This window comes from Electrophorus electricus, chromosome 6, assembly GCF_041902795.1.
Source record: "Electrophorus electricus isolate QZ-2024a chromosome 6, ASM4190279v1, whole genome shotgun sequence".
NCBI lineage: Eukaryota > Metazoa > Chordata > Actinopteri > Gymnotiformes > Gymnotidae > Electrophorus > Electrophorus electricus.
The window spans coordinates 30,173,161-30,234,108 of NC_137502.1; the positions used below are offsets into that span (position 1 = coordinate 30,173,161).

Sequence of the window (60,948 nt, forward strand, 5' to 3'; positions counted from 1 at the left end):
AGGGTTGCACCCCATAAATGTGCCAGTGTGTGGAACCACATCAGCACCCATCGATGCAGCACACACATCAAACCTTAGGGGCTTCTGGCCAAGACCGAAGCACTTGTGCAGGTCAAAAGTTAAGACAAGTCTTAGATTAAATTACACTATTAATGGTTCTAGTGGTTCTTTCTTTCTCTGAATTGTTTATTTCTAATCCTTCATGTGAATTTGCGAATATTGACGGAATTATTTACTGATTCATATATCAAGATGTCTGCCTGGATGTAAACATACAACATATGCTAAAAACGTAGGGTTATGGATCTTCAATTTAGCAATGGAGGTTTTATACCCGTAATGAATTCAATATTTGAAATGAAGGGGTGAGCTTGTTTTCTGTCTAGGAACACAATGTGCCTGGAAAACTAGCCTGACTCCTACTATCTATTACAATCGGCAGCAAATCGCACAATCATCATCACCAGGGCTCAATTCCCTCATACAGTTGTCAGTGACACAATGAGCGTCCCAGAGAAGTAGCACCTGCAAAAGTACTACTCGAAGACAAATGCACATCTCTCAATGCCACCGTTCCTGTCCCAGTACTGACAGCAGCTCAGCTTGTGGTCCTTGTCTACAGCTATGAAAGCAAAGAGCTGTGTGTCTGTGTCTGCCGATGACAGTAAAAAGTGCAAGCCGCGGGAAGAGCTCTCTCTGTGTGTGTGTGTGTGTGTGTGTGTGTGTGTGTGTGTGTGTGTGCGTGTGCGCGTGTGGCCTGAGACGAAGCACCATCCTGACATATTCTGTGTCGCGTGGAGCGACATATCCGCTCTGCCAGGGCCAGTCACCTCCGGCATCGTGACCCACACAGAGACACACACACGCGGTGACACACACTCCTACCTCTCTGAGCACCACGTCAACACTGACACTATGCCTGGAACAGCAGGAACCCAGCACGTCACATTCTCGTCAAAGCCTGCACCGCAGTGAGACAACTCACACCCTCACTCAAACAGACAGACAGACACAGTGGGAGAGACAGGGGAGAGAGACACAGGGGAGAGAGACACAGGAGAGAGAAGAACTGGAAGGATGTTCAATGAAAGAAGAGGAAAGTAACAGAGAGAGCAAGGGGTAAATTGTCAAAAAAAAAAAAGTCAGTTACTGGAATTGTACTTATAATAAAGTTAAATAGATTCATGCATGTTGTTCAGTTTTATTAATATTGCAGCTTTAAAAGTGTAAACAAAAACATGCATATTAAAGTTCCCAGGAGGTTTTGGGTTAAGGTAATTTTCTGAAATATTCAATTCATTTAATTTGCCAAAGACATTTGTTTCTAGAAGCAAATTAGACACTTGTTTATAACACCTACCTGCAACAGGTCATCTGAGATATTTGGCATAATTTTGGGCTTCTGTTTTAGGCCCTGTTCTCTTAAATGTATACACTCTTTCCTGATGCAGCAACATTCCAAGGCGGAAAGAAATTGCCCAGCTGCACTGGTGACTCGGCATTACCGTGCTGGATCTCCTGACAACAGCAGTCCAACTGGAATCATAAAATATTGTATCTTGAACATAAATCTATGAACATGTCAAAATTTTCTTCACATTTAATTTACAAAATTCATGCAGGTAAAATGGCACCAAGCAGAGCGCAAAATGGAATGAGCAGAAACTTTGAACATTTGAAATTTGATTTCATTTTGAAGTTTTTTTTAAAGACTTAAAAACAAAATATTTAAGACACTGAAGAACAAAACAACTAACAAAAGCTGAAAAACGAGTCTAGTAAGTAACTACTAGGAGCATTTCTGTCCCTGTCATCTGAGGTGTAATATGCATTTTTTTTCCCATTGAATGGAGTTCAGAGAGGATGAGGGGTGAGTTTTATCTGAATTCACTTTAAGAAATGGTTTACAAAACTGTTTAATAATTAATCTAAGAATTGTCTGAGGTGCCTAGAAAGTAGCCAATGTTTACATTGAAGGGCGCACATGTAAAATAAGGTGAATTCCCCTTTGAAAACTTTGAATTCCCCTTTGTTAGAGAAAAACAGATTGCGTATCACACCTTCTTTCTGAGACTAAAATGGACCACATATCAGTCCATTCATTATACAGGTTATTTTCATGATTTGTGATGCACTTTGAATAGAGTTTTGCTTCAAATGTGCTACACAAACAAATATATACATTAAAATAGATGGTGAAAATGATAAAGAAGTAAATCTGTTTTGCTCATCCTGAATTAAGCCTTTTTATCAGTAGAAAGTGTATCACTAAAAGTCTGAAGTGAGAACCTGATTAATAAAACACAAGTGTCTTTTACTCAGATAAATAAGAGAAGGTAAATAAAAACATGTGTCCGGATATGAGGAGAGGCACTGGAGCAGAGAGGCAGTGTTCCTTTAATGATTTGAAAATCCCCGGTAAAAGAAACGGAGGGAGTGCCTCCCCACCCACACATCCGACCACATACACTGATCTGCATGTTTGCATACAAACGCAGACAAGCGCAAACTGCTACGCATACACAAACGTCCGTACGCACACAAAAACAAGACAAGTGGATCGGCCAGGACGGGCCGAGTCACGCAGTGGAGAGGGAGGTTGGGGTGGCGTGCCAGACTGAGACTGTGGAGGGAAATGAAGCCATAGAGACTGATAGGCGCTGATCTTCATGATAAGCGCTCCCGACAACTCACGAGCAGCGCGCTGTTAGGACACTAATTGCCCATGAAAGGTGACCCGGGGCGAGACAGAGCGGATCAGCTCCACCAGGCCCCTCTCTGCACCACAGACGCGATCCCTCCCGACAGCGTACATCCTCACATCAAACCCCGGTGCTCGCGCCCTGACACCCCATGCCTGCCCATACTCGGCCACGCACTGATACTCCCCTGGCACCCAGGGGGAGGAGGGGGCGAGAGAAGAAGGAACACCGAGACGAGAGATGAATCACCCTGACGAGTACCTGCCGCCGGCCGATCTGATGCTGAAATTGTCTGGGCTGGGACGGGGGAGCGAGGCAGCCGTCTGGAAGCTTCGCCCTTCGGAGTTGGGTGCCACATGCCTGTGTGTAGACCTGCCATTCCTAAAATGGCCCGTCTGGCCTGGGTGGCCAGACATCTCATACCACGTTGCAGTCCTCGGCGAACATTTGAGCTGGTCTCAATAAACGATTGGAACATAGTACCGTTGTCGCTGCGCAGACTTTGTAAATTGAACACCTGCGCTTGCAAGCAAATCAATTTGTGGCCACAAGTATACTCGAGAAGCCCTGAGCAATGAGCTAAAATTTTCTCTATTAATTAAAAGTCATCTGAAATTAACCGAGGCAATGTAGGCCATTGTTGTTTCCAGATTTGGTTGAAATATGTGGTGGTTTAGTGGTGTCAGGCTGCATGCTGGATTTGAATTGGAGGTGATGTCTGAGGCTGTGGGTCTGGTTCCACTCCTGGGCCTCACAGGACTCCTGGAGCTCCTGCATGATTTTACTGAATCTCCCTGGGCTTCTCATAAGACGAGCGAGTAAGACACAAATAGAGAGGGAGACAGAGATTGATTCCTGGCAACAATATATCACTAGCTAAAATTCCTCAAAGAAACTCCATGACCCTGTGGAAAGCCGTGTGTGTCCGACAGAGCAGGCCCGGAGGAGGGGGACTTCTGACGGATAGTTTGGTCCAGGGCTGCAGAGGAGAGGAAGCCAGCTGTGTGAGGAAAGGGTCGCTAGCGGCCTGAGGAGGAGCCTGGCAGACGTTAGGCGGAGTTCTAGAGGCCCAAGGAGGAGGAGCCTGGCAGACGTTAGGCGGAGTTCTAGAGGCCCGAGGAGGAGGAGCCTGGCAGACGTTAGGCGGAGTTCTAGAGGCCCGAGGAGGAGGAGCCTGGCAGACGTTAGGCGGAGTTCTAGAGGCCCGAGGAGGAGGAGCCTGGCAGACGTTAGGCGGAGTTCTAGAGGCCCGAGGAGGAGGAGCCTGGCAGAAGTTAGGCGGAGTTCTAGAGGCCCGAGGAGGAGCCTGGCAGACGTTAGGCGGGGCTCTGGGGAATCAGCGCAGGAGGGGAGGAGGAGCTTCGCACAGCTAAATGGAAAGAGCTGCACAGACAGTTATCCAATACAAAGCTGAGCAAGCTTGTGCCCGCCCCATCTCATAATCACACTGATCCTAAGCAGGCCCCTGGTGGGAGGGAGGAGGAGAGGGGGAGAGAGAGCGAGGGGGGGGGCTTCAAAATAGGTGCCAATAAACAAATCAGGTGCACATTAGAGCTGTAGCAACACAGAACACAAACAGAACACAAACGTAACATACATCAGCCAGTGTTGAAAGCACTCAATGCAGCATTAAGTACACTACGGGAGAGGCAGTATGTCCTCCACAAAAAAAAAAAAAAAAAGAATGAACAGTTCAAACTGGATTCCGATTATATGAAGTGCTTGTGGAGGCAGTTGTGCTTTACCTGAAATGTAGCCAAGCAGACCTCCTGTAGGGTAAGCACGTATGACTCACCTGACCATCGACTGAGTCCAACATAACCACGCTCCGCCTCTAAAACCCGCGCTGGGTGTGACTGACACACAGAGCAGTACGGGAGTGCGCCTTCAGTGACGTATGCTCCTTCAGTGAAGCCTTCTTTTTGATCAGGCTCTCCCAGGATGAGCAGTGTGTCTCCCTCGCTTTCCTGAGCCCCACCCAAGTGTCAGGGCAGCCAGGGTGGGCCATCCATCTCAGCTCAGAACACCCCCACCCCCACCCCCACTGCCTGACACAGGAAACACATGGAATTTTCTAGAAATACTCTCTCTCTCACTCTCTCTCTGTCACTTTACCTCTCTCTCTCTCTCTCTCTCTCTCTCATTCATTCTCTCTCTTTCTATCTGTGTGTGTATTGATCTGGCTGCTCTCAGAAGGGACTGGATCTCTTTACAGTGTGGAGCCAGACTGCTGGAGCCACAGGCCTGCCTGTCTGCTGGTCTCTCTCCCAGGCCCTGGTGACCCAAGCTGGAAGCATCCTTCCCAAGCGAGCCACCCCCACCCCCCACCCCCACAGAGTCCGGACCTGTTTTCCGGATCTGCATGGCTTTCCCACTCATGGTCACCAAGGTCAGGAAAACATACAGGTGGCAGTCGGCCGACCCAAGCTCATGAATTCCCCGTGCTTGCTTGCAGTTTCGTGCCTTTAGCAGTACATCTGCCACTCCAAAGCACAACCACAACCGTCACTAAATGCAGTAGCCACCCGACATGGTACTAACAGGAAGATGCCATATTTACGTGTTCCAGCTTCCTTAACGGCTCGTTTATGTAGCTTAAACAACATGACACCGCGGCTAATCTTCTCGCCAATCTTGCCAGAGGAATTAAAGAGAAGCAAGTGAGGAAATGGGACGACAGTAACTCCAATTTCTCTCGCCGCCTGAGTGTGCCTGAACAATTACAGATTACACCACCTCATCACCTCGCTGTTTTGCATTAACAGGTTCAGGAAAATTCATTTGTAAAGAGATTCCAAAAGACACGTGAATAAACAAACAAAACTACCAGATAAAAAAACAGTTTGTGTTAAAATCTCCACGGAGCTGTAAACACAATTCAGTTCTCTCTTCTTCTCCATCGACCTCCTTTTTCTTCTCGGAAAAAAAGTGCAAGTATGTGTGATTTGTGTGGAAATGAAAAGCTAGTCGAAAGGTGTCAAGTGTCGCGGTAATTAAAAAGACAACTCTGGCCCTCTCTTCGGGTGAGCATCGCCGAAAGGCATTAAGTTAACAAAGTACAGGGCAAGTAACAGCTGGGGGAAAAGTGACAGTTATCTGCTAAATTCATAAATGTGCCTTTTTGTATAACAGTAATCATCATACTTCATGCTGTCATTTTCCATTTTAATTGCTCGCCCGGGCTCTTGGGCTCAGGGAAGCCATCGGAACCCCCACTGAGTTCCGCTCCGACAGAGAGAGAGAGAGAGAGAGAGAGAGAGAGAGAGAGAGAGAGAGAGAGAGAGAGAGAGCGAGAGAGAGGGAGGGAGAGAGGGAGAGAGAGCGAGAGAGAGAGAGGGAGGGAGAGAGGGAGAGAGAGAGAGAGAGGGAGAAAGGATTAGATTAAAGATATAAACAGATACAAGAGAAAGGAAGAGAGAGAAGCAGAAGAAAGAATGCAAAGAGAGGTAGACAGTGTGAGGAAGAGAGAGAATGACAGACAGGGACCAGGGAAAGGGAGATAGAGGTGAAAGAAAGAACGATAGAGGAAGAGAGCGAGGGATGGAGAAAGCAACAAACTGAGCCGATCTGACTGCTCCATTTTAGGTCACTGGCATGTGAGCTCTTGACAAGTTAATTTTTTGCAATTAGACTATTCTGAGAACAATCGGAAACAGGGAGGTCTTCGCCGACATTGCTTCACAGTGCGCTGCAACGAACGTTAAATTACCCTAAAGATAAATACACAGAACGTGAGCTATGGAGTTTGTCCACCAAGCCTACAGCACCACCGAGGTGAACAGTTTTCCAGGCTGTCTACTGTAAGGACCGTGAGCATACACGGTCAAGACATGGTCAAACAATAAGAAAGCACAAGAGCACAAATGGACAAAAAAACTCTTTATGCGATCTGTCCAGAATTGCGAGTAGCTCTGCTGGCATCCCAGAGCATGTGTAATAGAGACTTTAGGAGATGCAGCAAAAATGAAATTGGCTACTTTGGTGCTTTCCGTAATTTCTGTCCACTGTGCTGGAAACGATATTGCATTTCTTCCACAGTATCTCACCGTTTCAATCATCGCGTGATGAATTTCCCAGAACATTACACCTACCACGAAGATTCAGAAATGAGCTTAGGTTTTGGGTTTAAGTGTCTTAGGCCTAAGGTTATGTGTTGAGTTGAGTATTAGGGAGGTAGGATAGGTGAAAGGCTCCCCCTTTCTTTGGGTCTAATGTACATTACAGATGAGCACAATTCTTAAAAAATGCTAAATGTTTCAAACTGACTGAAAGAGCCCAGAATGTTTACTGGCAGATGATGTGCACTGGAATTCAGCTTTTCACTTGTCTTCTTTTCAGTAGCAAAAAGTCCTTTCATTCAGATGGAGTAAAAATCATGGGGGGGGTCCCCTCAAGATAGACAGCTCACTCTCAACCCATTCAGGCCTGCTGGGTTCAGCCCAACTTCTGAGCCCAACTTCTGAGCCCAGGAAACTCTCACTCTCTCTTTCACTCTCTCTCTCTCTCTCTCTCTCTCTCTCTCTCTCGCTCTGTGCGTTTTCTTCAGAGGGTCTGTTTTAAATGGTGCTGACAGGCCCAGCTTCCTCTCTGTTTAATTAAGGCGCGAAAGAGAGAGGCCCATGGCTGGGACTGGGTTGACTGCAGTCAGGCCAGTATAATGGAGATAATTAACTTACCCTCATCGCTTAACTTCAAAGGTCTGTGAGAGACAGAGAGAGCGAGAGAGACAGAGAATGTGGAAGAGGGAGAGAAAGAGAGGGAAGGAGGCAGTAAACATGAAAAGGACAGTCTATGAGAGAGATAATTGTCTCGTTATTTACTTAGGGTTTTCCGTAAATGTGTTAGTGCATCCTAAGGTAATCAGAAAACGGGAGAAAGCGTATGGGCCAGATTCAAAGACATTGCAGTGATAACCAGTTTGGGCTAGCACACTAAATGTGACACACAAACAAACACACATACACACGCTAGTGTATATTCACAGTCGTGTGTGAAGAGACACTCACATACACACACACACCCTCCCCATCTTTCCTTCTTACAAGGCAGGTAATTACTGCTGTTAACACTGTCTCAGCTTTCTCTGAGACTGAAATTCTTGAAAGAGCTCAGATGAAGTGAAACACACACAGAGACACACACACACACACACACACACACTCTCTCTTTCTCTCTCTCTCTCTCTCTCTCTTTCACTTTCTCTATCTCCCAATGTTTTATGTCTCTCTGTTTCTCTCAAAGACAGACATACATTCACACAAAAACAAACCATTCTTTAGAGATATAACAATAAGCGTTATCTGTGCTGACGCAGACAGGATCCTTCTAACCAATCAGAACATCTGAGAACACTTCGAATCCTGTCGCTCTGCTCTAGTTCAACCCTTCATTTGCATGGACCAATCATATCGGCCCAAATACATTTTTGTGTCCTGCAAGTTCTCAGAGAGAAAAACACATCCACACTGTACTGTAGAGAAGACCAGTGGCAAACAATGCAGTAGATACAATCATCCATATTTGATCTGTACTTATATGCATTTGCATTGTATTTGCATCTATTGTTTATGACAATATATGGTCACGTATACGTGTGCGGATATTCGCGCACATGTATGCATGCGTATGTATGCATGCGTATGTATGTAGTGTGTGTGTGTGTGTGAGAGAGAGAGAGAGAGAGAGAGTGTGTATGTGTATTAAGCAGTAGCAAAGGTGTGGGATTTGGCTGAGCAGAGGTCAGTGCCCCAGGCACAACTAGTCCACACTTCAGGGACTTTCACCAGTGGAAGGTTAGAAGACTATTTTTTCTGAGAGAGAAAAAAAAGAACAAGAAAATGAAGCCTCTGCCAGCCTGAGTGGAGAATAGAAAGCGGCATGAGACACCAGAACCAGCCCCCCAAAAGCCCTAATTGCCAGAGGAATAACACTGGCTGAAATGTTGTTACAAGCTCGACTGTTGATTTAAGACCCCAGCCATTACGGGCCAGTCTGGGTGGAGGCCGGAGCATCTGACCCCCTGTGCTTTGATATAATACCCAGCCACCAGACATTTAGACCAGGGGCAGTGGGGAAACCATGCCCCAACTCCTCACTTCACCCGCTCTCTGGGTTAAACGAGAGGAGGATGTCAATTCACCACTCATTTGACCAGACTAGCCACCCCTCTGCCATTGCCGTGACAACTACCCGCTCGTTGTGACACCACATCCAGGCTGACGTCAACCACTCAAGCTGCCGGGGCACATGGGTAGGCACGTGAAAAAATATGCTGGTAAAAAAAAAGAGCAACCAATTTAAAGATAAGCAGCCATTGGAGGAGAGGAGTTGGGAGGGCTGCTTGGAGTAGGAGGCTCACAGCAAGCGCATGTGCAGGAGCACACGTGCTCCACGTGCGACGAAGGCAAGGAAATCGTGCAGGACAAGCCCCGGCTCTGGCTGAGCTGCGAGGGCGTGTCAGGGGCTAATGCGTAGTGCCGCCCTACGTTACTCTTGCCACTGTGGCTGCATCTGCGCGCCTCTTCCCGCCATGTGTGCTCCAGCCAATCACTTCTTCCATTCTAATTAACAGGCGACGCAAATCAGCTGCAAGCAACACCGGTTTGGGGGGGTCGAGGTCAGCGTCTGAACAGGAATAGGTCACACCCGCCACGTCACTGGGGCAAGACTTCAGCGTCACTGCATCCTGTCTCCTCACAGCCCAGCACAGTCAGGCCCAGCACAGCCTGCGCCACCCTCCCCCGGAGTCTCACACGTTCGGTGGGCCACCAACTCACGCCTTCAGCTCCCATCATGCTCGCCGCTCCAGAGAAGGTCAGCGAGGTGGTGTCCAATTGGCGGAGGCTCCCAGATTGGTGGTGTGTGGGGAGCATGACGCAGCCGAAGTGACAGGCGGCATCCTCCCAGCAGCCACTGGGGCAGACAGTGGAAAACAGATAAATAAGTAAAAGGGGAGGTGAGCAGAACACACCCATCAGCCCGATTTGACGCCACCCGCTGCTGGGCTGACACACAGCTGGCCCAGTCACGGTAAGTTGAAGAAACGTTGTCCCAATGCATCTCACCACACCTTCACTCCACACACAGAACTTATGTGGCACATTTCAACTCTCTAGAGAAGAACTGTGTGTGTGTGTGTGTGTGTGTGTGTGTGTGTGTGTGTGTGACAGAGTATGTATACCAAGGGAGGGTTCACTGAGAAAAGATCATAGGAAAGATCTGAACAGAAGTCTGATGAAGCCAATTTTTTATATATGAAAAATATATAATTGCAATGGTATTTAAGGATGTCAAATATGCTGGACAGGGCCTTAAAACTTGAATATTTTATAAAGATCTGAGATCAATCTTTAATGCTCTTTTTTTCATCATTTCCTGGATACCATGAAAAATGCAACAATAATAAACAGATGAAATATTATGCATGTCCACAGTTCATAGTTCCAACTTGTAAACTTTACTAATCCATGAGTTCATTTCTGCTGCATTGAAACCCAAGTTCAGTGGTAACTGATCATGGGTGGGGTTTCATTGGTTCTGAATTTATACATGAAAAGGGAAGAAACAGTCAGAAATTAAAAGGTTTCTCATAAAATCCCTTTTCCTGGCCTGTCCCTTATAAAGAGAAATATATTTATATACTTTAATGTAGCTTAAAAACAGCAGTAACCAGCCAATAATGTTAATAGTATAGCACTTATAGCAGTAAATATACATTGTAAATTGTAAAAACGTTGTAAATTAGAAATACTATACAGCTCATACACAAACTTAATTATCTTATTGACTTTACTACAAGATGAGGTCAAAGTTTTGTTTTTTGTTTTTTTAAAACAAACAAAACATTATACTTTTATGGCGCCTGACTGCGAGTGTGACACTGATAGGCACGTTAACGACTCCAAATTCACTGCTGCACAGCTACCAGGGCGAAGTCAGCGCAGGCACGCTGAGATTTCTTTTAGCTCCACCGAAGATCACAACAGTTCAGAGCGCAGCTGGCAATGGGAAGAGGGGGGAAAGCGTTTCACTTTACAAAGGCTGATCCTGGGTCAGTAATAGCGACTAAAAGCGGTTTGAAACCAGGCGCCGTCTGGCCTCGGATCGGCAGTCCGCTATGAACGCGGACCTCTGATCCGTCGTTTCTCCCCCGGCAGAGAGGAGATATGGCACCAGCTAGCTCTCCCTGCTAAAGCGCTGCAGCCACGAGCGGCAGCGGCGTGCCTTGATGCAGCCCGACAAGCAAGAGAAACGCTCACGAGGCACCCGCGCGCACGGCTGCCTGCAGTCGCTCTCTGCACAGCTTCCGCTTTTTCCGTCTGGTCCCCTCAGCGACATACATGGTCAGGCGCGTTTGCGTATTCGCATATGTGCGGATTTGGTGATCGTGGAAATAATTAAAAAAATAATGTAAAAAAAAAAAAAATAAAATGTTAAAACGGAAAGAAAAGCCTAGCCCTCTACAGGGAAATTTGAGTGCGGACTGAGAATGCATGCCGTAAGATGATCCAGGAAACTAGCCGAGGTAGGCCCATTCTCACACAGAACCAGCTATCATGGAGCTAATGAACCATGGTAAACAAAACAAAAAAACTATAGGCCTTCTACAATGAATCACCATAACTTGGTGTTTTATTTTGAGCTCAGGATCCATTTGCAAATGTCATTTGAATCTAATATAATTCATATCGTAGGCCTACATGTTTTCATGTCTTCCTACCAAACACACACTAGCTTATATACTATACTTAGAGAATTTAAAGGAGAGGCATAGGGGATTGAGAGAAAATATCTGTTAATTGTAAAATACATAAATAAAATTAATTAGTTTCATCAGTTTAGATTGCGTTTCGTACATGCATTTGTTTTTTAATTTAATTTAATTGAAAACATAGACTATAATGTACATACAATATCCTTGTAGATATCGGTATAATTCCAAGCAGTATCGAAACAAAAATGCTTCTGATTACAAATCATCAACGTAAAAAAAAAAAGTGAAATTACGATAAAAATCAATTTTCGAATACGAATACTACGGACGAGTTGCAAGCAAATAGGCTCCTGTCAATAAAAATAAAAATCAAGATTTTTCATCCCGAGCTCTCCTCGACTTTCCTCATCTGGACGTTACGACACCGATCAAGAAGAGACACGAACAGAACTTTAAGAAGAAACGTTACAGCTTAATCGCAGTGTGCTCGCTCCGAAATATCAAAGCAAAGAGAGTGGAAAAAAAAAAACTGTCAAGCGTCGAGTGTAATCAATTTCAAACGGAACACAAAATTGTTCCCCTTTCTCCAAAGTACCAAATGAACTTCTAAAAAGCAGAAGAAAAAAAAATCAGAAGAGGAGAAAATATCTGAAGCTCAATTATGAATAATTACAGCGTTTCATTTCCAACACGATGAAATAATTTGATTGGTTTTCAGACAGGCCTGGCTTAGCTCAAAGGAGACAGGCCCGTCTGTAGGCAGTTAGCGCAGCGCGGGACAACAGCGGATCTCTCAGTGGTCGGACCGGTGCCGTCAGCCATAAATCACGTTAAAGTCGTACTGGGAGGAAATGACGAGCCGGCGAGGCAAGGAGCCGTTCATCGTGACCCACATTAGGGAGATAAAGTAAATAAAGCAGCAAAGTGCTAGGGCAGAACATGCGGGAGAGAGGCGGCTGGCGCCTCCGCCACCTCACACGAGAACATGGAGCTGCAGCGGTTAAGTCATCATGGCCTCCTGGAAGAAGAAGAAGAAGAAGAAGGAGGAGGAGGAGGAGGCGTCGGCAGCCTGTGTTTTCTCACTAAACGTCTCCTATGTCCAACTCTCAGGTAGTTATATAGACACACAGTGTTGACGACAGTGGAGTGGTGGAGTGTTCAGAAGTCTCAACATTTGGAAAAGCCAAATGCTGAATTCTGAACTCAAGTGTGCTGTCCATTTGGGGGGGTGACACTTCTAATGAGCCATCTAGAAAGCAACTAAAAAGTTATGTGGCATGACAGGGGCAGCTTCCATAGCCTGTAGCTTGAAGAGGTGAGTGTTAATATTACATCCAGCTTGGAGCAATCTGAAGTGAGTAGGTCTTCTGGACAGCCATTCGTAAAGCTTTTTCGAGTAGGACTGTCATAGGCAAAGTGTTTGTAAGTCAAATAAGCCTAAATATGTACAGAGTCAGCATGCGAACACTGTATTTCGCTACTTGTATACATTTGCTTTGACTGAGTCAAAGACTGAGAGTCATTTCGACCACAGCATGGAACCGGATTGTCAGTTAAAACGTGCTCACAGGAGCCAAGCATACCTCAGAGGATGCAGGTGTGTAATTTAAACGACGACATTTAACAAATGTTTAGGTTTTGTTCAGGTTCACCCTGGAGTAGCTCGGCTTCCATGAAGTCAGGTTCCAGCCAAGGAGGGTTAAAAAATTTTTTACCTGTGTGACATATTTCTGTGAAGGCAATATCACAGGCATCGCTGAATAAACATCTCACTTAACACTTAACCGACGTAGTTAACTCTACAACTCCACCGGTTTCCTGTTGCCATTTATCTAGCTGTGAATAAATAAATAAATAAACCGAATAATAAACAGATTGCCGCAGGCTGCCACACAGGGCAGGAGCAGACGTGTGCCTTCTGAAAGAAAGATTTCGGATTCGGTCTGACCCCTGTTATGCTGCGGTGCAGTTACACAGCTGCCTCTCACCGGTGAACCCCCAAAACCGGGCTTCTCTTTTCACTGATGCGCTCCGAGTCCCAGGGCCATTAATCAGAATAGTGGCGTCTTCCCCCCGCACTCTCAAAACACACTGCAACCATCGCGACGGCTGGCGCGCACACTGCACGGTCGTTTACTGGCGCGCCATAGTACAAAAGCAGCGCTACGTGCAAAGGCGAGGGGGAGGGGGAGACCCCGTCTCACGCTTGAAATCCTAACAAAAGGCCTCGCTCGGCTTGGCCCAGCTCCGCAGCTGGAGCTGTCTGCAGGCCCCTCCGAACGCAGACGTTACAACTAAACCACAGTTCCAATTCACCTGGCTGTTTGATGCCCCCTGCGCGCACATGACAACGCATTGATTTTACTTCTCCCTCCGAGCTGACATCCGCGTGAGGAAATCCATTAGGCCGACACTTCTTGTTTCCACTGACTGACAGGGTGACAGGCCTGCGCTTTCTGCCCCCGTACGCCTGACAGACAGCCAGGCACTTAAACAAGCCGGTGAGTTGCTATAATAGTTTAAAACACTTTCAATTACCCGAGTCAAACAAATTCAGCCAGCCTAGCACCCGGGTGGATCTCGACTTGCTCGCGGTGCTGTGCGGCCGCTCGTCGACTGACTGCCTGGACTAACCATTTCTCCCGTCACATGTTGCAGGGCCAGGGTGCTGCACACTAAGTATTCGCATACACGGCGTGTATGTAATATCTGTTCCCATATGTGAACTTGCATATGACGTCCACGCATAGTGTCAGGGTTTTGCTTTTTTAATGCCAGTGTTTTCAATCCAGCAGCAATCCCATTTGTGTGTGAGGGGGAGAGAGAAAGAGAGTGTGTGTGTGCCTGTCCTCTTCAGGGCTTTGGGGGGAATCTGTTTCATTTCATTTGAAACGTGTGTAAACATCATCACTGGCCCTTTTGACATGTGCTGATCCATACTTCCATATTCTTCTGAACCATCAGCCTGTAGTGCCATATGAGGAATCTGCTTTGCTAAGTTTGTTTGTGCATGCACGTGTGTGTCCCTTGCGTTTGTGTAACGTTGTGTGTGTGTGCATCTGAGGATGAGCTAACGTTGCTTGCATGTAAACACTGCCGTACAAAAATTAAGGTCAGAGACGTAAACAACTTGCAACCGTTGAAGCTGCAGTGCACTGACATACAGCGCACTTTAGCCAAGAACAAACGGCTCTGCTAAAGGAGGCACTTCAAATTTTTTCCTGTTTTCTGTCATTTTATATCTAAACAAAACTGCGAGTCTCTTTAATGGCCAAGGTCATTTCCCTGTAGAGATCACACGGCGGGTTTCAGACGTGGTTGCTGGGCTTTTCTGGTGTATTTTTATCACAGGGGAATTGGGCGAAACCTCATCCTTGTCATAATCATTTAGCCAACAGCTAGCATACTAATAAAACCCCAGGAAGGAATAAATTAAAATAAGTGCTTGATTAAGAGGGTGCATGTGGCCGAAGGTGGTTTTATATTTGGAAACGAAAATATTCATTTCATTAATGACTCTTTAAAAAATTATTTTAATTTCTTTCACAAAAGGCTTATCTTTGACACCATTCATAAATATATTTGATATTGTGTCTCTGTAATACTGCAGTTCAAATAGCAGTTGTTCATCAGACTTATGTCAGGGGAAGAAATGGTTTAAAAATATCTTTAAAAAAAGATGTAATCCAGTCTGATTGCTGTTAGATAATGCCACAAAGAACAACTTTCGCTGCAGTACATAAGCTGAACGCGGCCCGTTTTTTTCTTCTTCTTCTGACATTCCGCTAACACAAAGAAGAACCAGACATAAAACCAACCGCTTTTCCTAATACCCTCCAAAATGGAGGCCACAGCGCACTCGAATAAAACTAAGAAATGTCCCCGGAGTGACTTGCAAAATCTCTTGGCATCCGAGTTTCTTCTTTTAAAAAAAAAAAAAAAAGAAGAAGAAGAAAGAGAGAGAGAGAGAGAGAGAGAGAGAGCGAGGGAAAGAGAGAGGGAAAGAGTGATGGCTCCAAGGAAATGATGCGAGGAATATCATAGTGTGGTGTGGCCCTGATGGCCTCTGGAAATGATATGGGCTGCTCAGTGGTGGATGCTCCTTGCGCTCTCCTGCCATCCCTGATGTAATGACCCGTCCATGCTGACGCCTCCGCAGGGCACTCGGATCCGTTCTGCCCCTGCCTGCAACCTCCACCTCCCCCTCCCAACCCTCTCCACCTGTCTCGCGCCTCGCCGGTGCCCAGTGTCTCGGCCACCGCATGGACCGCATTACCTTGCGCAGGTAGATCGCGAGATCCATACTAGGTGCTCCTGCAGAACAGATTCTAAAGGGCAAAGTAAATGTTAAAAATATAATAAAACTAATATTTGCTTAAATGCATGCTGGGTGAATATCTACACAGAAATGAGCTATTTGTTTAGAGATTTTTCATAGATTTTTACAAATTTAAATAATAATGCACGCTATTTGAATTGAATAATTTACTTGCTTTCTTTATAATCAGATAATTCATATTTATAAATTTGTTTTTTTTTCTACCTTAACACAGAAAAGTTCTGTAAGATTTTTCACATAGTTTTGAAGGTTGTACTGTCTATATCCTGAAACAAGTGCCTTTTAAATGAAATTAATACTGCGTGAAAAGAACGTTAGACAAACTAATTCAGCACAGAACTTTGTTTAATCGGGTTTCAACCATTTCATGTCAAGGTCTGAAGAGCTTCTAGTTATCGTGTGTGTGTGTGTGTGTGTGTGTGTGTGTGTGTGTGTGTGTGTGTGTGTGTGTGTGTGTGTGTGTGTTTGTTGGTGTGTGAGAGAGCAAGCAAGAGAGAGAGGAACTTTGTGCATGTTTTTGTTTGCATGCCATCATATCGGGTCTCGCGGCGAGGGCCAAGGGCCTCTCCACCAATAATAATCAGCTCCTTCCCCCAGAAACATTAGACACCAATTACAAAAACTCTGAAGTTACACACTCCTTCGTCCTTGATGTTTCACGACTGAGAGGAGAGATGAATGGACATGGGGTAGAGTGGGGAGTGGGGAGTGAGTGTGTGTGTGTGTGTGTGTAATGTGAAAGAGAAGCGTGGGTCACACAAAATACTGACAAGGATCTCTTCCAGAGTCTCTCTTCTCACACAACGGCCCAACCCTGCCTGCACTCTGAAAATGTGGCATAACACTGTACAGACGTCTAATCATCCAATTATATTATTGTTAACTCCCTTTGAATTTTTGGGCAGGGAGCACACTGACAATAATAAAGAAACTGACCAGATACTGGCACACACACATACACACACACACACACACACACACACACATGTATATAAGAAACTTGAGTTTGATATTTAAAAAAAAGTTCAATGTCAAACATGGTATGTTATACAAAACAAAGATAAAAGCAATAGGAAAAATTAATGTGAACCAAACGTGAAACCATTTATGAAACTAATGAAGTTAGTTATGAACGATGAAATTAATAATTATGAACAAAACGTTTTGTAAACCTGAACGGAAATACTTGTCCATGTAACAGTTACTGCATGAAAACACTATATAGGCTACCACTTTAAGGAGTAGTAGCTTATCAACACAACCTGCATGATTTAAATGACTGAAATAATAGCTTTCTGAAACAGTTCATTTTGCCAAAATCAAGACTGCTGAAAGTAGAACAAATGCAAACGGACAATTCCGACCGAGAATTGGCCGCTGCACTGATAACCGCTGCAAGCCCACTGACTGTAACCCTGCCTACTCCAGCGCAAGGTTATGCCACCAATGCGTCAGCGTTAAGCCAGGCGCCCTCTGTGCTGACAGACAGCATCCCTCATCCCATCCACGGTCAATAGCCACAGGCGCCACGTGCAGCTGTGCGCCGGCCGTGTAAAGCGACTCTCGGGCCGTGAGGGCCCACGCACGCTCCCTTCTGCAGAGACCATTGATTTTCCCCCAGCGAGGATCTGCTCCGCGTTTAACCCGACCATGTCACCTTGGTTGGGAGCACGGCGCCCCGTGCGAGGCGCTGTCCATCGATCCCTGCTTTCCCAGACTGAGACGTAACTCCCACCCACACCCCCCACACACACACTCTCCCTCGACTCCCTACCTCTCTCATGCATGCCACTAACTGCTGTTTTGTTTGGGTGCTACGCTTCGTCGTTGGACCTGGTGCGCTGGAGGAAGTTAAATAGGGCGGGTCTCAGATGGGAACATGCCCTGGATGTGACGTGGCACAGCAGGTCTCAGCGGCTTTCCAGTGATTTAAAGAAATTGCAACTCACCGGTTCAGTGTGGATCATAAAGCAATGCGGAACCTGAGTAAGATGCACAGTGGCAAACTTAAATCTGATTAACCAGTTTGACGCTTTGTGTCCAATCAACGGGTTTCTTTCAGTGTCGGGAGCTGGGATTACAAAAGCAAATGAAATACATTTCATGCAGTTTAATGGGATTTTTATTAATTTTTTTTTTTGAAGAATATCATTTGCTGTTATTCTGCGAGTAAACAGCAGTCTCGCTGAAATGAGGTGTCATACTCAGAAAACAGATGAAGGGTTCCTAACAGAAAGCCAGCTGGAAACTGCCCCCTCTGCTGTTGTGCTCAGGCACACTGCACTCCCCATGCTGTATGTAAAACTGATATTAATAAAACATTAAAAGCCAAGGTTCCTTTTGAATTCAAACCATAAAACATATGTCTTTCAGAGTGAACCTCTCCAAACCAATACCCTAATTTGGGAGTTGGTTTATAGAGTATAATTACAGCAAGGTCACCCTGTTTTACTCATAGTCACTTTATCACTTCTCGACAAGGCAGGAAAGGGGGGGATAGAAATTACATTAAAATTCTTTTCCCCAAATCCACCCTTCTTTTAGGCTTTAGATGGACTAGAAAGGATAATTATGCCTTAATTATTCGTATAACTCGGAGGCATTTTATGGGTGTATGTGTTAACAAACTCATCTTAACTGGAGCTCTATGGAGCTTTATGGAAGTTATATATTTTTTTTAAATTAAAAATAAGCGAAACAAATTTTAGTTAGGATCACAGTGAGAGTTTGATAAAGAAAACAAAAACTGTGGCTGTTGACTTCACACCATCTCTCCTCTACCTCCACCATTCTTTACAACCCCAGACATACCCCTTAAATACTACCATATGCAAATGATGTGCATGCAATTTGCATATTTAAGTATTTAACTCCACATATTTATTGAATTTGGAAGCCTGGCTGATCATTGATTTATCCGCCCCTAGCAATCAGATTTCCATATTTGTACGATTTTAATGACGGTGATAATTCAGGGATGCGCCGCGTGTATTTTTTGAACGATATGTTTAATTATGTCCTCAAAGCATCATAGGCTCGCTATCCTGATGGATCATGGAGGAGTAAAAGGTTGTACACACAGAGGAAGCCCTTGCAGCTACGCTTCCTACAGCTTCTATAGGAGGGAAGGAGAAAGGACATACTGACAGCACACTCACGACTTCAGAAATTAGGAGGAAATGTAACTGAGGCAACCAAAATGACAACATGCAGAATTTAGAAAGAAGGAACACGAAGGTAGAAAGCACAAGCAGGGGGAGAACGCGCTGGCGTGAGCCTGGTAACCTTTGCACATAAACATGTGATTAAATCTGACACTCCTTCACGACAAATTCAATCACAGTTTGAAAGAGACACTGTTCAAGATGCAGAACCTGGCCCTCGCTGCTCTGAAGGGGAAACTTCCACTGCCACATCGCTTTATCCAGGGTGTCACTATTCGTAGGTTCCCCAACGGGAACGGAGGTTAAAATATACACACACATGCACAAGCACACACACACACACACATGCAGCAGGATTCACTATTGCATGTCAAACAAACACAGAAATGTATACGGTTTTGATTGTTTCACCACAGATGATAAATCAAGGTATTATTAAGATACAATAAGGCTGAACTTCAGATCTATTCATTACACAATGATAGTACCTCTGAAAAGGATAATATAAGTAGCCATGTTGCAATGATAATTTGTCCTAATTGAATTAAAATCTTATTGATAATGTTCAAAAATAAAGTAGAATTCATTATTATTTTCACAGGTAAAATTTTATTCTGATGTGTACTAAACATTTGTCAGGTTACAGTAGCTGATAGACTATGAAATAAAAAGACAATTAAATGCATGCAGATCTGTTGAAACATGCATAATTCATACTGTCTCTCCTAAATGTTATTCTATTGGCTAGGTGTTCACTCATTACTCTGATTAATTTTAATAAACCTTTGCAAAGGGTGGGACACAATTCAGTCTTTAACAAGTTATGTATATGTATACATGACATATAGGTATTATGTATGTGTGTGTATATATATACTTGTTATAGGTAAATATGTTGATATTTTGTAATTAAAAAAGCTTGACAAATCTTTCTCAGTATGTGAAGAGACAGTTACAAAATGTTTTTTTGAAATGTACACAATGTAAAATATATCTGAAAAAATCTGTATTACAGCAACCTATATTTCACACTCCAAAGGAAAGCGACCATAAAAAAATCAATATTTACATACTAATGAAGAGTGTGTGTGTGTGTGTGTGTGTGTGTGTGTGTGTGTGTGTGTGTGTGTGTGTGTATACAAACCATTTATTGACTAATAGATACATTTTGAATTAATAACAAAAATCTATTTTTTGTTGTTGTCATGCAAACTCCCTGGAGGTGTAGATTCCCTCCTCCTCCAGCATTGCTGAGGTTATCAGTGCTAACATTTACTTGCTCCTATTCATCTCCAATACACCCTGATTTGAATAGGCCCTTGTGTGTCTCTTATCAGATCTGGCTAGAGAGAGAAAGAGAGAGAGAGAGAGTGTGTGTGTGTGTGTGTGTGTGTGCGCACGCATGTGTGCATCTTCCTTCATGAACTCTCATGCTACAAAAAGCATCTGAATTTTCCCTTGTGAAGTGCTTGAGAGGTAGAGATTTGTACTACAAAGCAGATTGAGATTAAGATTATAGCACAAAAGATTTTTCTTTTTATTTATTAGATTTCAGTATAGCTAGTATGGTTTTTATCCAGTTCACTTTTACATATTCTAAAAAATGAGTGTTGTAAAATTGTTTATTTATTTGCATATTTATTTTTAAATTAATTATTGTTTTTGAAGAAAATGCTATTATTAAATACATTATACTATCAAATATTTATATAATATATAAATCTATAATATATTTATAATAATATAATAATTATAATAATATAATAATTTAATTTGTAATTTACAGATAAATAAAGAATAAATCAAATGCTAAAATAGTTGTAAATGGTCAAAAATAATTCGATACTCACCATTTAACTTCTTTACAAAATTCTTTAACCAGTCTGAATACACAGGACACAATCGCAAATCTGTTCTCACCCTTCATACATCAGTGCCACTGAGTAATGTTTACATTGTACTTTACGCATGAAAAATAAAATGTTTTGGATTAAAAATCAACACATTCTGTAACTGACTGAAAGGGGGGGGGGGGGGTGTCGGACACGGTAATGTATGTTAGAAAGGAGAAGAACCAAAACTCAGCCTGATGGTGCTGGTAGAAGGAGGGTGGTAACAAAGCGGTACGGTTCTGTGCGTGTGGGTTCATTATAGTATTAGGACATCAGAACCCCCTCCGTGTTATCCACGCTGTTGGACGTACGCATGCGTTTGACCTGCCTGGTAATCTGCCACGCACGGGCCCGGGTCTGTGATATAACACTGATGACACCGCCTGCATGCGCTCGGCCACAAACCCTCTTTCTCACACGCCACAAAACTGCAGGTATAAGCGCGTGCACCTGCACGATCTGTAGACTTCTGTCTTTGAGAGAGCAGCTCGAATAATCAAATTAATGCATTTCTATTCTCTCAGCCTTTAAGAAACGGGGGAAAGAGAGAGGGAGAGATGGAGCGCCTACTCCCTCATTATTATCAGTGCTTGTTAATTTCACAAGTTCTGCTCTCTAAGTGCAGGTCCTCTCTTCATTAAGGAGGAGGGGTAGGACAGTTCTCACTACACCAGCTTCGTCCTTGCAGTAATTGCCCTCTTGACGCATCCTTCCCCTGTGTTTCCCTCTGGCCCGCTCTCTCTCTCTCTCACCACCGTGCAGGTCTATAGGGATCTGGCCACAAGCTCTCTGGGGTCTTAACCATGGCCCAGCTCACACCTGGGGCAGTTAGAGGACGTGGCATCATGGCCCCCTGACACACACACACACCCCCCCCCACTTCCACAATCCCAATTCTGAGGACTTCGCTAGCACTACGCACTGGCAAAATCCGAGTGGCTGGTACAATGCAAAATAATTCTGAGCCAAAGTTTTCGTCAGGCGGGTGCTCACCCTTGTAAAATATTTAAGATTCCTGTTCTAACACATGTATGCACTGCACAATGAAAGGAATATCCAGTTGTCTGGAAGACTTTTTTTCCATGCCATGGAATCTGTGGTGCGCATCCAACTGACGCCATCTACTGGCTGAAAGTGTCCATGCACCTTCAGTGGAACCCCGACATCTCTATTGGAAGGTTGCCTTAATTGGGAAATAATTGCGTATTTTAAAAAGGGGACACTTTCGTCCCGTCGCCTTATCATTTATCTCGTCTCCCCTTTTTCCCGCCGCGGTAAGAAGCGTGAGGGCCGAAGGACTTCAATTAGCCGCTTTTCTTGAAAGATGCTCTTCCCCTTAATGTTCGAGGCAAAGAACTTAAATTCGTGTAAATAACGAGTCTCAATTAAAAGCTAAAAAAAAATAAAAAGGAGGAGGAGAGACGAGCCTTGGCCAATTATCCAGGCCCGCCGAGTCTCCTGGGCCGCATGTGCTGGAGACTGCCTCCTCGCCTTTTGAACACACAATAAGCATAGAAGCCCCCCAAGTCATTACCAGGACTCTCCAGCTCCCTCACAAGCTCGCAGCGAAGCCACGCTAAAGCGGCTGGCGTGCGGAAACGACTCCTCGGAGAACTGCCACGGTTAAAATTGTATGGGCGCATTTCCTGAGTATAGATTGTAGATTCATGTCTGATTGATTGAACTGCAGTATTTGACCATGCAATGATTTACCAAGGTCAGTCATTGGTAAAAAAAAAAATATATATATATATATATATATATATATATATATATATATATATATATATATATGAAGGAGTGACTGAGTGACCTTGATATATATATATATATATATATATATATATATATATATATATATATATATATATATATATATATATATATATATATATATATATATATCAAGGTCACTCAGTTATATATATATATATATATATATATATATATATATATATATATATATATATATATATATATACGCACACACCAAGGTCAGTCAATGGTATTTCCATCTGAACTGAGGAAATTACATTGAAAAAATTATCCTGCACACATTCATTCTGAATGATTCAGATCAGAGACTGTGGGGCTACTACTGTCACCAGGGCACTGCCGCGGTGTTGGAGGGTGTGGATGGGGCCGTGTGTATGAGACCACAGTCCACAGGGACTGACCACAAGGCCCTTAGCCAGCGTGTGGTGAGGAGAAGAGGGGGAATCGATAAGCAGCTACCCCTCTGAGGGCAAGCGCTGCAGTTCACACAGGCTGTTACCGGTAGAGCTCCACTGTGTATCGTTTGTTAATTGCCAGTGCAATATTGGTCTTTGCAATACTGATGACCGTAGAAGGCTGCAATATGAAAAACTCAGTTTTTTGTGTGTGGGTGTTATGCATATCTAAACGATCTCATACATTTCAGATACGCGCTTGTTAGAGTATGTACGAAGCGCATTATCCAACAAATGTAAATAATCTTAGTCAAAGTAATGTAGACCAAGCATTTCGCCAGTGTTTTTAATATAGTGAAAGGCATATTGGAATCACAGTATAGAATTTTTACACATTCCACGCAGCCGTGTTCTCTCGACTTCCCAGCCTGTTAATGTGAAGTGGTATAGTCATGGCTAAGACTAGCGGTGGCACCCCATGTCGTACACAGCTGTTAGTAGATCGTGCCCTTGTGTGTCATTCTGCGATCAGGTTTGTTGCACGTGTGTTGGGTAACGGCAGCTGAGCCTGTGTCTATTCCATAGTCATCTCTAAATTCCTAGTAATGAAGAGGAAGTGGAAAGCAGTTTGTTCCGTCTTTGGCATCACTTAAGTTGACTGGCATCATTTTTACAAGAGTGCAGATGTTGGGAATTAAATGGTGCAGCCTTACAATTTTCCACTGCTAATAAATGTCCATTTACACATTTTCATACCTTTTCTTATACATATTACATATATTTTGGACTACTTATATATTTCTATATAAGGATCTCCTTTTTGTATTATTATATATATATATATATATATATATATACATATATATATATATATATACATATATATATATATATATACATATATATACACATATATATACATATATATACACATATATATACATACATATATATATATATATATATATATATATATATATATATATATATATATATATATATATACATATACACATATACACATATACACACATATATATATATATATATATATATATATATATATATATATATATATATATATATATATATATATATATATATATATATCTCAAGTAATCGAAATAGCAGCATTTCCAAAAATGGCCATTTCAATCCATCTGTATTCTTGCTTCCACAGCACACAAAGCCATTCTCACAGACAGGGTGACACCCCCCACCCCCCCCAACACACACACACACACACACACACACTTTTACAGGCCTTCTGGCTGTGATGAGTCTTACCCTTAGCGTTTCTGCTGCTTTCCACCTCAGCCCCCCAGGGATTGCCCTTGGGTTGCGCAGCATTCTAAATATTATACTTCCAATAACTCTGGGATTATCGATCGTGATTAGTGTTGGAGGGGAGGGATGGAGGGCGTCCATCTTGGCAAGCGTAGTGCCTGGGGGCGCAGTGCCTCCAGCCACTTGATCGGGAGTGCTGCTTCAAAACGCTGGGGATTTTTCCCCCTTGCTTCCGGCCTTTCACAAATTGCTGAGGTTAAAACTCTGAGAAGAATAAACGCGCAGTTAATCGCTCAGCCCCACCCAAAATCCACCCTTAACCCCACCCATAACCCACCATCAGCCTGGGACATGTTTCTTCATAGGATGTAGCCTAATCCTGTTTTAAAATCAGCATGTTACCCAATGAGAGCAGGTGTGGCTGTTCATAGACCTCCCCAAATGAGGTGCCTAAAATCAACATTTCCTTGTAATGTGAACTGTGGAAGAATATAACTGTATAGGAAACACAAACAGACTGACCAAATAACTGACCAGAGACTCCTAGACAGCAACATACATGGAAGACCACAAACAAACTTTTATTAAAGAATCTTCATTCTAAAATTACACATTTATTTCTTATTTTGCTGGTGTAATGATGATGTGTTTTATACACATTTTATGTTAAGATACTACTATAGTTTCATGTAGACTAGATTATTTACATTGACTTACTCAGGTCAGAAATGCGTGCACACATGAAAAGCATAGCAGCATATGGACTGTCTGGATGCTCCAGATGAGAGCAGTTCTGACCCATCCATAAACCATTCAGCTTTAGCGATCTACAGCCACATCAGTGTCTCCAACCCAGTGAAGCCACCAATAAAGCAAGACCCATCCTGCTGATGAATCTTATTGTTCAGTGAGCATATATCTCCATTTATGGCTAAGTGGGGCTTGGTCAGAGCTTATATGCAGTCTTTCTTCATTTGCTTTTCCTTCCTCTGTCAGAAACATTCTTCCCTCTTTTATTCCTCATTTCCCGTCCGTTTCCCGTCTTTTGCTCTGCCACTCTCCTCCACCTGCCATTTTTCTCACTCCAGCCCCTCCATCTTTCTGTTTCTGTCTCACTTTATCCATCTCTCTCTCTCTCTCTCTCTCTCTCCTCAGCATCCCCTGAATTGAATGCACAAATTACATCCCTCCACCTTTCACTCCCACTAAATCTTTCCTTTTTTCCACTTTGCTGAGCCTGAATATTTTATTCCTCCCATCAAATATGCATCCCATTAATTAAGTTAAATTACTCTTGACTGCCAAATATCCTCTGCCGATGACTGTCAACACAAAATGCATGCCTTTGAACTTCTAATGACACGGCCTCACTCACAGCTGAGTTACAGCCTTCAGAAAAGCGTCCACGCGCAAGCGATCAACCCCCTTACTCTCTGCCAAGCTGCAAATTAAGTGGCGGTTTCTTTTTCCTCTGGCTTTTTTAACAAGCCCACAATGGATGACATGCGTGCTCTTGACAAGCAAGAACTTCCATTTTAATTATATACCTTTTCCTCATCTTTTAATTGCTGTTGTTAATCAGTCATTAACTTCTGCCGCCCCCCTCGCGAGCGCGGATCCTAAATCAACCCGCAGCACATCTCGGCGCCATAAATTCCATCGCTCCTCTCCTCGCGCGCGCTCTAACGTGTAATTTCATTTATTTTTAAAACTGTCATTTTTCCAAACAGAGGTATTTGTTATTTGTTCTAAAGGGGGCTGACAGTAAGGGGATTTTAATCATAACTTGCATTAAATTATCCGTCTCCGGATCTGTCAGGGGGATAAATTCAAGACGACACGAAGACGCTGCTATTGAGTAATTGTGTTCTGCGCAACACTAATATTACCGCTGACTGATCCCAAACAATGGTGATTGAGCTCTAGGGCTATTTACTTTTCACCCTCCCTGGATAATTCCAACCTGTCCTAGAAGCCAAAGGATCTCCATACAAGTACAGATACAGCAGTGACAATGGGCCTATTTGTCTACCCTCCTCCCGAAAGGAAACAGATGTTCTGGAGAAGCTGACTCCGAGCAAAGTGAGCCAAAGCCCCTGCTCCGCACAGCCCCGTCGCTTTAGTGGGAGGGGTGCGCTGATATGATATGACAGACAAGGACGGGCCCATCGGCGGCGGAAAGAAAAGGTCTCAGCCCGCACTGTCGCCGAGATGGCAACACTCCACCCATCCAGCCCAAAAGCAGTCGAGTAAAAAGAGCAAAGATCTCCCATGTCTCCACCATTTATTTCAATTACGGGTTAATTTAAGGCGAATTCGAAAAATATTGGTAAGGGTTCCCAAATTCTAAACACAAACCAAGAACAAAAAAGACGCACGAGTTTCTAGTGAACGAAACGTGGACTACGTGCTCCCAGTCCTGCGGGCGTTTCACGGGTCTACGGCGTCCTGCGGTGTTACTGGAACAGTGGAGCGCGTTGCTGTTAAGTGATTTGCTCGAGGGCGCCCCGATAGCTTAATATCGAGCGCGAGGGGCAGGAACGTTTAGTCCACCGGTCTCCCCGGTATGTGTCTAAAAATTGTTGTTTGAAAATTCATTAAAACCCTCTCACTCTCTCAGCATGCGCAATCAGGCGCACATTAGAGTATATTCGCCATAGCTGTCACCGGAGCCAGAAAAATTGCACCGGCCCACTATTCATTCTAAATCTGTCACCAGCAGTGCCACGTTCCATCTGTAATCAAAGAAAACCCAACTGAAGCTGATGTCCAAGTATTTCTCTTGCATACACTAACAAGATGCCCCAGTTTAAGGACAATGACAGTCGGTGGAATTCATAATAAAACTGCAGTAACAGATTTTGAAACGCCGAGAATACACTAGACGTAGTATTGTGTTAATTGTCAGTGCGTATTCGTTTTTGAAGGAGTACTTGTTTCTAGTCAGCGAGTTTAACGCCTATAGACGAATATTTTTTCTTACACATCGCACCATGCTTCAAACATATAATTACAATCAATGAGTTGGCTGACTTGCTATGACAACAGTACTTAAGTCATGCTGATATGAAAGGTCTGTGCCTGCTAACAAAACACACACACACACACACACACACTCACACACACACACACACATACAACTCACTAATGTCTCTAAAAACAATGATTCATAAAATGTTAATATCTGAAAATGGAAAAAATGATTTAATTTCTAATTAATATACATTATATTGAGCACCAAAACATGATTTTGAAACACATTCACATACAAAACTGCAGCAGGTAAAATGTGTGTATGGAAATGTTTGTCCTGTTTGGTACAGTTGGCAATTAAAAAAAATTAAAAAGTATAATGAGATTCACATTATATGCCATGTACTGGTATCAGACAATCAGTACCATTATGTTCAAACTGGTGTTGATACAGTGATGTGAGTTCTGAGCACTGGAATTTGAGCGTACTGATATTCTTCCAGTTAACTCTTTAAAACAACTTGCAATCATTCTTAATTCTGCAGCCTAACTTAAGTCTGTAAATTCAGTTAAAACTGATACCTTGACAGAAGACAAATGTTGTACTACAATTTCTTATATATATATATATATATATATATATATATATATATAGTGTGTGTGTGTGTGTGTGTGTGTGTGTGTGTGTGTGTGTGTGTGTGTGTGTGTGTGTTTTTATTTTTAATGGAATCTTGTATTTTTGGAGATAGCAGACTAGTACACAAAAAAAAAAGTCACAGCAAACCCTGAGAAGTGTTTTGAAGCAGAAATGTAGCGTCTAGACAAAATCTAACCTTATCTGTTTGGTTAAATGAATTATGCAAAGAGGGGTCCCAGCTCCTCGTTGGTTAAAAGTAAATATTTAATATTCATCCTTGCACTCTGAAATTACAGAACACTTTGTATAGCTAAATGTTGTTCTGCCCTGGTGAAAATTGCCCATTTTGGCCAATTTGGTTTGTGCCCCTGAAGACTCTGATTTGGATGCATTGAGCTTTTAAGTCCCCGGCTGCTTTGTAAGATTCTCCTTGTTGTACTGTAACCACAAATAAATGGCTCGCACAATTAGAGGTTTAAATAATGTAGTGTCTCATGCTCGGTCTTATCCAGGATTCCAAAGAGCTTTCTAATGCACATAATGATTAAGTGTAATTCAAATACTAAGTGTGTTGTTCAAAATCTGACAGGCAATAATTTGCTCTATTATATTGTGCCATTTAATTGCCCGCTACCGACATCCTTTGACATGTCATGAGGCAATGATTTACAATTACTCTAGCAGTGAAGCACAGCGAATGACAATATAATCATCTACATATCCTCTCTCATCTGCCGTAACTAGTAAGGAAAGTAAAAATAGTTAGTGCTCGCAGTTTTAACCCGATTCCATTTGGGGATTACAAAATATTACAGCGGAGGATGATGTATAACAATAAAGAGGAGTTAAGAGCTGGCTTTTACTGGATGGAAGAGTCAAGATGATTTTGACTTGCTGCCAGGAACAGGCCTCACACACGCACACAGACTTGTGGCCACACATAACCAAACACACACTATAGCCGAGGGTGAAGTATTACTGATCACACTTTAATCATAATGGGAAGAAGAAAAGTGAATGATCTAAAACAAGCTAAGAGTCATCTATCCCTGGACATTAAAACCATCCTCGTTCCAACTTGATGAAACTTTATCACATCAACAAGAATGGACACAAAAGCTAAGCTCAAGACGCCCAGAAAATCCATATAGGATTCATCCTGCGTGTGTAAAAGTCAAATCAGAATGACCGCAAAACAAAAAAAGGAAGCCATGCGCTACACCCAGCAGGGATAGGGTGGTGGTTTGGGCGGGGGGAATTGAGTAAAGTTAAAGTACCCTGCCCTAATTTGAGTGGGGAGAGATGGAAAACAAGTTTGTTCCGTATTAAACCAATGTTTCACAGCATTTAAGGAGCCCATGCATAATTTAGCGAGTACAAAAACGAGCACAATGTGACGGTGGCGTGGGGGTGGTAGGGGGGTTCGCGGGGGTCCTTAGAGGAAAACCGAGGCTGCTGAGTGTACTGCCTGCTTTAAAATGATGGAAGAGAAGGGGGGATTCTCATTAAGTGGCTTCACTCCACCCCAAGCGGCAGGCACCGGAGAGAGCGCCCCCCCAAGATTCCACCCCCTCCCCCTGCCTCATACTCTCCCATTAAATATGAAGGATCGTGTGGTATGAGCTGAGCGGCAGTTTTGCCGGGGTCAGGCACCGCATCCATTTCTGCTGCATCTGCAGGTCACGTTATGATGGCCGACTTTACCCGCGCTCAGCCGGGACCCTCTGTTTCAGGAGACAGTAGCGGGGGGCATTATAGCGGCACGAGGCAGGGGGACTTTTAATGAGGAAAAATTAGGCTCCGGGGCCCATGCATTTGCATGGCAGAGGTGGGAGAAGTCGCGGAAGGCGGCGGTAATTTGAACTCTCGCAGGCTGGCTCGCCTCTAGACACCCGGGCTCGGCTTCGCGGCCAGCGAGTGCCTCTGACGGACATAAATCTGTCTCTGGCGGCAGTCCGGCACGCCAGTTGAGGAGGTTGCGTGGCATCCGCTCAAATGCCACGCACCGCTTGGCACTGCAGGCCGGCGGCGGACCCGCAGCCCGGGACCAGCGCGTGGACAGACGGAGCTGAGCCAATGCAAGCTTTTAATCTCACCCGTGACTCCAACTTCACAGCCTCCCCGTCTGAGCCTGGTAAAGTCTCAGTATGACCTTTGACCTCCCTCCCCTCCTCCACTAGGCAGAGGCCTTCAGACAATAGGCTTTCAAACTGTAGGAGTTAGCCTGGCCATTAACCAAACATGGTTGTGTGGGTGTTTGGCGGGCGTCTCTGCCACATCCTCCAGCCCCCAAACGGATGGGAATATGGCCGCACTAACTGGCTCTTGCCCTTCCTTCATGTTCGTTAATCAGACATGATCTGGAGTTGAGTTTCTCAGCAATCAGGGGGGATGCGTTTTCTTTAAGTGTGATAGACGGCTACTCCAGTGCAGGGCGGGAAGAAAAACTTCTGAGCGGAAATTCTTTATTCATTGAGCTAAACCTATTATGTTCTATCTAATAGGTCTTTTATATAGGATGAATGATGACTAGCGGTATCTTCAAAGTTAAAAGCCCAATCAAGATATTTTGTGAATCTGGGTTTTTTTTTTTAAGATTAGATTAAAGCTCAACTGTCAGGAACTGTTCCAGCCATGTACATATGTTTAAAAAATGTACGTTAACTGGGACAATATTGTCTCTTGTAGTCTTGTGTTAAAACAGAACGCCCACATGGTAGACTACACGGCTAAGGACTTAAAGGGTACACTTCAGCTGTATTTCAGCCATCAGCTAATTGCAAGTGGACATCACAAAGAGCTGCCCTCTCCTTCGCTCCTTCGCTCCCTCTCTCCCTCTCTCCCTCTCTCGCTCGCTCCCTGCCAGGTCGTGCGAAGAGGGCGGCTCTGAAAGGTCAAAATGGCCGACATTAATCAGCTCCCCGTATCCGCGACCCTCCCCTCCATCATTACGCCGCTAATCACGGAGGGTTTGGTCGTGGAGGGGTTTACTCCTAATTATTGTCATTAATAAATCCTGTGAGGCAGGCCTGTCGGGATGAAAGAGAGGCCGTCCCTGCCTACCATCCATCAGGACGGGCGGGCTAGAGAGCGGCGGATGAGAGCGGCCATTAGCGCGCCTCAGGGACAAACCCGGCCGGGCAAGCACGAGGAGCCCGCACAGGCCGGACGGCACAGGCGTGGACACTCTTGCGCACAAAGCCTCGTGGCTTCGTTCGCCAAGGAAAAGTTGCTGGGGCGAAAAAAAGAATAGGATGAAAACAGAGGAAGTTAAAGCTGATTGGCAAACGTGACTGTAATGGGTGACAAATGATGTAATAATGAATAATAAAATTATGATGTAATAAAGAGATGAAAGGAAGTGATCGGGTACAGGCACTGAGAACCAATATAGAGAACACAAACAATTAATCAGCATCTTGGTAAAATCTAAGCCAAGCAACAGACATTCTACAGTTCTAATAGCTCCAGTGAAAATATGCACATCAAAACCTCCACTTTTTCATGAGTGGCAATAAATTGTACTGTTGCTTGGGTTGAGTTTGATTTATTTTACTTTAAAAGAAGTTTAGACAACAATTACTACTCTTGATAATCCTAACACATTACTGTCATGTTCACAGGAGGTGATGCAGACATGAGCAGTTCATTCATGAAGGAAACAGATCAGGCCCTAATGAGCACTGCTGCATTACAGCTACTCACAAACCAACAGCTGCTAGTATGCTGGTTATCCCTAAACCCAAACACACTTCAACTTCAGTCAACATTCCTGAGACCAGTGAGTGAGCATGTGTCTGAGAGAGAGGGAGAGAGAGAGAGAAAGAGAGAGAAAGAGAGAGGGGGGTGAAGAGAGATGTGGCATCTCCCTGCCATCAGATCTCATCAAATTAGGGGAGTCCATTCCACTTAAATGAGCTCTGTGAATCTGAAATCGGCCATTAATGCAGTGTCATGTTAAATTAATACTGTCATCTAAATTGCTGGCATGAATCTTTCACATTTGAAATGAGACCAAGAATGACTTATTCAGTCCTGACCATCTCCTCTGATGTCATTCCCATTAAACATAACCAAGCGAGCTGTCTCCTCCTAATTGTATTAGAGCACTAAAGAGAAACCCCACTCAAAAATCATCATCTAATATGCTGATCACCAGCTCCGGAATACTGAATATCATTTCCAATGTCTCACACTCCGAGTGAGGTTAGAAGCGACAAGAGATGAGTAAGAAATCAAGTGGAAATCAAGTTCTTAGCAAGGCCATTTTGGGATTAGAGCACAGCCACTGGGCGGACTTTGTCAGTTACTGTTTAACCGAGGCTGCTTTCTAATGATGAAAGACTGCCTGTTGTAACAAGCAGTCCAACCTTAATATCAGGCTTTTTCAGTATGAATAAATTCTGGTCAGTCAGGTTGATGGAAATCCATATTTTTAATATGTGCCTAGGGAATGTAATTTGACAGCAAGAGATTTATTTCAATATGCTATAACGTGACTTCCAGGATTGCCGAATAAACATGTGATGTAATATGTGATTTATCCCTCACATAGGCAGCAGTAAATTCAGTATTCTTGTAAATCAGTATTTCCTAGTTCATAGCCACTGTCTTAAATTCAAGACATGGTCATTTCCAATTAGGTGACACCTGTTTAAGAAGTAAAAGTTGATTAATCACTTGTAGCAGCCCTCTTAAATGTGATACCTTTGATTAATCTCTGAGAGTGGGGAGATAATTAAAGTAATCTGTGAGAAAGCCAACGGCAGTAAAACCATTAGGGGTCATCTTGCCTTCCTGTAGGTAAAGATAAGTGTTTCATTTGTTGTTTTTAGGAACATGTATGCTTTCAGACCATTTCATAAGTTTTATTGACAGGAACTACTCATCGCAAAATGAGCAGTTAATTGAACTGTAGAGAGTCCATTTTAGTTTTACACTATCAGACTAGATTTGGTTTACCTACCCTGGATTATAAATCCAACGGCAGGTGCTTTATTGCGCAATTCGGATAGAAGCCAGTAATACTCAAATCTATTTCCACCTCATCAGATTAACTTTCTCAGACCAAATGTGTGATCACAAGATGAAAAAGTGTTTAAATGTAGTGTAATACATGGAATGAAAATATAAACTCTGTGGGTTTATTAATAACTCAAATGTGGAGGGAAGACTGAAATAGCCAAGGAGTGTCAGGAACATTCAGACAATGCCTTTCTCCATTTCTCCACCAATACCGTAAATCCTGTGTTACGTACACAGCGCATTTACAAAACTTAACTTTACTTTTGAGATGTGAGAAATCTTAAAAACAACGTGAGATATAATTGTAATGTGATGTTCAGCAAAAAGTGATTGGTCTGCGAAATATGAACGTAAAATAAATGCAAGTGTGATGCTGAGCAGTTTGTTCCTATGCCCGCCACGAAGGAAACCCTTGACTGTGATTGCCAAGTGTTTGTCGCCATCTAGAGGCAAAGAACGTGGACATAAAAAAAGCCTTTAAAAATAAACGCTTTCAATTTGAAAACCCTTTAAATCTTGTTTTGACTTGAAGAGTCTGCAGTGCCATTGCCATGCAGACTGTCAGTTTAGTTGGTTTTATAGCTCTGACCTTCTCCTGAAGTTCAAGGAGCGACAGCACTTGGAGAACATCCAAGCATACATGATCTGTACAAAAAACGCGATTAGCTAGGTTTGTTTGTTATAATTAAATACTATTAGTTTAAATACTTTAGATTTTGGTTTACATTGTTCCCAAACCAAGATATGTTGCAAACTATGAACATATTGTCGAGTGATAACGATCAGCTGTGGTAAAAGTTATACTGCTAGCACTGTTTATTATAATGTAGTAGTAGTTTCTCCGAAACCTCATGAAGAAAAGCGTATCACTATTCCGGTTGATTGTCCACTTTGGTCTTTACAAGGAAAAACCTGCATTTTCTTTGCGATGTGACATACATTTCACCAGTCAAGCCTAATTTACAGTGGCTTTGGAGCTCAGAGCAACGCTGGACAAGCCCAGCTCCGCATTCAAACCCTCCACGGTGCGCGCATCTTGCCGTGACAGCCCCCACCGATGTGCGCTTGAACGTGCTGAATTTACGAGCGGGGAAACAAAGAGAAAACACACACACACCCATTGCTAAGAACGAAGCAGGAAACGTAGAGGCGTAACAAAACCTAACGGCAGAGACAGCCTGTCCGCGCCTGTTGGAAGAGCGGACGGCACTGAGACTTCACACCTGCAGAGAAGTTTGTCCGCACTCATCCGTCCACCGCAGCCGTGCTGCTCCCAGGCCGCATGTCGATGTCACCTTGTGCGTATAGAGAAGAGAGCGACCCAAAAGCTATAATGACCATGGTAGTGACCACGGTAGTTATGCGCACACAGACATATACTAGTAGTTTGGAATAGGAAGTGCATTAAGATCAAAGCCCCAGAAGTATTGTGCGAGAGGCTCGTTCGTTTTCTTTTAGCCGTTTCAGTGGTAATAGATTCAGAATTGAATTGATTCAGAATATTGGAATATAACACTATACCATATCTATTCTTTTATTCTTCCTTTAATGCCTAATTTTGTTGTTTGTAACCTAATAACTAAAAGGGCCACTAGCTACGCAAGTGGAAAAATAAATGTAAAATTTATTTTTGGGGTTTTATTTAACATGCATATATGCATGCATATATCAAATGGTCAACCACTAATGAGGAGACCTGTATGAATAACACATTAAATTTAAGCAGATGTGTCAATATGATTGTAAAACAAACTTTTGTTAGAGTATGAAAAATAAATGCACATTCTTCCATTTGTAACCTGTAGATCGAGTGCTGATGCTCCATCAATCAAATCCTAAAGGTCTGAGGAGCTTTGAGAAATTACACCCAGGTTCCCAATGAATAATGCAGCGTGATGAATGATTCATGCTTTTATCGTTTAGGGATATGAGCTTGCATACATGGCAATGTACAGGACACAAAAGAAGGGGTCTCAACAGTCATAGTTCCAGCACAGTGTAGAGCACACAGACTTGGAGGAGGAGAAACCATGTGCTGGGACCAGTCCCGCCCAAGAGAGGTGGAGGTTTGAGCAGGGCTGGGTTAAGCACAGTGAGAGAGCAGCAGGTGGGGAGCTCCATGCTAATGGCAATCATTAAAAATTACTGCCACAAACCACACCCCTCTGCCTCCTCAGAAGCATATTAAAGCCACTTTAAGGACATAGAATAAAATGGTATTAATGTGTCTGATTTAAGCCAAGTCAAACACAGGCTCATTCATGTGTGGATGTATAGAGTACTGTATAGATGTATGAAGCACCTTGTATAAGTAAATGGACAAGGGCCAACTGATGAGGCTAATCTGTGAAATTTCCCGACATCGCGGTGCACAAAACCAGGACCACCCTTTTCACACGACAACTGAAAATTAGATCCCAAATCCCCTTCATTTGATATAGTTCTCTGCTCTGAAGGCAGTGATAGCAACTGGCAAATACACTAGACAGACATTCCATTAACAAAACTCCTTGGTATTTTGGTAATGCATTTTGATATTATTGTTACGACAACCTGGCTGTATTGTTGCTCTAAGTAGGCCCAGTTAGCTCAGCTGAGATACTTCATGGAAGTAAGCTCCCAACAGCTTGATCCCTTGGATGTAGTTTGACCTGTTAAGTGTGGGGTAGAGAAAGGTAGGAAAACAAACATGGCATCATTTCATGGGTGATGCATACCTGATTTATAACTAAAAACTTCACAGTCACATGTGATGTTAATTTGGCCTTATTAAACAGGTTTCCATAACCAAACAGCTCTGTATTACCTGTTGAGTTTCTCATTCTGCGAGTGAGCCCCGTCATCTGAAGATCCGATGGGGAGCAGCATAACGTTGCGTCCTGTGACCTCCTGGAAGGTCAGGGTCACTGGGATGCTTCCTCCCTCCCGGGTCAGGTCAGGCTCCACTCCAAACACTGGGGTAGGGGAGAACACCAAAAAGATAAACAAATAAAGTTTCATATAAAAACATACAGGACATACAATCCCAATCCAGTACTCAGGGACAGTGTCGAAGCCTGTCTCGAGTTTTAAAAGCAGCAGTGCATCAAAACAATGGTTCGGAGCCTAGCTCAAAATAACAGCGATCTCGTGACGGCTGGAAACGTAGCTTCGTTGTACCGTGGAACGAGCACCCGGGTTTCAAATATGAGGCGTGTCGGCGCTCATGCCCCACTGGAGACTGGAGCACAAGAAGCTGAACATGGATGTGTACTTAAACACAACAAAAATAAAATGACAATGTGTGTCTTTGGTTAACTTGGAGCTCTCTTTAAAATATATGATTGAACATGCAGTGTATTTGGTGTGAATGTCAGGATGAGGGTGTCTGAAGGCATGAGCATACACTGATTGGAGATGGGAGTCTGATAATATGGAAAACATACGGGTGTCCCACCAAATATACTGCTGCAGAGTTTAGACCACTTCAAGGAGGACTTCTCTTAATAGAATATGAAGGGTTACAGTACAGTGAGTGTGTGGGGGTTTTTTATTTGCACAGCAGATGGCGTAGTAGGGTTTCAAATGCACTGAAGCACTAAAGCATTTTGGCTTCACGTGTTCCTGATACAAATGCCTCATTCTGACCGTCCCTCGTAAAAACCATGTTCAACACTGGTCGGCTGGCTGACAATCCTGGTTACCCAGTTGATATAAACATATGCTGAAGTCACACCTGTAGCTGGAAGCCACCAAAGCGACACCATCACACTAATTGGTGTTCCCACCAGAAGTTGTGGTCTGCGTTTCAGGGCCTAAACAGAGTCAGAGCCCTTACCAGTCTTCATGGCCTTTCTGCCAGCCATATAATGGGGATGGTTGAAATCAGACACCCAGGCCTTGGCTCCATGGCCCATGCTGATGTTCATCTTGTTGGGGCTTTCCAGCTCAGCGAACTTCTTCTCCAAGTAGGAGATCACCTGAGAGAGGAAACAGGTTGTGTTCTTGTAAAAGCCATTACAGATATTAGTGTGTCTAAATCATCCTCGATCTCCCCATCCACAGTAAGGGCTCTGTGGAAGTCCTTATTAAAAGTGAGCCTGAGAAAATAGCTTGCATATATTCCTGTACACCTCAACTAGATTCCTTCCCATGTTTTTAACTGGGGAGCATAACAAATGCATTTTATGCATTTATCAATGTAGTTAAGCCATGGCAATGGCCGTTACCGACTCAGCTGTAAACATGTTTTTGCAAGAGAAACAAACTTGGCAACAGGACCAACAGGGAGGCTCACAGGGTATGACTTCTCATCACTCGTGTCTGACCTTCCCATACAGACAGACCTGTCGGCCAGGTGATCTGAGGACTGGGTCAGTAACCCGTGTTGTCGTACCATGACTGCATGCTTTCAGTTTCGCATGTGGACGCGTTTCTTGCCATTCATCCAGTTGCCATGTCTATAAAGCCTAATTTACTATGCAAGTTAGCATACTACCCCAAAACAGAACTTGATGTTTATGGGCAGCTCCTGCACTTTATGAAATCAGAGACAACTTTGCACAAGTTTGATAATACCAATCAACCAGCTGTAAAAAAAAAATAAACAAATAAAAAAGCAACAAGGTCTACACACTTGTTTCTCCACCAAGTCGGGGTCCATATCCGGGACCAGGCGTATGGAGAACTTGCCGCTGACCTTGCAGGGGATAACAGTCTTTGCGCCGCTGCCCGAGAAGGCTCCCTCGATGCCATGCAACGAGAGAGATGGGTACCTCCAGCGGTGCATCAGCACTTGTGGCTAAACAAAGTGGACGATACCCACCATCAAATGTGAACAGCACAGTGCAGTCAGAGTGCCATGGAATTTTACAAACAAACACACAGGTCAGGTGACCAGACAGGGACAAAAGGCAGCAAGTTCTCTCTGCTGCCTTTTGTGGGAACGCCTTACGCAGTCATTGAGTGTGTCGAGGGCTGGAAAGCCTTGGGCACAAGACGAATGCAGGAAGCCACATTCCGAACAGTACAGGAGAAAAGGCAGAGCAGGGGCAAGGTTTACCTTTGTGGCATGCAACAGACGAGAAGCACCCATGTCTTTAGCATATTCTTCCATGTCAAAGTCAATTTTGTCATAGAGCTTCAACTCCTCGTCGGTGAGTTTAGCCACTTGGTCGTAGATCCCTGGCACCTGGATCTTCCCCTTCTTATCCACCAGAGTGGCTGCAAAGCCACATATTAACTTTTCAGACAATCACACAAAAGCCTAAGATGGTCATGGGATAATAAAACACTCCCGGAAATACCAGGACTGATATGAAGCACATCATAATAAAAATGCTGTCTTCTCCATCCAACTAATAACTCACAAAGCACACTTATATTTACCTTATTTAGGACACCCTACTGTTTGGAGGTTCAAGTCATCGAGTGCCTAATACATTACACCATTTGCCTAATCGGTCACCACAGAACCCTTCACATGCGGACAGCCAGACTCACCCATGAGTGCAATCAGGTCTGTCATGGCTTCGTGAACAGATCCTCCAAACACTCCAGAATGGAGATCTTTATCACAGCAATGGATCTGTGGACAAAAGCAAGCTGGACTAAGGAACTCTGGGAATGACTCCAAACAGTTTTGTGATAAGACTGAGAGAACAGCACTCATGACCAACGTGAGCCTCACATCAATATAGAAATAGCAGATTCCTCGCAGGCCGTAGGTAATGCAGGGCTTGTTCTTGCCCAGCCAGTAGTTGTCAGAGATGCAGACGTAGTCCACGTCCTTGAAGAAGGAGTCCTTGCGCGACAACACCAGCTTGTCTAGTCCCTCTGAGCCAGACTCCTCCATACCCTCGAAGCAGAACTTGATATTGATTGGCAGCTCCTGCAGTACCACAAGACAAACATACAATCAATATTACACATACATACATCACTCAAGGCAGGAGTGCAATATTGTATTTCAACAGCTTGGTGCAATATCAAAGAAGCCCCCCAAAAAACCCCACAACACAAGCATTTATTTCTTCAACACAAAGCTGAGACTCCAACTTTGTGGTTTAGTTTGTATTGAGTAAAAATGCTCCTAGTCACCTTTTATGGGTGAACCTGCAAAGCCAGTGCTTCTCACAATGAAAAGCCAATCTACCTGAACAAAGTTCAAGAACTTTGGACTCCATGTAGTTCTACAGTAATGACCTAATAATCTTCAACATAAAAATATAATGCCACTGAGCCATGTGTTAATGGTTTATGACAGGTACAATAGGCAAGATCTGCAAGCACAAATTTGGTTTCATAATCTCTGGCAAGGGCCTACCATGCTCAAGGATGGAAGGCATTATCCAGTCAGCTAAAATAAAACGCACCTGAACATTGCATGTTGTATTACCCTGCTGCTCTACAAGTTTGAGTTACAGACCTAAACTTTAAAAGAACCTTTTAAAGTCTTCAGTCAAGGTTTTAATTATTTTAAGTCAGTCAAATACAAGCATTTTAATAAGAGAAACAAATGGCTAGTCTGCATTAATGTAGTTTTAACGATCAACTTGGGTGAGGTTAACTGGGTGTGTACCTGTCCTATCTTCTGAAAGGCCTCGATGACATTGAACCAGGCGAGCACAGGGCCCTTGTCATCTGTAGACCCACGGCCATAAAGTTTACCTGCACGGCAAACAGAATTATACATCAAAACCACAATGCATAGGAAACCAGACGTATAGAAATCACCACAATGTGCAAACTTGCACATGTTCAATGTCCTGATCAATGGCCAGTTGTTGGTTATTAATTTAACAATACAAAACAAGAAGAAAAAACAGTACTCAGAATTCTCATGGTAATACTGCTCATATTAATGCAGATAAAATCTCCATTACAGCACAGAACATGTACTACAAGGGTGCATCATCATGTCACGGGATTCTTCCTCCCCTCCCCCAAACCACAGGACTGCAACAACTTCTGCATAGTATAGTTTCGTTTCAGTGTCCCTGAACGGTTACATCCAGTCAACAGTGGGCAGGTCACATGGCTCATGAATCAGGACTTTCACAGCAGCAAGATTAAAATAAAGAGCATACAAATGCAGAAGTTACAATATAAAATGATTAGTTAGGATCAGCTGCAATTTTGGTCATCAGTCTGTCATCCAGTACGAATGCAAATTCATCTTTTTCCTGCCCTTCACCTTACATTTTAATGGCCCCAAATTGGGGCACATTGGACATTCACCTTGGCTGAAGTTTAAAATGTCTGGGATCTGGTGCTGACAAAACAATGCAAAATTCCTTTCCATGCACTAGGGAGTAACTTGCACTTGCAGAAACTGTGACTCAAGGTTGTCAGAGAGAAACAGCCCAGACATGTTTAGTACAGCATACCATCTTTCTCCACCAGAGTGAAAGGTTCCGTGTCCCATCCGTCCTCCATGTTCGCTGGCTGGACGTCCAGGTGACCGTAGATGCATACGGTCTTCTTCCCCGGGTCTGAGCCCAGCCGGCCCAGGATTATGGGAGGAAGGGGAATCTCCACCCCCCCTGGCAACTAAGACAGAGGCAAACTAAGTACAAGAAGAGTTACCATGCCACTTTAAAACCTTTCCCCTTAGCAGATTTACTGCACACATCCTGTAGCAACTCCAATGCAAAATGCAATAAGTCCTGACAAAGACTAAAGAGCATGTTACACCCTCTCTGATTCCCAACTTGGAAAACTCTTTCACACAGTGCCCCAGGCAGGAGCTCACCTTCTCTTTGCCAATGTCCACCAGCTCCACACTGCCCCCAAGTCTCTCTATGTCTTTAGCTGCCATCTCCATCATCTTCTTGATCTCTCCTCGTTTCTCTGGCAAGGCAGACACACTCTGCACTGCCACCCACTCAGACAGGCGCTGCATAAGTCCAAAGATGCGCAGGGAAGTGACAAACATGCATTAACCTCCATTTGATCAGATTCCTTCCAGAGAAATCTTTACAAAACAGCATGAACGACCATATCTTTTTATTGAAATAAGAAAACAATTTCAAATGCACTTCATACCTTAACGTAGTCGTCCTGGTGGTCGTCCACATATTTGAAGAGCTTCTGGAGGTAAGACATCGTTCTCCAATATCCCAAGTGATGCAGAGAAATCCCAGACTGGACTCGGACCTGTTCTTGCTAAAAGAGCACAGACTTTGTACTACAATCAGAGAAACTTCCTCCAACCAACTGTGCAACTGATAGCCGAGTTTATGACTGGGTTAAAAGATAACTAAGCAAAACTGCGTTCTGGACCTTCAGCAGATTTTACGATGATTATTTTTTTTAAAAAGAAAAAAGAAAAAAAAAAGAAAAAGAAAACTACGCCCTAGGCTTATGTAATTATTATACAAAGAAGAAATACATCTGTCAAATAAAACTTTACAAGCTAGACAAATAATTCAAACAAATAAGATGCTTAGTTAAAGCAAGTGGCACAGGTTAATATTATTCCGCTGGAGAACAATTTAAAAAAAAGACTTGGCGTTAAATGGCTGGGTGAAGAAAAATAAGACAGCAAATTAAAACGTATTGCATACAAAATAATCAGCACGTAACACTAATTCTCGCCAAGTCATAAAGCACTAACGTAAATATTAACAATATACAGCACTGCGACACAAAATAATTAGCTACTTACGAACCTGAAAAATATTCTTTAACTCCAGTCAGTGCTGAATTTGCGACGTACTTTATAGCGGCCTCATTTCCGGTTCTCTGGCTCGAGTTGGAGTCATTTGTAGCCAATCGAATATCGCCAATTTCGGTTTACATTGAAACTGGCGCTATCTTTGACCAATGATATTTCGTTTTTCGTCAACACGTCTCTGTTCTCCGCCCATTTGTTAATCACATGACGGCCATGCATAGAAAAACACGGATCCGTCAGCGCTAGACGCTACGTAGTCTATGCACCACCAGGGGCAGCAGACCGCCTTGTTTTAAGTGCTATCATTCGTAATATGAAACCACTAGTTGCAGCTCTGAGGTATATCTTACCCGTGCCCGGCAATGCAGACATGCAATACATATTGGTTACCAGAGCATCGATATAAATCTTATTTAATTGTTTAAACTGTACCTAAGACGTGTTAAGTCTAAAATGTAAATCACTGCAATATTATGGGGTTTTTTTTAATTATTATTACTTCATACAATGCTTCCTTGTGTTTATTAAATTAAGTAATTCACCGCAGTTGCCTTAGATGAGCTTTGTTTGTTTGTTGAAGTGCACTAAAGTTCTCATTTCGACTTGGTTGACGATTCCAGGGTAACGGTATCTGCTAAGGCGGAGTCAGGAGACACGGACAGGGAGGGTCAGTGGGACGTGATGACCTCCTACTGAGTCCAGAGGAGCGGTTCCCCACACCTCTGTACCTGCAGGAGCGAATGTCGCCTGAGAGACCTTCCCGTGAACGAACAACTCACAAGGTTCTCAACTCTACTTCTTAAACCACAGAAACGTAGACGATGTCAGTAGTTTGAGAAGATGTCAGAAATAACTTCTGTAAATTCCGGGAGCGTGCAGCGCCTACTGCAGCTGTCTCTGAGAGGAGAATGGATTGCACTTGAACAAACGCTTAAAGCCTTAGACAAGGGAGACCCAGAGGTCTTCCAGTTTGACGAGGTGAGTTTATTTGTTTGCAGCTGTTTTTGTATTGTTTACCCACAGTGCATTTAAGCTGAAATAAACTGTAATGAAAAACGTGCTATTTAAAACACAAGTATATAAGTTAATTGAACCAGTGTAAATTTAGCTTAAACCTACATCAACACAGACCAGTGTGCAAGGTGACATACTTCAGTGTGGAATGCCTCATCTTACAACTGCAGCAAAGACAATTTGCACTTGTGACTGCGCTGAAATGCACGATTCTATTAGAGTTTGTCTGTTTTTCCTTTAAAGGAGTCGGGCTTAAGTGTTATGATGATCGCTGTGCGAGAGAACCGTCTGGCTGCAGTGGAAAGACTGCTGGAGCTGGGGATTAGTGCTGCGGAGAAAGCTAAGGTAAGGCTGCGGAACTCTGGGCTCAGTTAGTGTGAAGACCCACACAAACTCAGTGCTAAGGAAACTTTTCACAGCCCAGCCCACTGAGCCCAAATGCCGTTAATTGGTGGACAACGGGGTGACTTAATGGAAGGAGAGTTTCTGGCAGGAAATTAAAGTGCCCAGTGACTACGTGAATGAGCAGTGGATGTTCTTCAGCGCTTGCCTAAACTAGTGTTTCCAGCATGCATAGTGCTGTTAGACTGGTCTCCAGTGTGCTCCATGGATGGTCATTCCTTACCGATGGTTTTGCTGTCCGCACTCAGGCAGTATGCACTGGAAATTCCCAAATGTCATGTGAAAGTGTTATTGTTTGCCAAAGAGAAACCTGGACTTGCGTTGTACTTTATAGAATGCAGCTAATAAGCTGTTAGTAGTTGATTGTTAGTTAATCGTTGTCATTTTCTGAGCATCTACAACTGTGGCAAAGGCAGGCTTAAAATGGCAGCCAGTGGGCATGGTGTTAATAGTCGAGGAGGTTGACATCAGAGGGCGATAGAACACTAGGAAAAGGTCATTTGCCTACGAGGGTAGGAGAGGTAATGAGAGTGGTGAGTTTTAAAGCTGACCTTTACAGCGGAACGTCTCGGGGATGCTTCTTTTTTGTGTCTGACGCCAAAAAAACCAAACCCTTGAGTCAAAGCCATTACCAAATGCTTTAAAACTGCACAGAGGGAGTCAACCAGCAGATATAACAATTTCCATGTGCTAATATTTTTTTATCATCGCAAAGCATCTTAGCTCTGGTGTTAGTGTGACTTAAATGACCACTTGTGTTTCAGCTCTTTGATCGTGAACCAGGGTGGTTTTTTTTATGCTGCTTTTAAGAGCTTCCACTCGTGAATGCTTCCTGTCTATAGGGAAAATCCATATGTAGACAAATAAGGGTAGTAGGCATGTTGTCCACTCAGTGACTGGAAAATAGCATATAAAAGCATCTGTCACTGCACGAGGGCATAAAACCCAATCCTCTGTGATTAGGGAAGAATAAGGTTCACATATCTGCAGGATGCCTGAGAAGGTTTTCTGCGCAGAATGGGATTTTCAGCATGAATTCAGAAGAGTGCTTGTTAACAGGCAAATGCACATTTCCACATTAAAATGCTTCATATTTAGTTTAGTGCAGTTTTAGTCACGAATGTGGACCATGATTCAGTAACCACAGGCCTCGGTCTCACAGAAAGAACATTTGAAGTGAGGGAAATCAAATTCTTAATAACAGTTTGTCAGTGTTGCTTCAGAAAGATTTTTAACAGCTAATTGAGGTTTAACAGCTAAACTGAGATCTGCTATCCTAGATCAACCCCAGAAAACAATTAGTGGAATTTTATAACATAGAAATCAGGAATTATGTGTCATTAACTTCATTCTGTGTGCTATAAAACGTCTGTTTCCAACTGGATTCTGTCAGCTAAAATTTCTGTCAGCTGAAATGTGCTTCCAACAAACAATATATCTAGCTCTTTTATATTATGTCCCATATTTACCCATGATTGCCTACATTAATAAAGCTCATGGGTACATTCCCAGTTTCATCTGAAGCCTAGAGCAAGCAGCAGCCCTTAGTGAACACCCCAGAGATTTATTTGTACAGAAACAATTCACTTATTTGGATTTTAGCCGTATATATCTAGAGAGAAAGCAGTGTATTAGCTCTGAATTAGGTCCTCTCATTTTGTGGATGTTCTTGTAGTGTAATAAGTCTCTCCCTGCTTTATAAAAGACCTCCAAAACCCCAGTTTGCTGTTGTTGTTTTTTTTCTTCACACTGCCAGCCAATTGGTTCAGAACAGGGTGCTAAACATGTGACCTTGCAGAGGTCAGACTAGCATCAAATGAGAGGCTGAGACTGACTTTCCCTCCCAAAGACAATGAGAAGATCCTCCAAGCACAAACAGCTTGTGGCACAACCAGGGTTCAGACCCACCTCCCATTCGCAAAGCTGAACGCTCCTCTGATTTTACTGGATGGATGCTTCTCCATAACTGCTGGATTTCAGTCTTAAACACTGGTTATTGTTTTTGAGCATACCACTCTAATGGGTAGAATCAATCTCTGTAGGAACTTGGACATAAATGCCATCTGGTACTGCCTGGGTGTTGCCAGGAGTCGTCCTTGCCTGGTCCGGGGTACTTTGGAGCAGGCTGCCATGCCATCTGAGGGACTAACCAGGATAAGCTTCGCCCTCTCAGGAGTCAGGAGGCCACGTGCATCCATGCCAGCACTCTCTGTGGCTTCAGTGGCATGCTGAGACCCACAGGATGAGAAAAACAGAGTTGATATTTTTCTGTTAATGCCTGGCCAGACTCCCTGTTCTCAGTGTGGATAGATACATTTGCAAAAAAGACATCATACTTGCTGGAGTTGGTGAACTTGATGAATTCTCTTTTTTTGCAGAACATTATTTGTGTCTTCAGAAATGAAAGTTTATTTTACTTGACAACACCGTCATAACTGGGCAAATTATCTTTGTTTTCTATATATTGCAATAACCCTAAGAGGTTAAAAGCACCAAGGCACTGGCTGGGAAAGGAAGCTAAATAAGCCAGGTTAAAATGAAGGGTCCCACCTTTTTTGGTGCTAGATTTATCCTGAAGGGGGTTGATGAGGGGGAACTCCCAAGCACAACAAAGATTACATTTTACTGTGTCAGTTGTTTCAGGTGCGCCACAGTCGCCTTTTACAACAGCCCTCCGGCCCACCTCTCATTCACCATCGCTGGTGTCGGCATGGCAATGTCCTTGGAATCCACTCATGGAGATGTCGGGCCCTGCTTAGCCTTCATAAGTGGCTCATATTGCGTCCAGGCCAGCAGTTAATCCGCAGCACCTATTAGCCCAGCTGCTCTGGACCTCTCACAGGAGTTTTGTACGCATATGTATTATGAAGATATTTGGGGTGTTTTCTTTGTGGTTTACCTCACTATGAAGTTACATAAGTGACAGACTAAAATGAAAAATGGAGTCATGCTGAGGAAATAGTCGGAGTGAGACAGACATTAAAAATGAAAGAACGGATAAAATCTCCAAACTATATTAGGCAGCATCTGCGTAGACTAGCCTTTAATAGAGGGGTTTTTAGTAGGTTTTGGTAGGTTTTGGTACAGCTCAAACCTCAATAACAAGGTTAAGGGTATAATACAATTATAATACAATCTTTTACACTCTTAAGTGGTGGTACTGTCATATGGCAAAACCTACTTGGAAAATGTTTTTGAGTTGTAGCTTTTCTGAAGCGGAAGTGTTTGACGTGGCAACGTTTAAACTAGATCAAGAGACAACAAGCGTAACATTAACAAGTGCCTCTGTGAGGGGTGGTTAGCAACCCTCCCTCTTTTATAAGAGTCTCGATGGCCTCGTCGCCCTAGGTCACACCACCGGAATGTCTGTTGTGCATGCAATTGGCTATCTGGATGAGTTGATTGAGTGGAGAAATTAAAGTAAGTCTGCACATTAATCTTTCTAGCATCTACCACAGATCTGGCTATGAAACAAGTTGAATTGCAGCAGATATGTTGATATAAGCATTCCTGTAATATTGCTGTAGTAAGCATTCTGGCCCTCCAACTTCCTCTTCCTGCCTAAGTTGTTCCGCGCAACTTTGAACTGCTTGGAGTTCACTCAGGCAGGAGATTGGGGAGCGAGAGCAAACACAATCACAACCCAGTTATGATTGGCTGTCGGAGACCCGAAGCTCCGCTGACTCTGTGGCCGCGTCCCACAGGATGGCAGGACAGCTCTGCACGTCGCTGCCGCCCACTCCAAAGACGACATCGTAAAGCTCCTGGCAAGAAAAGCAGACCCCAATGCTCCCGGAGGGGTGAGATCACCTCCTTCCATTTGTCATCCTTTATTCCTTTGCACACACACTCTGTTTCTTTGCCCTCTCCCGCAACCTCCCCCTTCTCCACCGCCGCTGTCTCCCGCCCTTTGTCTGGTGGTTTGTCTGTGCGTTGGGGGGAAATGCAGTGCGCTCTTCACTCAGTGCCCCTTCCTTTTATTCCTTGATCCTTTTTGCATCCACTTTCAGGCCTCTCACTTCCAGAAGACCCTTCTCACACAAAAAGACCAAGCAGGACAGGATTCCTGTGGCTTTGAGCCTTTGGCTTTTACACGACAATAAAACCCAGAATGTAACTGAACCCGTTATTAGATATCACCAGAAGGTTTTGGCAGACTTTGCATAGGGTGAGACATACTGTACTTAACGGTAATGGTTACAATCACTCCTATTGTCCCTGGGCATATCATCACAATTATTAGGTTTAAAATTATCCTACTGTGAATAATCCTTTCTAGACAGAATATACAAATGTGACGGGTTGAAACAGACAGAGAGAGAGAGAGAGAGAGAGAGAGAGAGAGAGAGAGAGAGAGAGAGAGAGAGAGAGAGAGAGAGAGAAGGGAGATTGGTGCTGTTGGTCTCTTACGATAGACGGCATTTTGAACAGCTCCGTGGTCTTCATGGGAAACGGCACCTGCATGCAAAACAAGTGGCGGAAAAGTCCCGCCACATCACGCCAAGGCTGAGGGCCATGTTTGCCCCTCCCACAGGCTGCTGCAGGGGGCACTGTAGGCAACACATACTACTGGCAGCACTAACAGTTCTCCGATGAATATGTCTCTTTGTTCTAATTGGAATAAATTATTGTACACTCAGAGGCAACCCCAAGGAGGAATCGATGTCTAATTAAAGGCGTTGATCACGCTGGCCCGTTGATCCATGTTGTCTTTAAACTCCAGCCCAAGGGCCAGTTGCCCCTGCACTACGCCTCGTCCCGGCCCACTGGTTCCCCCAGCACTGTGCAGACCCTGCTCAGACTCTCCAGCAAAGAGGCACGACTTGTTGCAGACAAGGTAAAGGCCGGATCTGTAAGCCACGTGACCTGCCAGTTCCCAGGCTTTCTGTTCCTAGACCTCTTTCTAATTAAAGACATACATGCCCTCCCACACAGTCACTAACAGCTTTTGCGGCTTTCTCTGGTTTAATATGCGCTTGATTCGAAACTATTGAAGTAATAATTTGGGAGGTGTGTTTATTCAAAAGTGTAATGGATTTTCCTAGCGGGAGAAAGTACGGAGAATAAGTCTTTCAGGCCCTCTGCATGACGGACAGGTCGGGTTAATTCATCTAACCATTTTTTGAGAGGCCCAACTCTGAATATGAAATGCACCTTTAGTGCCAACTGCCAAAGTTTCATTGCTCTGTTTAACTTTTAGCTCTCTTCATGGCTGTATGGCTAAGTAATTAGTCAACAGGCATCGTTTGATGACGTATAGGGTTCTGTTGTTGCAAGCTCTTTGGCCTTGGCCCTCTGACATGATCAGATGAACACTTTCATTGTTTTCACTCGGGTTTCTCTCTCTTCTTGTTCGTTTCGCTGCATCCAGGATGGCTGCATTCCGCTGCTCCTGGCTGTTGAGGCTGGGAATGTCGGAATCGTCAAGGAGCTCCTCTCCAGCCAATCAGAGCCACAGCTCCAAGCCCAGAGAGCGGTAAGGGCTGTCACAGAGTGCCCTGCACCCAACTATCAAGTCATTTCATTTTTCCATTCAGATCTGTCTTTCTCGCTTTTCTCTAAATGAAAGAGCACGGGTAATTGTCAGGCCTTATTTTGTAATGAAAGGCGTCTGTGAAATATTGTGGATTTTTTAATTGCTTTTATTGGGTTTCCACCTTGAACACTTTTATGGAGTCATAGTTCTACCAAATTGGGAAAACTTTGCTTTATAGATGAAGTGATCACTCTAAAAAAACAATTTAAGTGATGAAATTTAATTTTTTTTCTCAAGATGTGTTGTAATGGCAGTGTCATTCTGCTTTATTTATTTATTTTCATGCCATTGCACAGCTGAAGCAGTCGATAAACTTGTTTTTAATTATGGTTTATGTGAATGGAACAATGGCGTTAAGCTCAGTGTCATGCGCTAGTTCTCTCCTATGGGAAGCGCACCAGGGTTTTGTTATGAGAATAGCGTGTGGTGCTTTACAGAGTCATATCACCCCTGGCTAGCACTTTATGGTTTCTGTTTGGCTGAGTGTTGAAGTTACCACCCAAGTATGAGAATGTTACCATTTGTACCTCCTTCTCAGTGGATTTTAAGACAGTTCAGTTTTAATGGTAAATGTTTTATGTTCTTCAATTCATAAGAAGCTGAAATACAAAAAATATTGAATATATTTGAATTCTAAAAGCAATGTTTTAATAATAGTCTACTTATTTTTTCTAGCACAAACCTCAAATACCTCATCCAACGCATTAATGTCACAAGTGTTCTGATCATTTTCTTATTCCCTGCAGCCATTTTGAACGTTAATCACAGTGTGATACAATCTTTGCATCCACTTTTGAAGCAAAAGGATAATTTATTGTTATTTATTACATTTTTGCTTGACTTTCTCTGTTTAAGCAATACATTTTTCACCTAGTATTTATTGTGAAAAGAGTCAGCTTAGTGTAACGTGAAAAAATATCCCATCTGAAGTTTCTCATTGGCTGCTTGGGCATAAGGTGATGATGGACATTGAGCTAAATGAACAGATAAGTGTAATACACTATTATTAACAATTAGAAGATCTCAGATTACGTTACTGTCATGTAGTATGTTTTGTGCCACTACTGTTAATCCTAATCCCACGGTTTTACCTCACCGGCGATGCGTCGATGTAACATCACCTTAGTATTACAATACGCAAAATCATCCCATAGGATGCGATAAACAGGTCATTTGGACTGTAACTGTGTTCTGCCTTCAGGGAGTCGGAGACACAGCCCTTCACGTCTGCTGCCGACGTAAGGACGTTGAAATAGCCAAGGTCCTGGTGGAGTTTGGGGCAAACCTTGATTTCCAAAATGTAAGGGGACAAATATGTGACATCAGCTTTATACACCAAGGCTTTGGGAAATTGAATTAATTGCGTTCAGATGCTTGTAGATAAATAAAAACATACATTAGATTTAAAAGCTTACTGCTTATGCTTGAATAGTGAAGTGAGTTGGGATTCTTGAACTGTGCGATGTTGGTTCATTCGTGCAGGGTGAAGGGCAGACCCCTCTTCACATAGCATCCTGGGAAGGGGATGAGACAATGCTGAAGTTGTTCTACCAGAACAAAGCTAACCCCAACATCGTAGACAAGGTGAGAGCAAGGGACATGAGGCAGATAGTCTTCACTGCGCCAGAACCTCATCGAACCATGTCCCATTAAGGTCATTTCTACTCGGCCGTGGGTCATTTATCTGGCACGTGTGTTTAGCGCACAGTCACAGCTGTAGGGAAAATGTCCCTGGAGAAGTTTGAGGTCCCAGGAGGTCTTAAAAAACCTCGGTATAAAGAAAGTCTTCCAGCTGGGGTTTCACAGCCACTAGTGTAAAGATACAGTGTTTCTTTCCATCAGGGAACCCAGCACAGACGTGAACTTCACAGACTATTCCAGTGGTAACACGCAGTAGACCGCCGGACAGTATACGGTCTGGTTTTGTCATGTTCTGTCCCTTTCCTCCAGATGGATAGATCCCCTCTACACATCGCAGCAGAGCGTGGCCATACCAATGTGGTTGAGATCCTCACTGAGAAGTTTAAATCCAACGTGCTGGCAAGAACAAAGGTGATTTGCCCCCTCACACTTTCACGAAGTCACTTGACACTGAACAAACACCTGGCTGCGGTTGTTATGAGGGAATAGTGCCGCGTTGTCATGGGCTGTCTGCCTGCTCTGTCCTGGTGCAGGATGGTAGCACCTTACTGCACATTGCTTCCCAGTGTGGCCACCCAGAGACTGCCCTGGCGTTCCTAAAGAAAGGCGTGCCTCTACACATGCCCAAGAAGGTAGGGCCCCTTCAAAGTCGCGGGGCTGTTTACCGTCGGATCGGTAGCACGGCTGTCCTGATCTCCTTTTATCGCTGGCAGTCAGGTGCTGTGTGCCTGCACGCGGCCGCCAAGCGGGGACACGCGGCTGTGGTGAAGTCGCTGCTCCTGAAGGGGGCGCACGTGGACGCCACCACCAAGGACGGCCTGACGGCGCTCCACGTTGCCGTGCAGCACTGCAAGCCTGCTGTGGTGCAGGTGCTACTGGGATTCGGTGCACAGGTGCAACTCGGAGGGGGGAAGGTAACCGGCTTCTTCTGACACTTCATTGGCTACGTGGGCCTTATTTGATTTATTCCAGGGTGGACTGAGTTCAGTTCTGTTCTGTTCAGTTCAAGGATCGAGTTATATTATTCATACTCGAGTGTAATGAAGCTCGTGCCTCGCAAGTCCCCTGATGGTGTAACAAGCCGGTAATAAGCCTTCATTAAGCAGCAGTTCCATCACTCAGGTGCCCGGTCCTGTGTCCCGTGTGCAGGCTCTGGAGACCCCTCTGCACATAGCAGCCAGGGTGAAGGAAGGAGAGAAGGTGGCCGAGATGCTGCTGAAGAGTGGAGCGGACGTGAACGCAGAGCAGGAGGTCAGGAGAGCCCTTCACACCCTCAGTGGTTCTTATCGTACCTTTTCAGTTCATTCAAATGTCTGCAGCCTGAAGAGTGGATCAGGAGTCACTGGTGTACAGCAAGCACTCTCACAGTCCACTGTCTGTCTCTGGGTCAGAACGGGGAGACGGCGATGCATGTCACCGCACGCCATGGGGGTCTGCAGATGATGAGAGCTCTGATAGAGGAGGGCGCTGACCTCACCTGGAGATCCAAGGTACTCACCCAAACCCGTCTCGAACGAAACGCCGTGCCAGAACACAGGTCCTGTCACTGTAGAGCGACACGCTTTCTTTATGGTAGTAGCCAGTCCAAGGTGATGGACTCAGAAAAGACTTATGAGACTGAGCAAATATAAGTGGCTTTTTCAAAACGTCACAGCTTGGTGAAGAAGTGCTATTTATATTGCATGTAGAGACGGGTGTCTCCTGCCTTGCTAGGATAACTACAGAGCCTATACTCAGAAAATAAAGTGCAGAAATGGTTTAGGGAACAGTGCTTGATGGTGGTATTTTAGTTTTAGTTCTAGTTTTAGTTCTAGATATGGGTACTTGGCTCTTTTTTCAACTAATCAGTCAATCATTCAGTAGATAGAGTTTAGCGTTAATCAGTGTGGGCAATCTACCACACTGACTGAAGGCTTTTGGTTTGTATGCCTGTCTGTTTCTGTACACTCTCAGGCAGGGGAGAACCCGCTCCATGCTGCTGTGCGCCACTGCCACGCCCACATGGTGGAAGCCATCTTAAACTGTCTGACCAATGAGAGGAGCCGAGAGGAGGCGGAGCTCTGTGCCCAACAAGAGAACCAGGTTAGCAAGGCGGAGAATGTGAAAAAGAACAAAGCCATGTTCACCTGCGAATATGCAAAACGGGCCGCGTTGCAAAATGGTGAGAGATGGTGTGGTATCCTCGCAGAACGGCGAGACCGCCTTGCATCTGGCAGCTGAGCTGAGAAAGGACATGCTCCACAGAGATGAAGAGGACGTCCTCATCATCAGGACCCTGATGGAGTATAATGCTGACATCACAGCCGCCACCAGACAGGTGAGTCAGCGAGCTGTACCAGACACATTCAGCCTAGTCATGGGCTGAATAGCTTGTCTAAGGGTTGTGTAATAAAAGGCTAAATAATTGGTCCAACAGCCACAGGGTTTTCCCAACCACCACACCCATCAGAGCGAACCAGGCTTTTTGGTTATCGTGTTTGTGTGTGTTGTCGTGCATTAGCGTGTTTAGCGTGCGTCCCCGTGTCTCTATTACTCCTTAGGCAGGAGAGACTCCGCTCCATTACTGCGCCAGAGTGGGTAACGACGCGGTCCTGCGCGAGATGCTCGCGAGCGTCACCAGCAGCCGCCTGCAGATGGCCATTAACAAGCACGCCAAGGTACTGGCGCACCAGGCCCAAACAGGCGTCTGGGCTGGTCTGACACGCCAGCGTCTGTGTGGTCAGCTGGTTGCCTGTCAGCCTTCTTTGTCTTTAGTGATGGGGGAACCTCTCTGTGTCCGTCTCACTACTTCAGAAGGCTGTCTGTCTGACCAAACTATTTTTCTTGTCATGGATTTGCATATGTGTGCGTACGTGTGTGCGTACGTGTGTGCGTATGTGTGTATGAAACAGAATGGCAGGTCTCCGCTGCTCCTGGCAGCCAAGAGAGGCCACACGGCCGTGGTGCGGGTGCTGCTGGAAAACAGCGCCAGAGTAGACGTCTTTGATGAGGTGAGACAGATAAAGTAGCCCTGGCTGTAGGCTCTGGGTCTGTGTGATCGCCACAGCCGACTGTCTTTGCGGAAAGTCAGCCAGTCTGCTCTTGAGATTTTCTACTAGAAATTTGCGAGTAGTAGCACAATATTATGCGACGTAAGCATTAAGAGGAAGAAGGGCAGCAGATTGCTTTGTATTTTTTTAAATTGCCGTGTCCTCGTGAGAACCCAACGGTCTCGCCCGGGTCAAACTGCATTCTGTAATCCGAATTCAGCGTCACTGGTCACGTGACACCCGCGTTCCCAATCACGTGACGCATCGTGTGGCGTTCCATATGCAGGAAGGCAAAGCCGCACTGCACCTAGCCGCCGAGCAGGGCCACGACGACGTTGCCGACGTCCTCCTGTCCCACAAGGCCTTTGTGAACGCCAAGACCAAGCTGGGCCTCACCCCGCTGCACCTGAGCGCGCAGGCCGGCTCCGCCCATCTGGTGCGGCTGCTGGTGGAGGCCCACCAGGCCAGCGTCGACGCCCTCTCCCTGGTCAGCCTGCTCTCAGCCTCGTCGCATACCAACAACCAGTAATGGAAATTTCGGCTCTTTTTCGTCAAACGTGTTTTATTCCTTCCAGACTAAGCAGACCCCCCTGCACTTAGCCGCTATCAGTGGGCAGCTGGACGTGTGCAGCAGTTTGCTAAACCTCAGTGCTGATGTCACTGCCACGGATATCGTGAGTATTTAACCCCTCCGTTTCGGTCTGCTTGATTCTCGTTAGTCTTTTAATAAGTGTGACTACAGGGAATATGGGTTACTGTATGTGTGCGTTCGTGTGTGTGTGTGCGTTCAGCACGGACAGACCCCTCTGCACCTGGCTGCAGAGAGTGACCACTCTGAGGTGGTCAGGCTCTTCCTGAAGCACCGGCCCGAGCTCGCCACGCTGGCCAGCACCGGCGGAGCCACGTGCACACATATCGCCGCCGCCAAGGGCAGCGTGGCCGTCACCCGCGAACTGCTCAGGTTCACCCAGGGAGGTGCCGCCACGCTGCACAGCAAGGTCAGGAGGGCAAAGGTTACACAGTTCTTCCAGATCAGGTGTTGATTCTGAGCATATCAAGTCAAGCCAAATCCATATAACACCAAGCATCAGGATAAGATTCTGCACATTGAAATTATTCAGAATATAATGTGGGCTGACAGCTTACATTAATTTTTTATATTTTATTGTTTTAAAGAGATTTTGTAACTGCAGGTAAACCTAATACAAGCTTGTACAAGCTTGCGAATGCTAGAAGTTAGATTTGGGTAAACATTCATATAACATTCACTAACTTGGTTTTGAGCTTTTATTCTTGTAGGCATCTTTACAGCAGACAGCTGTTACACACGCTTATTGTAAAGCACCACGAGCTGTCTGTCCATGCAGGCTAATGGGTCATGTCCCCTGCATCTGGCTGCTGGCGGGGGTCACACAGAGGTCACCAAGGTCCTCCTGGATGCAGGCGCTTCAGCCACAGAGGAGGACTCAGTGAGTCTGTAAACACCTCGACACGGGGTCTCACCACGGACGATTCACGCAGCAGTTCTGAATGCACAGATTCGTGCCATGCTTGAGAGCACGCATTATGCGTGGAAACTTCGGCACAGCGTCCCATGGTGGCGTGTCTCCGCAGGACGGAATGACCGCTGTCCACCTGGCTGCCCGGAATGGACACACACACATCCTGGAGGTGCTGAAAGCCAATGTCTCCTTGAAGATCACTAGCTCCAAGGTACCACAGCCAGATGTGTGTATGTGAGCACATTGTGCGTGTGCGTGTGTGTGTGCGTGTGCGTGTGCGTGTGTGTGTGTGTGTGTGTGTGTGTGTGTGTGTGTGTGTGCTCCACTGTGGCTTCTGGGATACGATTTAATCTCATTTTCCTACATCACACACCCATTGGAAACTGGGTCTGTAAACACAGTAGGTATTGAATGGAAAGGAAATTGAATAACTGTGCGTGTCTCTGTGTGTGTGTGTGTGTGTGTGTCTCTGTGTGTGTGTCTCTGTGTGTGTGTCTCTGTGTGTGTGTCTCTGTGTGTGTGTAGACAGGGCTAACAGCTCTACACGTGGCCGCCTGTTTCGGACAAGTGGACTTTGTCAGGGAAATTTTGACCAAGGTGCCAGCAGCTATCCGCAGTGAGCCTCCCACAGGCAGACGCAGCAGCAGAGAGGTTACGCGGAGGCAGCCGCACCCTCCCGAGGTGCCGGCGCTCATTCCCCCACGGCACACGCGCACACACGCATTCATACATGCACACCATGGCTGGCAAAGGCTGGGCCGCATACACAGACCTTTCTGTTTTCTGTTTGGGTTTATCTTTCTGTTGTGTGTGTGTGTGTGTGTGTGTGTGTGTGTGTGTGTGTGTGTGTGTGTGTGGGTGTGTGCAGTCAGGGTACACTCCTTTGCACCTAGCAGCTCGGTCGGGTCATGAGAATGTGGTGCGTTTGCTGCTCAACTCTCCAGGAGTCCAGGCTGATGCTCAGACAAACTCTGAGGCAATATTCCCCAAACCATTTCCTTACACACACACTCACCTACACACAGACCTATACCCATTTTTGTTCATTATCAATTCAAGTAAAAACATATATGAAAGAAAAGAATCCTTTAATTTGTGATAAAAATCTAAACCGCAAGATAGTATTTCTTTGTGTATATTGAGATATATCTTTGGGGCAATAGAAACTACTGAAAATGTCTGGCTCCTGCACGATCACCTTTAAAACTGAAACAGAACCTATAATATATAAAAATAAAATCTGTTCCATCTTGTTGTAAACACTCTGGATAAGTGCACCTGCTAAATGAATAAATGCACATGAATGAGTCAGATGGTCACATGATTTCACGGAACATAATGGCGTGGAATGTGCGTGCGTCTCCAGGGCATGACCCCTCTGCACCTGGCCGCCCAGAGCGGCCACGCAGCCGTTGTGGGCCTCCTGCTCAGTAAGTCATCCTCCCTGCTAAGCCTGCGGGACCGGCACGGGCGCACGTGCCTGCACCTGGCCTCTGCCCATGGCCACGTCGCCACGGTGAGGACCCTGCTGGGCCAGGGTGCTGACATCCACCACACGGACCAGGTGAGACAGGCACCGCCACTGTGGCGTATGCCCTCGGGCCTCTTGTAATCTCCCCACACATGACTTTAAGAGCAGTGGAGCTGATATATTCACAGCAAAATATTTATTTATTCCCATTGATCAGTTATCGCATTTGCTAGCAAACTCTATGGTTGTTAAGGTATTTGGTGATGAAGGCCAATGGCATGTAAATCTCAGATGTCTTGCAATGTGGTGTGTAGCCTGGGTTAACACGTCCCTCTGTTGTCCTGCGGCGTGGTGTGTAGCCTGGGTTAACACGTCCCTCTGTTGTCCTGCGGCGTGGTGTGTAGCCTGGGTTAACACGTCCCTCTGTTGTCCTGCGCCGTGGTGTGTAGCCTGGGTTAACACGTCCCTCTGTTGTCCTGCGGCGTGGTGTGTAGCCTGGGTTAACACGTCCCTCTGTTGTCCTGCGCCGTGGTGTGTAGCCTGGGTTAACACGTCCCTCTGTTGTCCTGCGCCGTGGTGTGTAGCCTGGGTTAACACGTCCCTCTGTTGTCCTGCGCCGTGGTGTGTAGCCTGGGTTAACACGTCCCTCTGTTGTCCTGCGCCGTGGTGTGTAGCCTGGGTTAACACGTCCCTCTGTTGTCCTGCGCCGTGGTGTGTAGCCTGGGTTAACACGTCCCTCTGTTGTCCTGCGCCGTGGTGTGTAGCCTGGGTTAACACGTCCCTCTGTTGTCCTGCGCCGTGGTGTGTAGCCTGGGTTAACACGTCCCTCTGTTGTCCTGCGGCGTGGTGTGTAGCCTGGGTTAACACGTCCCTCTGTGCCAGAGCGGCTGGAGTGCCCTTCACTACGCATCTAAGGCCGGCTGCCTGGCAGTGGTACGCTTCCTGGTGGAGAGCGGCGCATCCACACGGGCCGAGTGCCAAGCCGGCCGCACGCCGCTGCAGTACGCGGCCGAGGAGAACCACCAGGCCACCGTCGGCTTCCTGCTCCGCCGCCATGACAACAACACGCTACGTCTGCTCGAGGATAGGAAGGTGAGGTCCACGTCGTCAACATGACTCTCACACCTCGCCGCATTTTTTCTCCACTTCTGTTCTTGTGCAGTCCATGTGCAACTGGTGTTAGTGACTTACTAAGTCTACGGTCCAGACCTTACACTCGTCTTGACTTACTATGCCCAGTAGAGGGCAGTATTGTACAATTCTTAATAGTCCTTTCATCTTCGAGAAAAACTGCTGGTTTCTCGGACATTGCTCTCTTTCCTTGTGTTTGACAAAATGTTTTACAATAACTGAGTTTATTTCTTGGACTGGTGGCAGAATTGAATGGCGTATAGCATTCTCCCACCTCAGAGTGAGTCCGTCTGTACCACTGAGTGTTGGCCAGAGCATGTTGTGAGCAGCGTTATGATGGGGTAAATCCACGGCTAGCATTTAGGTCACCTTTGCTCACCTGGGGACCTATGAATGCCCTCTTCACCTGCAGTCCCTCACACTCTCTGAGAAGGTGTGCCAACACTGGGCTTGGTTAAGAAGGCCATGTGGAGTTGTCATTTTAATCGATAGTGTGCTTTGCAACTTCTGTTTACTTAATTAATTGTGTGGATTTGCACTGTATCACCGTCACATAGATTGTGTTTAGATTGTGTAGACGCTATTGCTGTCATGTAGATTTGTGTTTAGTGCAGATTGTGTCTGTATTTTGTGTTTAGCCTCCAAATGTAATATGTGATTTTAAAGGTAAGAACTGTACCAGTGGGCTGGTCTGTTATTATTACCCACATTTCTGAAGCGTTTCACTACTATCTTTGTTCCTAAATATATAGAGCCACTATGTACAAATATGCATTTGCCATGCTCTGTTTTGAACCTTATAGCTAAGTTGTTGTGTACCTGTTGTCCTTGAAAGGTTTTGTAAATGAGAAGGGAATCCTGTAGGCTTGGGGTCAACCCTGCTATGGCTTGCATGCGGCCTTCCTGCGTGAGACAAGGCCTCCCAAAGCAGAAGATGTAGGGAAGGGTCAGATCTTGTTCCACGTTGGCAGACGTTTGTGTGTGTTACATCTATCGCCTGCAGTTTGTGTTCGACCTGATGGTTTGTGGGAGGCTGAACGCCAACACGGCCCTGGAGGAGCTGGCGCTCCACTCGCCGGCGCCCCTCACCACAGCCGTGCGCCTCTCCCGCGCCCTCGCCCTGGCTGCCCTGAGGGAGAAGGAACGCTCCGTCGACCTGCAAGCCGCCGCCCGCCACTGCGAGGCCGTGGCCTCCGACCTCCTGACCCTGACCTCCTCGGTCGAGGGCAGGGGCGCGGGGCTGGTGCTCCGGGCCGTGGACCACCGAGGGGCCAGCGTGCTGGACTGCCTGATCGAGGGGAGGCAGAAGGGTGTGGTGGCCCACCCGGCCGTGCAGAAGTACCTGACGGAGGTGTGGCACGGCGGCCTGCAGTGGGACTCCTGGAGGTCCTCGCTGCTGTTCTTTAGCCTGCTGCTGTGCCCACCTGTGTGGCTGGCCCTCTCTCTGCCGCTCAAGCACAGGTACACCCCAGTCAGCACGCACACGTCACGTGTCGCCGCCATTTGCTCTGTTTGAATAAACCGCCAGGTTTCAGACCACATCCTACTGGTCAGAACAGTTCTGTATGTATGCTCTCTGCACAGGTTCAGCGCCGTTCCCATAGTGAAGTTCATGAGTCACCTGGTGTCCCATGTCTTCCTCCTGACCCTCTTTATCCTAACCATCGTCTACCCGCCCGTGTGCCCTCTGTCCGAGGGCCGGCTGCTCCCCTGCTGGTGCGAGTGGCTCCTACTGGCCTGGTTGTGTGGAATGCTGGTGTCGGAGCTCAGTCACCCCGGTGAGCGGGCAGGGCTGGCCTGGATCAGGCTCCTGCTCCTGGGTTTCTCTGCCGCCGCTCTCCTCTGCCACCTGCTGGCCGTGGCAATCCAGCAGTGGCCCCTGAGCTCCGCGCACTTCCTGTTCGCCCGCAACGTCCTGTTGGCCGTGGCCATGACGCTGGGCTTCGTCCAGCTCTTGGAGTTCCTCACCTTTCACCACCTGTTTGGACCGTGGGCCATCATCATCAGGGACCTGATGAAGGACTTGTGCCGCTTCGCCGTCATCCTGCTGCTCTTCCACACGGCCTTCTCGCTGAGCCTCGCCGCCATATGCCAGCCCGTGTATCCGGCGGGCGGGGATGGGAACACCACCGAGGGGGCGGGGCCTAGCGAGGGCAAGGAGCTCACCCCCCTGGACGTCTCGATTCTGCTCTTCTATGCCCTGTTTGGCCTCACCGAGCAGGAGGACATCCCAGCCCTGGAGCGCTCGCCTGCTGCAGCCACCGCCCTGGCGCACCTGGCATTCGGCGTCTACCTGGTTGTCACGGTGATTGTGCTGGTCAACCTCCTCATCGCCATGATGAGCGACACATACCAGCGCATCCAAGCGCAGTCAGACACCGAGTGGAAGTTCGGCCGCGCCGTCCTCATCAGGGACATGAGCCGCAAGTCCGGCACGCCTGCACCTTTCAATCTTCTCACCAGCCTCTTCTCGCACATCAAGGTTCTCTGCAAACACAGAGGTACAAGCTGACCCTTTTTTTGACTTCAATATTGATGAAACCCTGTGCTCTATAGCACACATGACCTGTGCATTTAACTTCATTGCGTGTTCAACTCACGATGGCCTCCACAGGGAAGCTGTGCTCGTCCAAGGGCCAGGATCTGATGGGGGAGGAAGAGGAAGCAGGAGGGGCAGCTGACGCCGGCTCTCTGGACGCATCGGCCCACGCCTCCGTCAGCTGGCTGCGAGGGAACAGGAGAACCCAGATCCTCCCCGAGGGCGAGTACCCACGCTCGGCTTGCGGGAAAAAAACAAACAAACGAACGAACGAGCGATGTCATTTACTGTGCTGACGACGTGGCTCTGTCCTGCGTATGTCGTGCAGGGGTGCCCATGGCGATGCCCAGCCTTGGAGGGCAGGTGCAAGTGGAGAGTGTGACAGACTGGGCGGTGGTGGTGCAACGCTTCCTGGCTCTACGCGGCCAAAAGGACAGAGTGGCACCAGACATTGGCAGCTATGCAGACCCGCTTCCCCATCCGTGAAAGAACCAGCCTGCTACCAACACCACCTTTAACCTGACCACGGCCGTCTAGGACTATCGTGTTGTCACTGTGTTTCCAATCCGCGTTTCCTTTAGTGTCTTTACATGCTCTATGTAATCCTTATATTTACAAGCCTGTTCCTGGAGAAGCTCTATGTCTCATCTATATCAATTGTGTCCATGTCCAACTGTATAGATGTACTGTAGATGCTTTTTAAGGGAAATAAATGAATGCCACTGCCTTTAATACTCTGAAATATTAATTACAGTATTATTTAACGTACATTTTTTTAAATGAAACTGGAAGAATACTGAGTAATATTTGGAGCTGCTGAAATCTGCTGTACTATTATGATGTCAGTGTGATATCTTTCAGTGACCTTGTTTGTCCTCTCTTCCGTTTCATTTCTCTTGAGTTGGTGTCCCTAAAAATAACTAATAGACTACCTTTTGGGATCACTAAATCTGAAATGCCATAATTATGTAACTTTTTTGTGACAAGGTCCTTACTGTGGGGATCTTTTACTTTCTTTCATAGTTTTTCTTAAAACTGAAAACTTTCGTTTGATATATGTAACAACATGGGAATGACCTGTGCATTATTTAATTCACTTGTTTCCCCGCTCAGGTTTAACCTTG

At 45.1% G+C, this 60,948-nt stretch overlaps 2 protein-coding genes across 2 annotated transcripts; one reads left to right on the forward strand and one right to left on the reverse strand.

The window, feature by feature from the left end:
- Window positions 1–34,801: 34,801 nt before the first annotated feature.
- cndp2 (carnosine dipeptidase 2) lies at window positions 34,802–41,645 on the reverse strand. Its single transcript, XM_027022436.3, has 12 exons — window positions 41,555–41,645; window positions 40,929–41,048; window positions 40,636–40,779; window positions 40,271–40,433; window positions 39,463–39,551; window positions 38,572–38,772; window positions 38,385–38,469; window positions 37,945–38,105; window positions 37,519–37,683; window positions 36,721–36,862; window positions 35,710–35,857; window positions 34,802–35,554 (listed from the first exon to the last, which is right to left on the reverse strand). Exons 2-12 carry the CDS (start codon window positions 40,986–40,988, stop codon window positions 35,488–35,490), a joined length of 1,425 nt encoding a protein of 474 aa, XP_026878237.2. The 5' UTR covers window positions 40,989–41,048; window positions 41,555–41,645; the 3' UTR covers window positions 34,802–35,487.
- Window positions 41,646–42,198: 553 nt separating this feature from the next.
- On the forward strand, window positions 42,199–60,556 carry trpn1 (transient receptor potential cation channel, subfamily N, member 1). Its single transcript, XM_035524928.2, has 29 exons — window positions 42,199–42,537; window positions 42,817–42,918; window positions 46,680–46,775; window positions 47,699–47,812; window positions 48,347–48,451; window positions 49,713–49,811; window positions 49,994–50,095; window positions 50,462–50,563; window positions 50,686–50,784; window positions 50,866–51,066; window positions 51,302–51,403; window positions 51,544–51,642; window positions 52,106–52,234; window positions 52,341–52,469; window positions 52,693–52,809; window positions 53,044–53,142; window positions 53,468–53,668; window positions 53,757–53,855; window positions 53,973–54,179; window positions 54,549–54,650; window positions 54,796–54,894; window positions 55,209–55,364; window positions 55,552–55,659; window positions 56,050–56,247; window positions 57,037–57,246; window positions 58,289–58,746; window positions 58,870–59,786; window positions 59,900–60,046; window positions 60,153–60,556. Exons 1-29 carry the CDS (start codon window positions 42,400–42,402, stop codon window positions 60,308–60,310), a joined length of 4,893 nt encoding a protein of 1,630 aa, XP_035380821.1. The 5' UTR covers window positions 42,199–42,399; the 3' UTR covers window positions 60,311–60,556.
- Window positions 60,557–60,948: the final 392 nt, after the last annotated feature.

Coding starts and splice junctions, on each gene's coding strand:
- cndp2 (XM_027022436.3), bottom strand. CDS start 40,988: ATGTCTTACCTCCAGAAGCTCTTCAAATATGTGGACGACCACCAGGAC. Junction 39,552..40,270: donor CACTCTGGTGGAGAAAGATG/GTATGCTGTACT, acceptor TTTGCCGTGCAG/GTAAACTTTATGGCCGTGGG. Junction 36,863..37,518: donor CCGACTTGGTGGAGAAACAA/GTGTGTAGACCT, acceptor TTCCTCTCTCAG/GTGATCTCCTACTTGGAGAA.
- trpn1 (XM_035524928.2), top strand. CDS start 42,400: ATGTCAGAAATAACTTCTGTAAATTCCGGGAGCGTGCAGCGCCTACTG. Junction 49,812..49,993: donor CAAACCTTGATTTCCAAAAT/GTAAGGGGACAA, acceptor TCATTCGTGCAG/GGTGAAGGGCAGACCCCTCT. Junction 55,365..55,551: donor GGCAGCCGCACCCTCCCGAG/GTGCCGGCGCTC, acceptor GGGTGTGTGCAG/TCAGGGTACACTCCTTTGCA.